General features: G+C 32.4%; 3 protein-coding genes across 3 annotated transcripts; 1 reads left to right on the top strand and 2 right to left on the bottom strand.

The window, feature by feature from the left end:
- The first annotated feature begins 31,148 nt into the window (after window positions 1–31,148).
- On the top strand, window positions 31,149–32,563 carry LOC122523332 (caspase-like). The gene is made up of 4 exons (XM_043645007.1): window positions 31,149–31,186; window positions 31,275–31,501; window positions 31,842–32,207; window positions 32,295–32,563. Exons 1-4 carry the CDS (start codon window positions 31,149–31,151, stop codon window positions 32,561–32,563), a joined length of 900 nt encoding a protein of 299 aa, XP_043500942.1.
- Window positions 32,564–41,365: 8,802 nt separating this feature from the next.
- On the bottom strand, window positions 41,366–67,858 carry LOC122522877 (neural cell adhesion molecule 2-like). Its single transcript, XM_043644226.1, has 10 exons — window positions 66,786–67,858; window positions 66,282–66,493; window positions 50,247–50,591; window positions 49,127–49,441; window positions 48,819–48,970; window positions 48,573–48,717; window positions 47,882–48,175; window positions 47,077–47,466; window positions 45,311–45,622; window positions 41,366–42,565 (listed from the first exon to the last, which is right to left on the bottom strand). The coding sequence occupies exons 2-10, from the start codon at window positions 66,364–66,366 to the stop codon at window positions 41,955–41,957; spliced, it is 2,649 nt and encodes an 882-aa protein (XP_043500161.1). The 5' UTR covers window positions 66,367–66,493; window positions 66,786–67,858; the 3' UTR covers window positions 41,366–41,954.
- Window positions 67,859–68,134: 276 nt separating this feature from the next.
- On the bottom strand, window positions 68,135–71,761 carry LOC122522878 (probable cytochrome P450 6a13). Its single transcript, XM_043644227.1, has 5 exons — window positions 71,183–71,761; window positions 70,145–70,664; window positions 69,789–70,010; window positions 69,285–69,536; window positions 68,135–68,775 (listed from the first exon to the last, which is right to left on the bottom strand). The coding sequence occupies exons 1-5, from the start codon at window positions 71,516–71,518 to the stop codon at window positions 68,597–68,599; spliced, it is 1,509 nt and encodes a 502-aa protein (XP_043500162.1). The 5' UTR covers window positions 71,519–71,761; the 3' UTR covers window positions 68,135–68,596.
- Window positions 71,762–72,089: the final 328 nt, after the last annotated feature.

Raw genomic sequence — 72,089 nt, 5'->3', positions numbered from 1 at the left:
TAACGAAGAGTACCCCTTTAATCTTGAAGAGTCTAACCACCTCATTCCCCAACTAAATTCTAATCCTTTTCGAACAAAAATAGGTAGGAAGAATGGGAGAAGATAGGAAGGAAGAGTATGAAGGGAGGTAAAGCGCGCAAGCTCATTTGTGCTTTTTAGCCCCAACAGCAAGCGAGGGTGCTTAATCGCGTTAAAAGGTTATGAATGGCAGTGGAAAATATACGGGCGTACCGCGAGTCGACCACGGACTTCCACAGTTCTTCTTCGTGAGCGCAACATGCTGCTCTTGCTACTGGATTTTCCCTTGCGTTAGGCATCGCCAATTAGGGCATTTAACGTTTTCTTTTTTTTCCCTCAAGAAAACTACTATCGTTTTCTTTTCCTTGCCTTTCATCTATTTCATTCATTTTTCTACGATATTTTCATCTTTTTACTCTCTCTCTCTCTGTATTATATATATAGACTTATCAACAGATACCAAATACGTCGGTGAAAGACCGAATATTTAGATTTATTCTTATACATAAATATTTCGGACATACACCAAGCGACCATGTGAATCAGATCAAACGATATTTTGCAATACTTATTAACTACAAAACGAGAAATTAATGACATTATACGTTGAAATAGTATGACTCGTTTGCAAATAACTACCTACTTCGTTAATTCGATTCATGATATCTCGAACATAAACGTCGCCAAAAGGTCAACATGGTATTATTAATTGAGAATGCTGGATGAGAGAGGGCTCGTACACGTTCACGCATGCGTTTCACTGTTTGACAGCTATCCAAATTTAACATAGACGACGTACGTGTTAAACAGAGACTGACGTATGTATAACCCCCTGAATAGCATGATTTTCGTAACGATTCAACGTTAATGGAATCCAACCTAATGCGTTATCCCTCTTCTAATTGTATTAATCGTACGTACACGTTAAATATAATAAAATATTATTATGATAAATAGCAAATAAAAATTAACTATGATATTTTATTACGTCTAGGGTGAACGACTGAAAAAATAATAATATAGTTTATAGAATGATGATATAAAATTTGAAGGAAGAAAAGAAAATGAGAGTCTTCCTAGTAGATCCGATATAATATAGTATCAATGTCCTCTCCCTTCGTAGACGGTAATTTGATACAGAGTTCAAATTGAAGTAGAAACGCGTCTCCAACAACTTGTCACTTTGCTTTTCAGCACTACCTTAGTTTATGCTCGACTACAAACAAACAGGCTTGTTACCAGTCGACCTCCAATAATTGGGGATCGAAGAAAAGCTCTGGTATATATATGTAGGTATATCTGTTACTAGCAACCCAATCTACCCACGTTTCAACCAGATCGTTGCGACTCTAAAGGATATTGTTCAATTATAGGGTAGAAATTTAACAAGCTTAAGCAAAAGTCTTCCTTAAAGTAAAATAAAATAGCTTTTTTTAAATGAACACATAAACACACACATAAATATATGTTATTAAATTTACAGTTAGTTTAATGTGCGAGCATTTTATAAAGGATATTTATTTGTTACATATTTAAATACAAGAACTAATTTCGATCTGACTAAACTTTTCCAAAATAACTATCAAACGACAGATAGTAAAGCACAGTTTTGATACTACACATCGTGTAATTTCCTGAACTCGATATCGTGGAACGTATGTAATCTAAACACGAACGGATGTAAATCGTAGTGCACTTTAAAGGCTCGTAACAAAATTAAGCGACTTATCGTAAAAACTTTTCTCTCGTATTATGGAAAATAGCATAGATATCGATGTTGCGTGTATATCGCAGGGTTATAACACCACGAAAGGGAAACGACCTTACATATACATTTAGTTAATTACACGCGTCGCGAGCAATTCTCAATTACGTCAACGCGTTAGATCGATGTGGATGAACGTAGAAGGCAATGCGAGTTAGCGGAAGAGCTATGGAATTAATAATAACGAATGGATTAGAGTTGATGCCGCTGCGAGCCTTTGAAAAAATCGAAATGAGATTTTTCTCAGAATTTACGATAATAAAATTACGAACGAATAGAACTTTTTTTTTTGCAGCGATATTATTTATCATTTGAAATTCATTATATTGTTTAATGAAATTCTTATTTGAAAATGAAAAATGTTCGACGTGGTATAGATGATCAATACATCTGCTATGTAATGATAAAACGTATATATGTAACTACCATTACACGCACGGATATTGTATCTCGCGCGAGTATTTTGAATTTTAAACATGACACACAAATAGAGCGTAGGAATTAATATATTCCATAGCATAGAACAAACTCTATCGCAAGGTTCGTACGCGATAGCCAACGAAAAGCTTTGATTAGAGCGACTCGCTTTAACTTCTATCCAACTAATTACACGATCCATAACTTTGCATTTATTATACGTTAATTGACAGACTAATGCGTTCCTCGTGCTTTCGGCAACACTTCTCATATTGACCAAGCGTATAAACTTTTTGACTAAATACGATCAATAATTTATCGATAATAAAACGTATTTTCGTAATTTCATATTTCGTCTTACCTATAATGAACAAAAATTACATACATTTTATAGTTATGCTTATCAATCCTTTTTCATTTGTTTTTTTTTCAAAAAATAACTTTATATTTCTTTTTAAAATATATCTGATTTTATTAATTCTTTTCTTTTCATTTATTTTTTATCCTAAAATTAATTTTCTCTACACACACATATATATATATTTTTATGATGAAATAATAAAATCCTTAATAAGTACGTGTGTACTTTACAAACGTAAAAACCATAGAACGTCCTCTCTTTAAAATGTTCAATTCAACTGTGAGCCGTGAAAAGGTCGTGCGGAAAATAAATATGAAAAATACAAAAGATTTGATTCAAATAAAATGACTTTTTACGTAGAGAAGACGCGTAGACGTTTATTCATACTCGACAAGCACGTAAGATTTGTTTCGTGAAAATGACACGTTTCAATTTATTCGTCCATCTAATGTCAACCGTTATCGAACATTTTCACGCGGGAACCCGAAGTCTCGTCTAAAAAGTGACATTTCTGTCGCGTAAATGACTTATACGTGACGAATGATATGACTATTTTACCAATTTTATTTCTAATATAAATACAAAGGAGAGGTAGGTATCGGGTGAATACCTACAATAGTTTCTTCAAAAACGATTTGCGAACGAAAAAAAATTTAACGTTAGTTACGGTATTGCAAATTGTTTTCAATATTGTATAACGATTTTATTCTCAACAACAAAGTGCGTACGATTTCAACAAAAACGTTACCTAAACCATTCGCCCATTTTACAGTCGATTGAAAAAGGACAAAAAACAAAAAAAAACACAATGTAACTATTATACGTAAACTTTTCGATACGAGTTGTACAATACTTCATTTTTCGAACTTTTCTATTGACGATCTCGTAAAAATCAATGTTCAACGGACAAAATAGATAAAAGTATCACAATTACTTACTACAAGATCGTAATAAGATAACGAGTTAAAACGAAATATCTCTATTTTCTCTTTATCATCTATATCGAAACGATTTATTAACCTGGAAAATATACGAGGTTGGCAGAAACGAAAGAAGTAGAGATTACTTCGGCGAGTTATGGTAATAACTGTTCCTAGAGCAAGATATAAGCAGGGTATTTACGAGCAGGGCCATTCTTGCAGGAATATCGACGGCAACGGAACTGGAAAATGACCACAATGACTGTATTAAAAGCTGGGAAATTGAAAACAAAACAGCAGCGTCGTAGTGCTTGGTTACAATTTGATCGAACGACAGAGAAAGATACACTGATGAAGAGAGAGAGAGAGAGAGAGATACAAGAGAAATCGATTTTTTCTGTTGCCGATTAATATCAGTAATATAATAACATCGCCTAAACGTAATCAGATCGATTCAAATTTTGTATTAAATATTAAAAGATATTTATCAGTGGGGGGAGGGTTAAGAAAGACAGATTCAAAATCTCGTAGAGATTCAATAGAATCATTTTCCAAAAAAGGGTACCGGAATAACCATGTCAAACGGTGCAGGAGGAAAACGTTTGAGAATATGACAAAAAGAAAAAGAAATGTCAAGTTAGTCTATCTTTTATACCAGTCTACCGTCTGCTCTTACTTTTTCTCCCTCTCTCTCTCTCTTTCTATCTCTTTCTCTCTTACTCTCTCGTGATCGCGCTCCATTGGTCGGTATCACTGCTTCACGCTAGAATGAATTCCGAAAATATGATAGACGAAGGAAAAGAGACGTGTACAAAACCAAGAGAGAGAGAGAGAGAGAGAGAGAGGGGAAAGAAAAAGAGAGAGATTGAAATTCTTCCGTTAGCTCGCGACTCGCGGTACGTCTATCGTTTCTTCGTTCGTTTCTCGCACGGATTTCTTTCCTTGCTTCGCGGTAGAAATTGATCGACTATAAAAACTTATCGGACCAATATAGAACTTCGATCGAGTATTTCTTCCTCCTGATATATCGGTATCGATACAACGTGCGTGCACGATTCCTAAAGATCGTAAGTATATAATATATTTTCCGTTTAAATTTCGTTGAAACTTATTTACTTCTGTGTGTGTTGGTATCAAAGTCATAAAGCAAATCGATCGATAATTCAGATAAACTTTTTCATTTATTAATAAGAAATATCGAAATAAATATACCGAGATTATAAGCGTAATTAATATTATTAAAAAAAGATTTGATTTGACTCGGCTCATCAATTAGCTCTATTTCATATCGAATTAATGTTGTTGGGAGAGAACCCTACCGAGGGATTATATAATATCACGTTATCCCCACTATTATTCTAAAATTATGTCACTTGAGATACTGTATGATACGTTATCAAAATTTTTAAATAATATAACCCTAATTAACTATTCAAACCACTTTATCTCGTTACCATCCGATTTTGTTCTTTTCTTTCCTCGATCTGTTAAACGTTGGCTGTAACGATCTGTAATCTAATATGTAAAGAAAATGTATCTAAAATAAAAGAATATCCAAAATCTTTGAATTTATTATTCTCTTTCGAAAAGAAAAAGGAAAAGAATAATAAAGTAAATTCTGGCTGCTTTTACGAGAACTTACGTTGGGTTCGTATAAAGTAGTAGATACTAGGTACGTATAAACGAAGTAGTGGTTTTGTAAAATACGTTTATACGGTGAGAGGAGTTTTGTATGAGGCTAGGTAGGATCTTTTAGTTTAGCGTTCGCTCACAGAACCCAAAGTCCTGAGTTTCTTTTCTTCGAGAACTCGTTGTGGCCACGATGCATGCAAGTCGTCCTTGTCGTTGTCGTTGTCGTTGTCGTTGTCGTTGTCGTTGTCGTTGTCGTTGTCGTTGTCGTTGTCGTTGTCGTTGTCGTTGTCGTTGTCGTTGTCGTTGTCGTTGTCATTGTCGTCACCGACAGTTTTCCACGTGTCGTATAAAGGTGGAAACGTCTTTATCCGGGGAAGGAAGCTTTCACGAGAGGATGCAATGCGAGAGATTCTTTTGCAGGCAGAAGAAAAAAAAAGATGTGGAGACGAAAAAGGTAAAGAGGCAAAGAAGAGGGGGTAGGTAGGTGGCGTTGGAGGTGGAAAAGATGGAAAAGAAAAGAGGTAACACGGATTTTACCATGAAAACACGTCGAAGCCAACTTCTCCTATCTCTTTCTATCTTTTTTCTTTCTTTCTTACTTTTTATTTCTTGTTCTCTCTGTCCCTCTTTGTTTTTCTTCTTTTCTCTTCTCTTCTCTTCTTTTCCCTTCTCTTATTTTCTCGGCACGTCTTTTCACACGTTTCTATGTTTCTACTTCTTTCACGTTTTTTCTTGGATGTTTCGTAGTAAAATGTACCCTAGCTTCTTTTTCTTATTTGTCCACGACGTAGCTTTTCCCTTTCCTGCCTCCTCATTATGATCCTCCTCGTCTAAACTTTGCCGACGTAACGATCGTTCCCCCGTTGTTACAAATTAAAATTACACGGCAATTAGAAAGACTCGTTACGCAATTAAAACGTACTCGGCGTCCGGCCTCAGCTTTTCTCTTCACACATACAACTCTTCCTCCTCTTTCTTTTCCAAACCCTCCCAACACCATCTAATTCTTTCATGTTCTTGCTACCAAGCGTGCCGTTGATTCTTGTAATTGTACTTCACGCTCGCGGACACACACTGGACACAGAAACCTTACCCTAGAGCGCGTTAATCGTGATATTTTCTTTACCAAAGAACTTTACATAGGTACGCTGAGATTTTATTTCTTTTTACTACGTAACGATTCTAATCTTTTTATTCACACGAAGGAAGCACATTATACAAGCAAATTTTTGAGAAGTTAATTCTATAAAATGAAAAATCTTCAAGTAAGACCCAATTAAAATTTGATTGAGCTACTGATTTTGTCGAGTGGAGAATTACTCGAAGGAAGAAGAGTACGTCACCAACAACGGTACCCATAGGAAAGCACCAACCTCCCTATAACTTTTCTCATTACATCGATCGATGTTGACCTAATTAATGCAAACTTTCTAACAGAATCTAAAGAAAAAAAATACAACGGAGATGAAGTGGGAGAAAGAGAAGAAGAGAAAAAGAAAAGTCAATGTTGAAAAAAAATCCCGTAATTACGTAACGTTAAAAGAATTTCAAAATACTAATGCAATAAGTCCCTACATACATATATATAAATGCTAAGAAAAATCTCGTAATAAATTAATTGAATCAATTAGCAAACGTTTATTCTTCATCGCATTTAATTTTCGAGAAAGAAACGTTTTTCAAAATATAAAATATATTTATTGTAATAAAAAAATTATTAATGGAAAGATTTTAGGTGTCTAAAAAAGGGCATATTTGAGATTACTTAGGATTAACAATTAAATTAAGACTAACAATTACAATGAAGTGCAATGTCCTTGTTTTTCAACAATATAAATGAGAATAACGAAGCTCGGATGCTTAAGGAAGAAGAAGCAGAAAATTAACACGTATATGTATGAGCGTCCTCCACAATTCTCAGTATTCTCATTTTAGCTTAAATGAATCTCGCCCATAGCGTCGCGCATACAAGCTTATGAATTAGATTAGCGCATTAGGGTTACTACTCATCAATCTTATCTCTTTTCCCCTGCGAGGCTCATCGTGAGAACTCATACAAACATACCAGTACGTATATTTAACGTTGGTGTGTATTATACTCGTAAGCGTTCACCATGTTGTATTAATACGGCCGGGCCAAAAAGTTGGAGCTAATTTAGAGGCGCAAAAATAACTCCTGCCGGTCAGCGGTTGGCCATTAGGGGGTAAAAATAAAAATTCGAGATATTTCTTTCTAGTGAGCCGACGCGAGAATATACGCGTAGGATCGTCATCATCTCGTAATTAAGTATACATAAGTAGGATGTTATACTAATATAACTATACGAAAATGATTAGTTGAAATATTGCGATAAGGTATTCACTGTGTTGGATCGATTTATATTCAAAATTCATTAACATCATTGGTTATTATACATCGTTCGAGTTTTTGTCAGATATATTTGTTAATTATAATAACTGTCTACATTAGTATCCTATCTTTAGTATAATAGAGAGATATATACCTATCTATATTAAATCGAGTAAACTAGAATCGATTCTGTAGTTGAACATAATCCACCTAATCATATCGGTGTAATATGAATTTCTCAATGTTATTTAATAATATCAATAAATACTCTACACACATCCGATATATTATTTTAATAACATCTTGAAAATTATAATAATACGATTATCCTAGTTAATTAACGATGAAGTAATAATCTATAAAAAAAAAAAGAAAAGTTACGTTATATAACAATTTTATTGACTTTACGTGATGAAAGCGTAAAAGAAAAAAGAAGCAAAAAACAAAAAATAGAATTGGAAGAGAGAGAGAGAGAAGGATATGCTTGAAATAGAAGATACGATCGCGTAGAGGATGCATTTAGGTTTCGAAGCACGGTCGAGAGTCGCAGTCAGTTACAAGCAATAAAAAGAGATTAAGAAACTCTATACCTTGGTCCCCTGGGGCCGAGATAGCAATGGAGAACCTATTCGACGTTTTCTCTTGGGACACAAGACAGCGAAGCACGCTTCCTGTTGAAAGACGATCGAATGCAGCCACGTTTACGTTCTATGCTTGATATACGCCGGAGATTACTGTCTGTTCAATGATAAAGTAATGATACCTATGTATGTCGGCACAATTGTGGTATTTAAATGAGACAAAAACCTACTTTGAGAGATCTACTTTCTCAAAATAACTTCATTTTTTTTAGATTTCCAAAAGATTTAGCATCTGAATTTTATTTCGTATCTCTTATTTTTGTTCATTTTATTGTATTCCTTATTTACAATGCACCGAATTCGAATGAATTAAAAAAAAAAAGAAGCCATAAATTATATAATATTTATTATACATTGATGAAAAATCGTCTACGCGTAGGAAGAAAAGAGACTAAAGTCTTATTTTTTCGTAAAAACAGTAAATACGTCTAGAGAAAAGCAATTTACGATTGCGAAAGCTCGGAATCGAATTAAGAAGCGCGATAAGTTATTACGAAGAAAGTTTAATGTAAAATAGACAGACTGTAGGACGTCGCCGTTCTACTTCTCCATTTGAATAAATAAATTCCGACTTTTCATCGCGCCTTTTATATTATTGAGCCATGTGCCAGTTCTCTAACATCTATTCGAATTTACTTTGGTATTATTTGTCTCAACGGTGAATAGCTTTTAATCCGCAAAGATGGAAAAACCGTAGATAAATTCTTTATTGATGATATTCTTTTCATTATATTCGTTTTCTCGGAATTTGTAAGTTTTATTCTTTAAAAAAGAAAATATCTTCATTCAAACCAAAAAAACTAAAGTTTCATGTTACAAGAATTTTTCTTTGATAAAGTGATTAGATCGAAGACTCATTTTCAATGAAAATATCTGAAATATTATTATATTTTTTAAAATATAATATAATTGCAATCATAAAAAAATATTTCCTTCTAAAAAATGTATCTATTTCTAATATAAAAAAAAATTTCAGTTAGATATTTCCATACAAATGATTCCCAATCCTGTTGTTTAGATGGAACGTCAAATATATTATCCCAAATATCGAATATATCCTATACAAGTTTCATTCGTTTCTTTTATTTATTTTTCAACATCTTTTTCGCCTTTATCCTTTCTTCTTCTTCTTCTTCCTTCAGCTTTATCCTCCTATAACCATTTCTAAATTTTCTTCAAGTTTTTTCTTGGCCATTCTTTCTCTCCTCTCTCTCTCTCTCTCTCTCTTTATACTTTTTCGTACTCATCTTTTTTTTCTACCTGATCGTCTCACCCTCGTTCTCCATCATCAACTATCACAGGACAAGGGAAGGATTCCCGCGAAATACCGTGCTCGAGCTTCTACATGCGATGAGATCGAAGCCCATGGTTCCACGCGTGACACGTCAGATTTATTGGCTCACAGTATATCTAATAAATTTTCGTTTTCAACGCGAGCTAGCGCGATCTTCGAACGCGATTTCGTGAGTTCTCGAATCCCCGTTAAGTTTGATAAGAATGGAAAAATGTCTTTTTTATTTATTTTCTTTTTATCTTTTTTCCTTTTCTTTTTTTTTTTATTTCTCTTTCGACAGTTTATCTAGATATTTCGAACGTAGAAATCGGGGATATATGTATGTATATATGATGTAAAGAATGATAGCATTAGCTATTGTTTCTGTTCCAAACCTGTTTTAGAAACTTGGAACGAATTTCAAGTTGCAACATTCTATGGATTGAATGAAGAATTAAACTTGTTGCCCTGAGACTAAACGCAGAAGGAGCACAACGTGGTACATGACAAGCCCTTTTAAAGGTAAAAGTATTCCGTTCTTCTAAAGAGTCTCGGTATAAACTCGTTAGTCGCGCACCAAAACCCAGAGGAATTAATTTCATTGTGCCTCAGACGACAGGACAATGTTCATTCAAATGCTTTGGCAAAGCGAATCGTTCGCCTTACGAAACAGCCTTGCGAATGTGTTTCACACGCGTGTCTCTCTCTCTCTCTCTCTCTTTCTCTCTTTCTTCCTCCCTCTCTTTCCCTTTCTCCCTTTCTCCCTTTCTCCCTTTCTCTTCTTTGTCTTTGTACGTGGGTACAAGCCTTTCGTATGCACCGTTAAATTCAAGCCCTAAGGATTTAATTTGGTTTCGCGTCGTTACTCAAGAAGTGAAACTTTACTTGTGGCTAAAAGTTATAGACACCATTGTATATTTGAAAGACTTATCAATGTTAAAATATTTGTATTATTACATTTTATTTCTCTATAAATTATTATTATTATTATTATTATTATTATTATTGCAATTATTAAGTTTCATTACAAACAATCGCTTTTGTAGAAATATCGATATATTTTTTCGAAATAAACAACACGCTCCCGTTGCGTTGCATTTTAATGTCAACTAATACTCTCGATTTGATTATCTCTATACTATAAATGTAGGAGAATTCATGAAATTGATGATAGAAAGAAAGAGAGAGAAACAGGAATGAGACGAAAAGTGAAACACTGTCAGCAAATGAAGTAAAATAATCAACAAGATTGATTCTCCAGAATTCATTGTATCCGACCTGTTTACATGCGATTGTTTACGTCGCTGTACACGACGTACCACTATGTACTCATTTCATTGTCGCAATATACTATTTACCAGCGCGCATTTCTGTTTGTGCGAACGAACGAACGAATGGAGCTACGAAAACCAACTTGCAAATGTACTACAAAACGTGGATAATAAATGTTAAACAAATTCTGGTATAATATTATACTTTTGTATGTTCTTTATTAAAAATTATATACGTCGACATTAAATTGCATAATTCAGTTGAATTGCGAAAGATCTACACGAAATACTTAACTAGGCCGTTTATAGGAAATAGTATAAAAAGAATCTTATTATAAACCAAAACTAGTAGCTTCAGGTAATAAAAAGGTTATATATGAATTTACAAAAAACAAATAGTTAAAGTACAATATAATGGTTACAATATAACAACACAACTAACCAAAAAATCTATTAATGGACATAAAGAGATAAAATAGGGTTCTACGAGGATTTATTGATCGCGTTTATTTTATTTTCGTTTTCATAGTTAACCTAATACAGGAAAAGGAAACTTAATATAATCCCTTAAAACAATAAAGAAACTATATATTTCAAAATAGATGGAAGGCCTTAAAACGAAGAAACATATATGTTCTGTCTTCAAATTTACAAAAGCTGCAGTATAGGCAGATACTGAAACGAAATCGTAAAATATTTTTTTTATATTTGGAATCAAATTTCAATCTTATACCTTAACTATACTCGTCCCTTATAAATTCATATATTACTTATTTTAAATTATGTAATTCAACCTACTTTCATATTAAACAGGTCAGTATGGTTATTTCTGAATTTAGCTAGTCATTTCACGAATTAATAGATTTTACAAAATAACGTCCTAACATCTATAGGTACTAAATCGTATATATTTGATGCATCATATACATAACTACTATATATCGTAAATCATATATACTTTGTATATAACACACACATACACATGATGCTTCTGCACACTTACAGTGACTAAATCAACGAGAAAGCATACAAGAGGCCGACGTTATTCTCAAGCAGCAGTTTCTCGCCGTAATCTCTTGCGACTAAGTAATGGATACACCCTCCCCTTCCCACACCTCAATCTCTCTCTCTCTCTCTCTCTCTCTCTCTTTCTTTCTTTATCTCTCTTCCTTGATAAAGTCCAACCCACACCCTTACTTACACCACATCTCACCCTTTTACGAGTAGTTCTAAAACCCTCCACAAGTCCAAATTATACGCAGCTAAATGATGGATGGCGTAGCTCGTCCTCGACACCCTCCCAAAAGCCACCCTCCAACCAACCCCTTCACTCCTTCGGGAAACGTCGCTTTTACTGTAACTACTATTCTCAACATTATTCCATATATGAATAAATATATGGATGTATATCGTAAATATATATTTACATGCATATATCTCCTATCGGACTATACGCATTTCATTTTTATGATAAACCATTCTTTATCATATTTTTTTTGTCCCCTATCTTTATTTCATTTTTCCTTTTTTAAGAGTAATTTATATAATTAAACTGTTTGCAAATATTTCATTTCTATACACGTACAAGCGTAATTTTATGAAGATTGTTGTTGTTATCGTTAATTTGTTCGAACATCGATTAAAAGAAATTAGGAATGCACAAGTCTTGACATTTAAGGCGAGTATGCATAGGCGGCGCCTCTATTAATCGCAATATCTGCACGCGAAAATTTGATTTATATAGAATAGCGTGAATAAAAAAAAAAAAAAAGAAAAAACAAAAAAATGAGATTATACGAGCCAATGTACGTGCAAATGCAAACAGTTTTTTGTAATATCTCGCTGCCCACTGCACAGAAGATTATGTTTAAACGACGCTTGATTTATTACAGGTTTTTATTCCGACACTTTTTACAATGACCAAATAGCCATCGTGTTTCGAAGCTTTCTTATAGTACATTACGGTCTAAAGAAATCAGCTTAAAGACTATATTTTGTTTGAGCTGACAAGGAATAGACTTTACGTCCTCTTTTAACACACAATCGACCTACTCTTAACTCGACGTTTCTCAATAGAGACCTCCTTCTAAACTAATAATTCCTTTCAAATCTTCTTTGTTCAAATCACGCGACTAGCCACAAATGACAAATGTTTTCGATCTAACAAACATAATCTGGACAAAAATTCAAACGATGTCTTGCAAAGAAAAATATAATAACATATAACGTGACTGCGTATCTAACGATAATAATAAAATTTACATAAACAATCATTTGTATTTTCATAAAAAAAGAAAACTAATTGTTCGAAGAAAAAACTTGTAATTTTATTCGAAAAATTTCCCATTTCTATTCTGACTCGCATTTTCGATATGAAATATATATATATATACAAAGATTCTTTAAACGTGGATGTTCGACAACGTGGCTTTACATTGTCTCGAAAGCGATTTACAGGATGGTACATGCAAGGTGGTTCGCTCATGGAAACTTGCAACACCGATGAAAATGCTTCCACGGCACCTACAACCGACCCACTTCGTCGAAAGTTTCTTCGATTTAGTGCACGTCGAGTCAACGACGTCGAGTCCCAACGTACATGCTATTATATCTACGAACCCGACTTTCTCTTTTCCTCTCAAATCTTTACCCCACATCCCCTCCCACCTGTCTGTCTGTCTGTATGTTTCTCTCTCTCTCTCTCTTCCTGTTTCTTTCACTCCTTCTTACCCTTCGCCTATCTCTCAGTTTATCCTGCCAGAAAACTTTCCTCCTTATATTTGTGCCCGAATTCAGTCGCATTGTTTTTATAGGAAAGGGGAATGGTAAAGGACGTTTACGTTACACCGAGCAAATGTAACAACGAAATCCTATCGGAAAAGATTTTCCATTGAGATCCTAAAGACAACCTGGTCTCACTGAAAATGTTCTCTTTCATTTTACGTTAGATTCTATGATCGAACAACTCTAATTGTAAGATTATGTGTATACGAATATACATATCATATTTTTACTGGTAGACTCTTGGCTGTCATCATAACTTATAATCATCATAGCTTCAAATAAAAATCTTATAAATGTTTATTATTTCAATGAAATATCTCTACGAGCGTCAATCAATAAGTTCAAAAAACGAACGAAACACAGTATGTACAACAACTTATATTTATTTCTATAAAGCATGTTACCATATTGATTAAATAATCTTTACTCATAATAATAAATAGTTACTAAATGAAGTCTTATAACTTTGTTTTAATGCGAAGCAATTTGCTTATCCATATTCGTTCGGAGGATTGATGTTGAAGGAGACTTTATTCACGAGGAAATATGTAGATATAGGAAAAGCTAGCAGGGTAAAAAGGAAAGGGGATGAAATGTTGTAGTACGAATATAGGCAAAGGTATTAACTTTGAAATTGAGTGCCTACTCGCTTTTGGACACGCGAATCCAAGGCTTTGCACCCCTCTTTTCCCATCATCCCCACCATTTCACCATGTCCGTACATCTCCTCGCTCTTCCTTTATCGCTAGTTCTTTCTTTTTCTCTCCATGCTCCTTCTCTACATTAGCACTCGACGAATAAGCTGTAATATCAAATTGTGAATGTTAGTGTTTATGAACAAGTTCAATTAGGAAAGTTTCGAGTGACCTAACTCTTTTTCTCATTATACTATAATAATTATTGATATAATTAAATTTCCAACCATGATGTAAAATTCGCGCTCCAAATATATTGTAAAATTAAGCGGAAATATCAATAGATTCCCTTTATTACTTCATGTTAAATAGAAATTCCTGAAAATGTAACAGTATTGATGAAAAAATTTTTTCCAATTTTTTTTTCTCTTTTTATTTCCTTTTTAATTTAATTCTTTGGGAGCATCTATATAACGAATAAAATCAGGTCGTTGTTGAAGGGTTTATTGGCACTTTAATCTGTTATTAAAAAAGAAAGCTCAAGAACTCCCTCCCAAAATTTAAAAATTTATTTTAAAAATGTGTGTGATAAATAAGGACTACGAATTTTGTATTCCACAAATATCATGTAAATCGAAATAAAAAAGTATAGAGAGAAAAAAAATATAAGATTTTACTAGAGGTACGCTTTGCTAATCTGTGAACACGGCAGCTTTTCCACAAATTTAATCGGATTATTTGCTTAATAATACAATTTCAGATCTAATGTAAACGAAACATTTTATATTCATATAGACTTCATTCACACGGACATTATTTTTGACGAGAACATACAATAAATAAAATTTGTTATTATAATATAATTTTTAACTCCGCCTGCAGTATCGCTGGACGGATCAAGGTCAGCGATCATGTTGCCGGTCCTAAGCCCGGGAAAAGGAGGAAGGTTGTTGGATCAGGTTAGCTCCCTACCCAACGTAAAAAAAATTTGCGGCTCATAGAAACGACACTCTGTCTATTAGCAGAATGGACAACAAGAATCGGCAGAATTGCACGGGATAAATCACCGATTGGCCGCAGAAGTACGGGGCGCCCACGAAAACGATGGTGCGACAATTTAACAGTGCAATAGGCAGAAAAACGTCGTTACGAAACAGGCAACTTGCCTAAACTAAAGAATGAAGAAGAAGAAGAAGAATATAATTTTTGATACAAATGAAATGAAAGTGTAGTATTATTAATGTATTAATTTCAATCTTTTTTCTACAATATAAATACGAAGTATTACAAAATTGTGCTCAACGTTTTTGATGGCATATTTTACTTTTTTAAATATCGTACGACAACTTTTCATTAATCATAGGAGCTAATTATTTAAAACAGTAGTTACCACTGACCGGTATCTATTTGTTAACCCTTGTATAACTGCATAAACGAAAATGTGAAAAATTGTGTAAAATTTTATTAAAAACCTGCTTACAATAATAATACATTTTTATCAACTGACTTATATGCCAAATTCTATTACAACATGATATACCTATCACACCAACTATATAAAACATATTCATTCATTTCTCTATTTACTTTAAACTATTTGAAATATAACATGTAATGCGATCTATAAATAATAATGTTGCTCTTATTTTCTAAACGAAAAAACGCTGAAGAAAATCTTTCTCTCATCGTTTCCTTACTTTACTTTTCTTTTCCTTTCTTTTCTTATTTTTCTTTCTTTCTTTCCGTTATCGAAGAATAAAACTCGTCTGTAAAAAAAATAAAAAAAGAAAGACTAAAACAAGACTAAAACAATTCTAACATAAAATATTTATTCTATAACATTTTCTTTAAGTTTATCCAAATAATTAAAAGTTCTTAACTATAATCATTAGCGAAGTTACAAACGAATAGGCAAATATGTCAATACATTTCTCAATATATGCTATTCAATTCTAGCTGTATAAACGGGAGAACAAGTTACATATGCATATTGAAAATCTATTCGAAGCCAAAGGCATTTTACGCGAATGTATATAATAGTGAGAGAGAGAGAGAGAGAGAGAGAGCGAGTTTTAACACAAAGTTTCCATCCATTCGCATCTAGCCTAAGGACAAACTTTACTTAAAATGATATTTAATTATTACAATACAACTAACAATTGCTACAAAATTTATTGTTTTCGTTAAATTACGAGATATACAAAATGAATATTTAATGAAACAAATATTATATAAATATCAATTTATATAAATCTTCGTTAAATCATAAATAATCCGAGTTGTAAATATTTTTGATCTTTTAACAACTTTGAGGAAGAATTTAACGTTAAAAAGTAATAACCAGTCATACTAAACAGAAAAATCATTAAAAAATATCTTTAAATTTTAAAAAATAATAAGAATCATTTCTTTCTAATAATATAATTATTCGTTATTTATTAGTCACTTAGAAACAAACTCAACGACGATATAAAACAAATGGAACACAACGTAATCATCCAATGAAATCCAGAAAACCGTTAAAATCAGGTAAAAAAATTCAGCCAGTTAGAGTTGGTCGATCGTCCCTTTAAAAGCGAGTCGTACCTTAACCTTAATCTTTTTTCTTCTTTCGCATTAATTCAATTTGCCCTCTTTCCCAAGGCAATTCTTTCCTACGTTACTTACTTCGTACTGAATCGTCCTCGACATAGCCGTTCTAGCCTTCATACTCACCCCCATCTTCAACGTAACCTTCCTTTTTATCTGTCCTTCTTTCTTTCTCTCTTTCTCTCTTTTTATCTCTATCCTTGTCTTTGTCTTTCTCTCTTTGCATCAGACTCGACGAAGGCAACCGAGTTTCCTTGGACTAGGCAGATATATACATACTTACCCTTCCTTCTTTTGTTTTATCATTGAATTACGTAGCGCTGGGACATTAACATTTTTCCGTGATTATTTAAATTTAAGACAATCGTGGCCACGACGGCCTGTTGGCTGCAGCTTGGCTCCGGTTTTAATACCGAACGGGAACGTGCTTCAGGCTGCAAAGCGAGACGAAAGATCCGATACTTTCATTCCTTCTTTTCTTCTTCTTTTCTTCCTTCCTTCCTTCCTACCTTCCTTTCCTTTTCTTTCTTACTTTCTTTCTTTCTTGGTTTTTATTACTTTCTTCAAATGTCTAAAAACTATTTATTTTTATTTTTTGATTTCGTTTCCCTTATTTCCCTGTTAATTAAAAATAACGTCCATCTTATTGTAACTTACCTTCTTTTATATTTAAATTTTATTTTATTCTTCCCTTTCTCTTCTTCTTTTTTTTTGCTTTTTTTTCTAATTTGATCAAAACAATACAAACATATTATTTATATATAAGTTTTCTCTTTACAAATCTTCATCAACCAATCGTCTCAACAACTCTTTATTCTACTGAGGAGTTATGTACTTTACGGACATCTTGTCAGTACTAATTATCAGTCGGAACATCTCATTTCGAAATTACTCTAATTTCATCGAAATTAATTATCCTGTTAAATCCATCGAAGCTCTTCGTCTATATTTCTGACATTTATCAGTGGCTCGCGATAAACGGGAGGATATATTGAAAAGCCATCGAGACACGAAGGCACCGGGAAAGCCGAATGAATAAATTCAATAAACCGTGCACCCCTCTCTACGGAAAAAAAAGTAAGAAAAAAAGAGAAAGAAAGAAAGAAAGGAAAAAAAAATAAGAAAAAGACCGGTGTTCTCAGTTACGTAGCAGCTATCTACCTAGATACGTGAGTTGCATTAAGCTTAATATAAAAGATTAATATCGCCGTGTGTATTTCTCTGGCAGATATATAGCCACGTAAATTACGATGAACGTACTATGATCTATGTTACCTTTTACTCTTCTACTGTTACGTTATAAGAGAGCCCTTCGTGAAAACTGCTTACAAGCTGTCTCCTTTGAAATTATTAAAGATAAAAGGGGCCTGAATTATCTTTCACGATAATATGCAAACGTTCTACTATTTTTAACTGAAAACGTTAGATTTCATTTCAAATATTCATTTATTCCAAAGATTATTTATTTATTCACAATCCTCGAGAAACGAACAAAGTTTTTTGATCGATATAAATCAATCGTGTATTATTTAATAATTTAGAAAATAAATTATTTAACGAAATTGCAAATATAGTCTAATACCATTAATCATGAATCATACATAACGTACAAAGAAAATATTAAGAATTTAATCGAGTAAAGTCACAGTGTTTTTATTTTATCTAACATAAGCTGAAATGAAAAAAGAAATGAAATTTCGTTTGATTCTAATAAGTAAAATGAAAAGAGGAGAACTCGCGTATATGATTGTCACGTGCGTACGTATGTGTAATAACGAAAACAACAAAAAAAATGGAATAAAACTTGAAAGAAAGAAGAAAAGTATAACGAACAATAAGCTGCTTTTGTTTGTATGAAGTCTCTTTTGTGCAAATGACATTAACGAGCTCAGGAAACCCCTCAAACGTGTATCTTTAACGACGACAAAAAAGAAAAATATAAAGAGGGTGGGAAAAATAGAGAAAAGGAAAAAGAGAGAGAGAGAGAGAGAGAAAGGCACAGAGAGACATGAGAGAAGAAGAAAGATGAATAACGATATCTTTGCGATCGAAGACACTTTTCTTCCTTCTCTCTCTCTCTCTTTCACTCCTCTCTTTTATTTTTTGTACTGTCAAACTATTTTAATCCCGTTTGGTAGCACCTGGTGCTCTCAAAGCACCGACATCACGATGTCGACGGCCTCGTTAAGTGTCGCAAGATATAATCCAGGTTGCACGGATGCGAGAGCACTGAAAGTTGAGTCAAAATCACGCGTGGGAGACTCATCCGACGAGGGAATGTATTTTTAATAGCGGGAGAAGTAACGCGTTCGTTGTACCTCGACAGGGTTGATGTTATAATTGCAAAGTATAGAAAAAAATACAATTCCTTAAAGATTATTCATGGAATCGATAATTCGTGAAAAATAAGTATTATATCAATATTCTTTCATATTTTTACTATTCTCGAATAATTCATGTCATATTGATGGATATACTAGAGAGAGAGAGAGAGAGAGAGAGAGAAAGAGAGAGGAAAAATTTAATATCATAATCCATATGATTTCTAAAGTGCATACTCCGCGAAATATTATTACAAAATTTTCGGCAAACATTATGCAAAACCATTAACTCTTTTAATATTAATTATTTGCAAAAACCTCTACATATAAAACATTAACTGATCTATTAGTAGATACAGCTTTTAATATTTTTGTAAGGAATTTATTAAAGGAGAATTTATTAAAATTTGATATATAGAGTGTTTTTAAAAAGACCATGAATGCAGTAAAATCTTCGAGAATGGAAAAAGTTTAGGAATCACTGTCATAATAATAATAATATAATAATATAAAACACATGGTCGCAATTCGGTATTAATTTAATTTCAGAAATAAGTACAAATTTTAACTTTCAAATTAGACTAACCGAACTAATATAAATAAACAAAATTATACTAACGTTTAACTAAATTCTATTTCTACAATACATAATAATAATAGTATCAGTTATTAGATGATAAAGTAAGGAAGATCGATCAATAGGAAGTTCAGTAATAAGATTCGTTCGAAATTATGAGAGAAAACAAAGCGATAACGATCCGTTGAATTCGGGGAAAGCAACGGATCTCGAGTTAATTAGGGATTAAACGAAGCCTCTACCCAATCCACGTCGAGCCTAATCGAGAATCGATGTCGTTTGTACGGGCGTTATTAACGGCAGTACAGTGTGCTCGTGGTTGATTGGTCACCGCGAATCAAAGTGCTACCCAACACGTCGTTTAGTGCGTATCTGCTGTTAGTCCCGTTTGTCTCGTTCACGCGTGTCTGTCAAAGCAAATCAGGAAGTCAAACTACGAATCATGCCTTCGTATGCGAAGCGAGCCCAATTATGTGGAGATGTCACATTTCAAGATGGAAATACCAAAACTCGTCCGACATTAAACGATCCTTCCTTTAATCTTTCTCTACGTAATGGAAAAATAAAAGAAAGAAAAAATATATATATCCAGTCAAACCTGTTTTTATGCGATATTCTTTTTTATTATTTTTCGAAAAATAATTATTCGTTATAGCTATTTGTAAAGTTTCTGAATATTTTTTTTAGTACGGTTCTCTGGTATTCTTTTTTAATTAATAAGTCTGTATTTTGTTCTGTAAAATCAATGAAACATTTATAAGATTGATCGGTAACGTAAGAGAATAAATTTAAAGAGATAAACGAATTTGAGAGTTAGTAAAGTATTATTTTTACCCGCGACTAGAATTATTCTATTTGTGTTGAGAGAAGCAGAGCCAGAGATCTATCCTACCAGCAGTAGAAAAAGTTAAGCATCTTATTTTAATTCTTAATTATCCTATCTATAACTCTTGTAATAGAATCCCAATAGAGAGAGATTTCATTTCTCTTCCTCTTCAATTCTCTCATCCAAATCTCATCACTCGCCAAGTCACCCACAATTCTTTAAGTCATTCCCTGGTAAAGACTTAACTGCTTGATCAAAAACTGATCACACCTTTTATTACGCCACAGAACGTGACGCTATCTACCGCACAAAAACAGGTTTAAATGTATATATATGATTTATTTTTCTAATCTTATTCGTTAAATCAACGCGAATAATTTGACTCCTATTTTTACAGTTGACAAATAAATTAACGTTTGATTTCGTCTTTTTTTTTCATCAAAGTCAAACTTTTTTTATCCTATTCCTTTTTTTCTTCTTTGTTTCATCTTCTTTTATTTTGACTTTAGTTGTATTAAATAGAAAGGTGATAGCTTATTGCCGAACAAAGTTTCCAATTTAATTGCTATTTGTTGCTAACATCCGGCAAGTAATGAGAATTGTCGTCAATAAATCACTTGGCAGTTCGAGGAAACTCTTTGCTGTAATTACTTCCTCGATGCTCAACATCAAAGAGCATCGAAACTCAAGGGCTATGAACATTACAAGTTACATAAATACTTTCAACCCCTTCGCGACTGTTAGCACAAAGAGAAAGAGAGAACAGTCATGATCGTTCCGTCACGCGTACAATGACATAGGTTATTTCGTCGTTGCACACTTGTAAAGCGACTCTAATTTTATTGTTAATGAATTTATTTAACAAGACTCTCTCTCGTCACGCTTGCGAACGAGTTACGTAAACATATGAGATAATGAATAATGAGAAAATCAATGTTCCATTTTTAAAACACGTCGATTCGCGAATAAAATTTCATTAAACATTCATTATTACACATATTTTGGTATAATTAACATTTATTTTCTGATATTATTAATGATACCAGGAAACATATTTTACATTTTAAATAACAATCATTCATGAATATTTTTAACAATCTTCATGAAATACATTATATTATAAATACACTTTAAACACGATAAGCATTATTTTTTCCGTCAATATTAGTAGTGCATTATAACTCCAATATTCTTATGCGATATTTATAGTAAATCAAATCTTTCGATATGTTCAATAGAACCTTGAATTCGTCATTTTGAATGTTTCCCTAATGGCTGTTTGTTACGTGAATTTACCATTAGCATTACTTATTGAAAAACTTTGGATGTGATTGTTTCACTCCGTGTATTCTCGACAGCACAAAAATATTCTGGCATATGCAATTGTAAATGAGCATTGACAACTTGACAAACATATTTCATCGGCTATTTATTTGAAATGGAAAAAAAGAACGTACTCCATTTTAAACAATTATTCTCGTTACAAGTTAAAGGACAAAAGTACTTGGTAAAAATATATCGGATAATATAAATAACTTCTGAATAATATTCTGTAAAAATACTACTTGATTGTGTCGATCGTAAATAGATTATTAACCCGTATTCGAAGTGTGCGCCTTAAGGAGGTCACCCCGTGTGATGGGTTAAAAAGATCGAAATTTTATTTTTTGCATAAATTGATTTCTAAACATGTCTAGAATATGCTGGTAAAATGATTTTTCAATATTTGATGTTGATAGAAAGTTACAGCTATTAGAAGAGCACACGTTGAAAACGCTTAGTTGAGCGGTATGGCACCGGGCATATTGTGACATGTCGGCTTGTTATCTGATTTCTTCCAAACAAATGTACACTTATTTATATATCCATGTATAGATAATAATTATCTTTAACGAAGGATCTCAGGGAATTGTAAAAATTTTAACGACGATGGGATGCTCAATTGGCTGCGAAGCGCATGCTTCCGTGCAAAGTCGTAATTAAGCGCGTTTTTCTCAAAACTTGTCTCCAGATATTTCAAAAACGGTTTGACCAATTGCTTTGAAATTTTAATGGTATATTTGGCACATGTATCGTCATAGGATGACCTAGAATAATTCAGATATTCCGAGCGGTTCTATTTTTTTCGAAGAAAAATTATCGAAAAAAAATCATGAAATTTTAAAATTAATTTTCAAAATACTGTCAATAATTCAATTTTGAATATTTTCTAATAATACTAGATCATCCTATCGCCGAAGATTTACAGATTAAAATGCCGTTTGATTTTTTTATTTCAGATAAGCTAATCAGCCGGAATCTTGGGGACACTCAAACACCCTTTTTTCAAGATAAATGTTTTCGGAGTAGTGCAACTCATGTTCTTATGGAGATTTATGCTTAAAAATTTTTCTACACACTACTGAAATATTAATAAATATACTATAAGAATTTCAAAATCCGATCTTTTTATTGGTCGTCAAAAAAAATTCGTAGAAAATGCTTAAAAAACCGGCCGTCACACGGGGTGACCCCTTAAGTCCTGTAAAAGTTCGCACCTTAACGCAGTAGGGAGTCTCGAAGCGCTAATGTTCACAACTCCCACCATTCGTACCCCTACTATGTACGCCCTACTGGGCCCATTAGTAAAGACACTCATTCAATTTTTCGGCCGGACGTTCATGAGGACAGATTATAAGCGACAAAAAAAACAATATATACAAAAAATACGAGCGAGAGGTGAAATAAGCGAAGTATAAGAATCCCTTATACTTCCACATACGAGCGAGAGGTTTCACTGCGAAAGCGACAAAACTGACGAGAAGTAAAGTAAGCGAAGTATACAATCACTCTTTACACTTCTATAGAGCGAGAGATGAGCCACGTTTCCAATCATTGGTTGGACGCCATTCATTATTATATCCGAATGAGCAACTAGGGTTTTTATGCTGCAAGGTTTTTCCCTGACGATCCAATGAAGTATTTAACTTGGTATTAGCTCAACAACGTGTTTTTATTCTTATCTTAATTTAACCCTTACCCTTCTCCTCATCATAGCTTAGCACAATCACCAGGAATTCCCATGTTGGAGAAATCTGCGTGCAATACATCGATCGATAAAAAAGAAAAAGGATTATAAAAAAAAAGAAACAAGAAAGTATAAAAAACAAGAACGGCGTTCACTTACTAATTATTCCACTTGCAGAACGTTAATAATAGGTAAGTGATATACAAAAAAGAGTTGGTACGTGTGCATGCAATAAAGAAAAAAAAACATTTCAAAAGTGAAAGAGGAATGATGGAAACAGAAGAGTACGGGAGGGTTGGTAATACACCTAATTAGTATCATGACGAACCTACTGTTTTGTCAAATCGACGCGGATTTATTGTTTTCTTAATTGTCGATACTCGTTTAACGAAGAGAGGACAATAATTTGGCTGGTAATTTACGTATTGCACGTAACAGAGCACTGCATTCAATTAATTTCGTAAAAAAAAACGGGCAACCCCCTACGGCGCGGTAAGATGGCGGTAAAAAATTTTTTTTGTATAATTGAAATGATTTATTAAAAAAATTTTTATTTTAATTTAATAGAAATAAAAATAAAATAAAATTATATTTTTTTAATGTTTAAATTAATAAAGACAATAAAAATGTATTATGGAAGATAAAATTGTAAACTTTCGGTACCTTTACCACACTTTTTGCCGGGGCGCCTCCACCCCACCGCAGCCATTTCCCATTTCCTTGTACGTCTCCTCGTGATTGCAGTGATTGAAATTCACTATCGATCCTACCGATTTTTCCACCCCCCACCTACTCTTTTTTCCCTCTTACACCCTTCTGCTTCTTCTTCTTCTTCTTCTTCTTCTTCTCAAACGGTGACTAAAAAATGAGTACTGAGAGTACTCGCGAGCTCCACCCTCTTGTCTGGTCGCGATTATATCCCTTACTTTTTCTTCTACCCTCGTAAACGCCGTTACTTTGGAGTTTCTCTATCCTTCTAATCTCCAAGGTAACGATAGAGGAAAAAAGAGGGCTGAAAAATGGACTGGACGGTTTAAAAGTACGTTCGTATCGTAAATGTGACTGTATGCATGATTTACATTTTTTCAAAGTAGCCTTACATAGATAGCACGTTTTCTCACTTTCCGTTGATTAAAAATTAAACAAATTTTTCTTTCCTGTTTTTCTTTTTGGCCAAAATCATACGTTTTGCTACGTTTCAATATATTTTACATGATAAACATTATTATAATTATAAAAAGAAAAAATGTATATAAATTTCTGTATAATCAATTTATTTATGCAAAAAAGAATTCAAACTGACTTAATGAAACTCGAAGGACGACAATCCTAATTTGATTTAGATCGATCACGAGAATTAATTAAGAGAAGTCTTGTCGTAGTCTCGTTGAAAGGACAATACTGTATAACGGCAACTCGGTAACGACATACGTATTTCCCAATTTGAGAGAGGTAAATACATTGAACTACCAAATAGTATTAGAATACTAAGACCTTGACCCTGAACCTCGAGTGGGACTAATTGCTGTAAAACCACTCCCCAGAAGTTAGAAGATACGATGACGGTATAGTTCAATCCTCGAGAACATCGATCTAAACTTCTACATCTGAATATTGGGTTGTACGAATGGGTTTCTTCTTCTTTGAACGAAAATGTATTGGTATTCAGTGGGTCTCTAAACAATAGAAGGTATGAACGAATTTCTTCCAAAGTTCGTGCATATATATAGCAGCAAGCCTCTCTTGCTTCTCTTAGGAGATCGTGCATTTAATAAAATAACTTGTAGCGAACTCCTCGGACGTTCTCGAGTTATAGCGAAGAGGGAAGAGGTTGCCAAGGTACTATCACCACCAACACCAACATCACCTTACTTTCTACGCGCGGTAACTGATATCAGAAGGAACTTTTAGTTCCGCGGACCGTTATAGCTTCAACTCAAAGAACTATGGTCTTATCTCTCTTGGTCCGTGACTTTGCCTCTTCATCCCCTCCTCGTTCTCTCTCAACCTCATGATTCTAGACCTGCTCGACCTCGTACCATCGTCCTTCATCTCCTATTATTCTCTCTTCCGCCTTTTGTTCTTTCTCTTTCTGTCTCTCCTCTCTTCTCTATCTATCCATTTATCTTTTTCTATCTCATCTTACAAATCGTCGACCTTATTGTAATAACTTCACGTACGATATATTTTCTTCTCTTACTTATACATAAAACCCTTTTTTATCATCTCTTTATAACAGCCTTGAGTACAAGAAGTGGCGTTATGATCATAGATACCTACCGTGAAACGCGTAAGAGTTATCCAAATTGATGCAATAGATCGAAAAATTTGTTGTTACGTTAACGAACCATTCGATTAATCAGAAACTAATCAATTTTTCAGGTATACATATATCCTAAAATATCCTATATATTATAGCAATCAAGAAAATACAATGGAAAGTATAATTATTTAACGAACAATTTGAACAAATCAATTATGAAAATACAATAACTTTGAATCATAAAATATTGGTATAATTGAATTCTACAATAATCCGATACACCCACGAGTGGGTAAATTAATCTCGCGTTATAACTTAATTATTCATTCATTAAAATCTTATTAATACGTCAAATTACATGTAAATATATCATATGCTTGGAGATATACACACGCACACAAATGCGCGCGCGAGTAAACTATTGTAAAGACATAGGTCGTAGAACACGTCGCTAGAGAACTCGGTTGCGTTCGCTCTCGTGGTTTTGACAGGGCCAACCATATATCCTCCGACGACACCTGCGCGCACATTTTTTAATGCTCGCGAGTCCGCCATCGGACTCGACTCGGATATGTGTCTCCGTTATATCGTGCCGGTACGTACAACGGTTTAAAATAATTTAGAAGCATCGCACGCGGCCCAAACGGCCACCACCACTACCATCGTTCTCTTCCTCTTCGTCAGTATCCTCCTCTTCGTCCTTGTCCTCGCCGACGAGAAAATAATGAATGCATGAGAGCAGGCAGGCCAACGTGTCGTGCACACGTGTTCGTGTTCGTTTGGATCCAACCCGCCCTCACCCCCCCCTTGAAAGAAAGAAAGAAAGAAAGAGAGGAAGAGCGAGAGGTAACGTCGCAACCACCATTCTACCTTGCTGACAGCGTTTCCTCCGTTACCTTCTTTTTTTTTTACCTCCCTACGGGGAAAACGCCTCTAAATATTTACGCGGGAAGGATGAGTAAAGGAGAAAGAGAAAGAAAGAGGAAATAAAAAGGGAGAGAAAGGGATAGAAAGAGAGAGAAGGGCAAACGCGTACCTACACTTTATTTCGCACGACCAGAGACACGTGCACGACAGCAAAAAGCGACGTCAGGACGTTTACACGAGACGACGGGGATGATGGTTTACGAGCGAACCACTGTGTCTCCGTTTATTGTTCCGAAACTCGCGTTGAGATCTTCCGGTTATCCCTAATGATGATTCTTTAAGAATGACAGAGAGAAAGATTCTAAGTAGACATATACAATTATTTGAAATAAAATTTGAAAAAAAATGTTAGAACAGATAATACCAAGATATCTAATAAATAAATACTATTGATAATATAATGTAATATTTATCCAATGACTGTCTTTTCAATCGACAATCTTTATTTCAACTCGTCAAATATGAAAGCTAGATATTCAGACAAGAGAGACACTTTATTATCTTTCACGCGAGCCGATGGTCACGTTTTAAAGTCGGCAAGGTATATTCGGTGGGTCAGCCATTCTATTTTTGGCAGTGTGCCGCCCGACATTAATCCTTAGAGACCGCAGACATAAAGGGTTAGGCTAGGCGAAAGGATATGTGGAAGGGTAGGAGAAGAGTAGGTAGGGAGTAGTAGTAAGAGAAGAGAAAAGTCCGCTTCTCTCCATTTGGGTTCCTCTCACCGCGACGAAAATACCCCTTTTGTTTCTTCTAATGCCCACCCCTCATCCCTTTAACCCTCTTCATCTCTCTTTCACTCTTTCTCCCTCTCTCTTTCAATCTATCTCTCTCTCTCACTCACACTCTCCCAACACTCTCTTCGTTTTTCCAGCCGGTTGTCTGCTCTTTTCGTCTTTTCTCTCTCAGCTCGTCGATTCCACTCTTTCTCTTTTCATCCTCAACCAATCGTCCCCTCTTTCTCCTATCTCTTTTCTTCACCTCTTTCAACGACAGTACCGTCACTACCACTACCAGTACCCACAATCACTACCCACTACTACTACCACTACCACCGCCATCACTACTACAACCTCAACGACTCACCTCCTCTTCCCAGGATAATGAAAGGACTCTCGAAACGAAGTCCATTGACGACGCAGTCGAGCCAGCTCGTTTAATCTGCTCGGAGAACAGTGGAATCCGCTCGTATATCACGCGGAAATAAAGAGTTTACCGTCCGTCGCTAAAAGCATTACGCTGTGATGTGCCACGGCGATCCGTGAAATCGTTACCGCGACTAAATGAACCGTACCGGCGATCGTCATTATGCGTTTACCACATCTAAAAACCATTTGTGGTAATCCCTTTCTCTATGTAGGACATATGTATTGCAAAATTGGTGATTGTAGGATCTGTTGGCTATTAAATAATATTGGCAAAAATAGACAAATTTCTATTATAATTCAATTATCCTTTCAATATTCTTTATCGTCGTGATTAGGTATACATATATATATATTTATATATTATATATATATATATATATATATATATATATAAAAGTGTATGTTATATGAAAATATAATGATTTAATTAAAACAATCAAAGCATGTTTCCGTTGCTTCTATAGTAAGAACAGTTGTAATATTGAATAATAAAAGAAAGGTTTTCAGCATTGAAATGCGCGGGATGTAAATTCATAATTTTCCCGAGTAACAAAGGGAATGAGGACATTCTACATTGGAGAATGCGTACCTAGTTCCGTGCTTCTTATATCTTCAAAAGGACGACTCGCTACAGGAAAATTTCTCTCACAGTGAAATATACGACTGACGAGGTTTCTTTGTAACGTTTTGCTATCTAAGCGAACATGTGAATATTACGCGGGATAAACTGTTTTATCTAATTAATTGGATATTATTTTTTTTTTTAAATCTCTCTTTCTAAAAAATTCATTTTATTTCGTAGAGAACATGAAGAAACTTTGATGAATTTTCTTTTTCCCTCTCTCTTTCTCTCTCTCTCTCTCTCTCCCACCATGTCTCTTATATTCAAACAAATAAACGTAGTCTTTGTTATACATTGATCGTTTGAAAAATATCAATATTGTCGATAGAGAAATGAAAAAAAAAAGTAGCAATACTAATACGAAAACATCCAATCGGAAGTCTAGACAAGCGATTTTCCAATACTCCAAACGTTTCCCTGAGTGCCGATTATCGATATGAATCGCGAATCGGTCGAATTGAAATTCCAGAAAATACGCGAGAGCGATTTAGTGTAGCTGAGAGAGAAATAGAAAGAGAAAGAATGAGAGAAAGAAAGAAAGAATAGGGTTGGACCTTTAAAGTCAAAGATCGTTGCTTTCAGTGAGTATAGCCATATCTGGGATGCTCTGGCGATCGTGTGGAAACTGTAAGTCGTGGACGTGAGCTATCGAGGATACGTGATCCTAAGAAGTGGACGTTCGAGCAGCACGTTCGACTATCGGCAAGTAAAGCAGGCTTACCTCGTAGCTAGCTTCTTGAAGCACTTTTTAAGCTAGTATCTACGATACAACATCGACCGTTCGTTCCTTCTTTAGTCTTCTCTAGGGATAGAACGCATCCAAGTCTCATTCATCTTACAATATTCATCCTATTGAAGAATAAAAAAGAAAGATCAGAAAACAAATATCTCATATGCCGAACGTTTTATCGATTATTCATTCATTAATCCATTTGATTCAAAATATTAATCAATATTGTGGAATTAATATTAATTAATAATATCAAGTATTAATTAATGTAACAGTCCACTTATAAAATATGTATATACTACATATATCTAAGCCTATTATAAAATTTCTAATCATTTCTATTGGATGAAAGAAAATTTAAAAAACAAAAAGAGAGACAAATAAGTATCTTAAGATATAACAACTCCCACCAGTCCAGGAGTTTTCCAGTAGTGAGCTTGCAAGCGTGCTCGACTGAGAAAGAACACGAACAAGCGAACATCTCACCGGCTACGCGTTTTACGTGTATTTCCGTTTTCGTTTTAATTTCATCGCTCTGGTACGTCCGCCCGAAAAAATGTTGACCGCGTTGTCGTGCCAAAGACACACCGCATCGTCTTCTCTAAGCGCGAGCATTTTTGCGTGTGTCTCTCTACATTATGCATGCGATATAAGGACGACATTACTGTGCATCCATTTCGAGATCCACGCTTTTTTCTCTTTCTCTCTCTCTCTCTCTCTCTTTCTCTCTTTCTCTCTTTCTCTTTCACTCTCTCTCTTTATAATCCAAACTTACATATTCCAAATCTTCCATTTAATTTTTATCTATATTCATATCCACCTTTCTTCTTTTCTATTTGTTTTTTACCCTTTCTTTTCTATGATTTTGTTTTCATTACAGAGATTACAAATAAAGTATTGGAAGGATAAAGACTACTGTGAAAAATATTATTCAGTACACAAACGACGATGTAAAACTATAGTAAAAAAAAAAAGAAAAAACATTCTTATGAAGAACTGTGTTCAACGTGAAGATATTGTCGTGTACACACACACAGTATTCTAAAGTAAATATATTTTTATATACGTTTACGAAAATAAAATGACGACTGTCGTGAACAGTCCATCGAGGGACTGTTAAAAGTAGGTCTCACGCTAACTATACTTTTTCATTTTAAATGTGAACCAGAGAACTGTACAAAGATTATCTTTTGTCAGATAGTACTTCACGCGAAACGCACTGATCCATTCTCGATACCGTCTGATACGACACTTTACTCTTATCACAAACTTCCTAAAGACCACGATAATAATCCGTTGCATTTTGTTTCACAGCCAACTTAGATCTTAACTCTTTCAGGTCTGCAGGTTTTATGAAAGTATTCAAATCTGCCTCCGCCACCTTTTTGCAGTATCAATTTTAACGTAATTATAATATACAGTAAAAAAATGTAACTAATGGCAACCTTGAATCCAATAAATCGATGTAAATGAAATGTTTAGGATATAAATATGAAAATAAAAATTTAAGTTAAAGAAGAGATTCATACTGGAAATTAGAAGTGTCTAAATACAAAATCTTTCATATGAATTTCTTGTTAATTCTACGATTATTCAATCGAAAAATGACTATATCGACACGAACTTGACATCAACTTGATGTCCATATTGATGTTATCACAAAAGAAAGTGCTAATCACAATCTTCGTACTTTTTTACTTTCCTATTTATGAAATAAATCAATCATATAAATCTATATTCTTCAAGAATTCGTTAATTTATCCATAAAAGATAACATTTCATAATTTTTCGAAAAAAAAAACAATGTTTTTTATAATGTACAAAATCTTAATGTTTAAGCGTACGAAAAAGATTAAAACAATCGGAGATAATCGGATCTAATCGGTGACGATCGGAGAAAATAGATAAAGCGTTTCCAGCGATTAACAGCTTTAACGTAGAATTGTGTAACTATATTATAAAGTACGGAGAGTTATCATGAGGCTAGTTGCCACTTAGATACTATAAGGGTAACTCGTTCTTTTCCATTTCCTTTATCCGTCTTTCCCTTTCTGCACCTGCTGAAAGAAAAATGGACAAGGCTTCGACTAGTCCATCTACAGATCATTGGTGAGATTAAGTTTAATCATTTCTAGGTTTGAAAAAATCACAAAATCATTTTCATTGTATTAAACAAAGCTTTACTATTTATTATTAGCGATACTGCAGCAACGAAATCTTTAAACAATGAAATTGATGTAAAACAAAGGTATCCAATGAGGGGTAAAACACATAGCTTTGCTGTCATATTCTGTCATGAAAAGTTCTATGCAAATAACGAGGAAAAGCGAGTTGGAGTCAAAGCAGATTGCGTTAGATTAGAATCTATACTAAAAACGTTAAACTTTGAGGTAAAGATTTATAAAGATCAAACAAAGAACAAAATATTGAATAAATTAAATGAAGGTAATAATTTACTTACTTAATCCATCAAATAAAAAATTTTATTTAGAAATATTTTTATTTGATCACTACACATGTCATTTTTCAAAATCTCGTATTTACACAACGAGTAAAATATCTAACTTGACTGTACGTTTTATCGATAAAAATAATTATGAATCATTCTGAAATATTTCTATAAAATGTGGAAGCAAAAATTTCGTACAAATTAAGTGATGAATTGTTTTCCTATATATTGAATCTCATAAATGGAACCTCATTTTTTATGCCGATGAAATATCCTCTACTATTCTTAATTAGATTAAATCATTTATTTTTATAGTCTCACAAATGGATCTATCCGATAAAGATTGTCTTCTAATTGTTGTATTGACCCATGGTCATTCAGGCCTACTTTGTGCATACGACCAGCCATATAACATCATCGATCTCTGGAATTCATTTTCAGAAAATAATTGTCCTTCTCTAAGAGGGAAACCTAAACTATTCTTTGTACAAGCTTGCCGTGGTGATGATGTTGATTCTGGTACTAAGTTACAGTATCAGGAAAATACACAATTTAAACAACAATTATCATCAAAGAACAGTTTACCGGATGCAAGTGTTCACAAATTAAGTGCAATAGAACTTGAAGCACTTCGTACACCTGATGAACGAGATTTCTTGATTGGATACTCATCTGCACCAGGTTGTATATTGTAATAGCTTGTATATTATAATTATTATCATAATTATTAATAATCTTAAAAAATAAATCGAATATTTTATTATTTAGATTACATTTCGTTTAAAAATGGATGTGGATCATGGTTCATTCAAGAAATTTGCTCGATATTTGAAATATATGGAAAAAATTACGATCTATTAACTTTACTAACTTTCGTCTCCCAACGTGTCGCTCTAAATTACTTGTCTTGTAACCCAGAGAAACCAAAATATCATAAAAAAAAGCAAGTACCGTGTATTGTAAGTACATTAACTAAGCAATTGTATTTTTTCCCTGAACAAGCTAAAGAAGTATCTGAGGATTTTGAATTAAAATAATCTATGGAAAATAATAAAACAGATTAGGTGGTATTACATCCATTTTAACATTTATTGATCAATACTTTTGAGCGCTAATAATTTGAGACTAAGCAATAAAAGCCAAAAATGAATTATTTATATAATTCAAGAAGTTCCCCTGAAAGATAAAAAAAAACATTCTCGTAGTTACTACAAACTACACAATAGTTGACCATTTCATAATAGCGGAGTCTTAAGTTATAAGCGAACACACGAAAGTAAGGTTTTCCTTCGTTTAATTTAGAAAAGACTATTCTTAATAAAATCTTTCAGTGCTATAACAGGACTTGCTTCTTTCGTACTCTAATCTTTCTCTCTCTGTTCTGTTCATTATTCTAACTATACTCTAAACTTATTATTTTACGTTGTAAAAATAAACTGAAACAAATAGCAACATATTAATTAAAAGTGTTTCTGTTGGATAAATTCGAGCTTATTCATTTGATCATATTAAATGTATAATATTTTATATAGATTGTATATACGATAATTATATGTTCACAAGCAACAAATGTAATATGAAATAAAATAATTAATATTTAATAAATCTTCAATTATAATCGTATCTTTTTTGATTTTTTATAACCTAAATAACTGCTAATTATATTATATTGAAATTTTTTTTCTTTAAAATTGATCTAACTAACTCTCTTTACTACCAATTGCGATAATATTCGCTTGAATGGATTAAAATAGGATATCCTATAGATATGTTCTTTATATCTAAAACGTCAATATATTCTACATTTTCACGTTCCCGAAAATAGTTGGGTATTTGTGTTTTAGTACGGACGGTCAGCGTATCTGTTTAATCGGTAGGTTCGAAGATTTATAGCATGGTACACACCGTTACGTTTCACCGTTCAAAATCATTTTTCGATTGATTATCGTTGTCCGTTCATTTTTTGTTTTCTTTCTTTATTTTTTATTTTCCGTTTTATCTTTCTATTTTTTATTTTTTTTTTATTTCCATTTTTTATCTTTTCTTTTTGTTCGGCCCATTCTTTTGCGTGGCTATCACGGGAAAAATGTTTCCATTCGCGTTTCTATTTTTATATATGCGACCCATTGATTGTATCCATCTGATAGTACACTTTACGTACATGTATGCATACATACCTACACCTATACTATATATATATATAAAGCAGCCTCCGGCATACGGTCAGGCAAAAGAACTACGCTTTCTGGACACCAGTGAAAAAACTTCACATTTTCGCATCTTCAAAGAGATCGGTCTGCTTTTACACTTGTTTCTATGCATTAAATACGACCACCAATATACTTCATTTTAATATTAAAAAATTTATGATAAAATTTCAAGGTGATCAAAATAATTTATTCGAAATGAAAAAGTATCTTTACACTATTTTTTTCGTCAAATTTAGATTAAATCCATTCAGTCGTTTAATGAATAATCAACATTAAAATTTGTATAATTAAACAAACATTATTTTGTAAATTTTTCAATAATTAGTCGACTATTTCAGACAGTTATTTTTATTGGATAGAGCAGATAAATTGTGTATCAAAACTTTGTGAGATTCGTTTTTATAAATGTTGTAACTATGGGCGCAAAAAGTTTTTACCAAAACAGAGAACACGTATACGTTTATGAAATGTCATGTACAGAACTTCAAAGAAAATTGACAAATACCATTTCTATCAAAAGTTATAGCAAACAAACACTTTCCGCGATGGCGATTACATAAAACACTCCTGGAATTTATTCATAGAAATATAAACTATGAATTTTAAGTTCGCAAATAAAATCTTGCAAATACGACAGCAATTAATTGACTACCAAATAATGATAAACTATATAATTAATCATCTATTCGAATAAACTACAAATTTCTATGGAACACGGTTTGAAAAAATAATCTTCTATCCATTTATAAAAAGTCACCAATGATTTCTCATTTTTATATTTTATTATATTTTATCTTACTCAAAATACAAAGTAAAAGTATTTTACGTTAGAATAATTCCTGATAATACTTATGTTAGAAAATTTATAAAAAAAAACATATAATAAATTAAAGCAATCAAGTCGATAACAATGGAAACACTTATTATATGAAGTTGTAACTTAATCAAAATTTATTTTTTAAACCACGTCGATTAGATATTTTGAAGCTCAATTTAATGAGAACTATACGTTTCCTTACGTAAGTTCTGAAAACTCTTGTTTAACATCTTGTATACGCGAAATCTATAACGAACCTTTTTACGATTGCCGGTATCGATAAGCAATAAACGAAATAAACTGGATACGACATTGAATGATAACTTATCCAGATAAGATAAATAATCCATTTCTAGACAATACGTCTTTGTGATATGTTGCTGATTACATTTCTTATTTCTAATATTGTATCAAATAAAAATAACGATTTACGATTAATATCAATGCATTATCAGACAATTGAGAAAAATATTTATTTTCACTTTCTCGTTATTTTTACCAGTACTTATAAACAATGTATACAATACATTACCAAGCAAAAATTTCGATACATGTTCTAATATATGAAATATCTTAAAAATTATTAGGAATTATGATTCTCCCAAATTTTATTTGTATATATTTATAAAAAATTAATTAGAGAAACTTATTATGATAGAAACAGTTGATAAATTATTATTAAACATGATTAAACGTCTCTATCGTCAAAGTAACCACCTTTTTTCTGTACAACTCTTTTACGCAATTTTGGCACTCGTAAAACGAATTTTTGCAATATTCTCGTTTACAAATAGTTCTAACTATTCTTTAGAACGTCCTATAAGTATTCCTAAAGTATTGCAATATGATGTCATAAACAGTACTTGATGGTGCGAAAGTTTATTACTTATAATTAATAAGATTTGATAAATTTTGTTAATAGTGAAGTCATATAAAGCACTTGCAAGACGGAAGGACTGTTTAAAAAGTTAAATTTATAACTTATACATAAATATATGTGTAATGTGTGCAAATGCAATAGGTGTACTCAAACTTTTCGTCTATAGCATACTATACACAAATACTTTCTCACATGTATATGAACCAATCATTTCTTATCCTGTGTTCGTTTATTCTCTCTATCATTCAAATGTCCCAAAGGTACGCACAAAATGAACAAAAAATAGGTGGAATATATATAAAGCGAAGAATTTAAAAGGACGAGAATAATAGCGAGTTATAATGGCACGGCTTTGTATCGTCGGACTGCAAGTACGTCATCCGTTATGTTCGAAAATCCGCTTTGAATCCTAAAATTCAAAAGAAAAAAAGAGTAAAAAGGTAAAAGAGGGAAAATATTTGTTACACACGGTTTGCTCTTCGTACCAAATTCTTTCCTAACTTGAAAACATGATATATTATAGTTCGTTGTTGTAGTAAATTATAAAATAAGTCAATATGTGCACACGCATACGGATATGTGCCAATAATTATGAGAGTGTATTAAATAAAAAAAATTAATAACATTGATTTTATGATTTATTTGATAATACAAATAATTTTAATAGAAAATAAATCATAAGATGAATACTTTTTCATTTAGTGATTTAATCAACTGATAATAAAATATATCAAAAATATCAGATAAGTTTTTTCCCGTAAATAATTCTAAGAAATAAATCACGAATTTTGCAAAAATTTTAAATGATTTTTAATTGTTTCTAATCGAAAAAAAATGTTACAAATAAATCGATAAGACAATCGATGATATGAGAGTTTATTAAGAAGTATTAATCAATTGATTCATTGGCAATTAAAGAAAAAAATCGTGTTTGCTTTTATTGGTAACAGCAAAATGATCGTTCAATCGTAAACATAGTTTCTTCAAAGCTTTTTCCATCTCTTCATTGGTAATGCAATTCTTGCCAGACATTATAGTCAAATTTTTCGCATCCTCCAACGATTCATCAATAATTCCCTCAACGATGGTCGACAGTACGGCTTGGGCTCTTTTCGATAAAATATAAGTTCCATCTAATCGGATACCAAAGAAAAAATAAAGGATTAGAAAATAAGAAAAGCAAAACTATATATATATATGGTACTTCGTTCAATAAAATTAAAACATTAATCAAATTATAAAACATGTTACAGCTAGACAAAAGTGTACTATATAAGCAAGAAGATATATCCGGAATTGTATGTGTAAAAATAAATCGGAAAAAAAGGAATAATACATTTTCGTTTATGGCATTGATTTCGGATCAATCGCATTTATATAATTATTCTGTGAAGCTCGCATACGCTAAATTATCTTTACTATTACTTATCAGATATAAACATTTTTTTGTCACTAAAACTTTCGTTTTTATTGTTCTCTGTAATGTTTACATTGTTTCTGTTTGTGTTTACATTGTTCTCTGTAATGTTTACATTTTCTTCCATGTTTGTTACATTTTCTTCTTTCTCATCTTCAGCCATGCGACCTATTTCTCCTACGTTTAGTCTGTTTCTATAAGTCTAGTTGTGAAGACGTAAATATGGTAAAAACATTCGAAATTTCAAATGAAAACGCAACAGTGGTTGTTAATTATAATTATTCTACTAATCGAATTATTTAGACAATATATTACAACTGTAGTAATTTTTTTTCCTATTACTGAATAATAATATCACTAATATATCTAACGATGCTAATTCTGTGTATAGAGTTTGATTATTATTAAAATTTGCAAATATTTCATTCGATCGAATCGGAAAATATTTTATCATTCATTTTTATCTTTTTTCCAATTTAAATCCAAATAGGATTTCATTAATCGATTTCTCTCTTCCTTTTTTCGATATTATTTTATATAATATTTGAAAATGTCGAAATTCTACTTAGAACCATGGCATATGATCGCGTTCTAAAGCACAACATTCATAAGTCAAAATGCCCTTTCACGCGAAGCCCTATTCAAAAGGTTCTTCTATTCATTACGGATCATTACGCTATTTCGTTTCGATCTATTGATGAAACTCATTTTAATTTCTTTGAATGCAATTACTTCAATTTTTATTGGATTTCCGATTTGATTCTGCCTTCCTTTTTTTATCCCCCTATTTCTCTTTCTTTTTTTCTCGGTTTTTATCTTTAATGTAATAAAATACAAACTATTATTGGGTGACTCTATTTTTAATGATAAAATATATAAATAATATAATTAATTGACTTATTCTAAACATGATATTTGAAATAGTGATTTTGTTCCAAAATTTGATCACTTAATTGTACAATAAAGTACACAGATTTATTAAATATGTGTTCTCGTTGATTTTCGATCGGAAAACTAAGAAATTTGTAGTAATGATAAGTATAGAAGTATATTAAGTTTTTAAATATCTTATGAACCAACTTTTATGTGTATATATGTAATATGTACTCTCATTACTTTTCCAGAAAATTGACGAAATCGATGCAATGGAGAAAAGATACATAAAATCTTAGTAAGAAAAATGTAGACAGTGTTTCGAAACATAATTTCTAAGAAGGTTTCAATAGATAAAAATCTCTTTGGTTAAAGTGAAACATAAAGAATTTTTTTCTTCTTACTTTACTTTGTATGATGGAAAAAAAATTGTTTTCATTGGCAGTCTACACGTAGGTATCTTTGCTGGATTTTAAGAAATTAATTTTTAATTCGAAATATGAAATGGCGAGTACTATAATATTAAATTATTATTATAAGTAACAGTATTATATTATTAAATTATTCATTTAAATAGCGAAAAAATAATGATCTTTCATCAAATTTATTTCATTTTCTATCTTTTCACATAAACTTGTAAAATTCTACGCGATTTGATTTCAATAAAGAAACATGATTTACCTATCAGTAGAGAGAAAAAAATATTCGAACGCGCCAAACAATTCGTCAGTTATGAAATAGTCCTGATGATTCCTATAATTCCTTTAATCCCTTATCATTCTCGTTAACCATCATTATCTCAAAAAATAATAAAATCTCCTAGATTTTCGTCGTATAATTTCAGGACATGAAAAAATACTCAGCGAGAAAAAACAAAAAATAAAAAAAGAAACTAAATCTAAATGGTCTATGAAATTCTCAGTTTTCTTCCTATCTTTCCTTTAATTCTTGTAATATTTTAATTTGCTTCTTTTTTTCTTTTATACACGACAAAGCCATCCTTGTCCTCGTATATCAAATTCTTCTTTCCAGACATCTCGTTAAAAATTATTCGTTCTCTAAGTTAGTACTTTTAAATACTTAAAAAGTGTATGGCTTTTGTTAAATTTTTAATGAAAACGTTAAACGAGAGAAAAAATGTCTAGAGAAAATTTAATTTCATATTACTCAACATTTATCAAAATTTTAATAGTTAATATTTTCCAAATAAAATTATGGTTGTATACAATACTATACATATTACACGACGACACTATTAATTAGCATATGTCAATTGATAAAGTTTAGGTTAATAAAGATCGATTAATAAATATTTCTCACTTACCTACGTTGTTTCTCGATTTCGACGAATTTTTCTTAACGTCGTTGTAACGCTCAAAAACGATCTTTCGACGCATTTTAATTTTAATGAAATATTTCTTTGACTTTCGAACCGTTCAACATCTCGCACGAATAATTTCGACAAATCGTATAAAAACAGCCATGCCGGTTGCTATAATAAAAATAAATGAATAAAATAGTTTTCAATGTTATTCTGAAAAAGTTCTTATTGTTGAAGGTATGACTTATATTTTTAATTGAAAAATATAACATTAAGCAACTCATAAAATGCAAATATACAAATTTTTATTTGAACATTGGTACGTCAACTTTGATAATAATTACTGGATTGTAATTAAAATCGTCTCTCGTAAAATCTCTGCATGGAAAATATAATATAAAAAAGGTCCTCTAACAAGATTAAAATCATTCGCGAATCCGACTAGTCAGGACAGTTTTATATATTCATTCGAACTCTTTCAAGGATCGTTCAAAAATTCATGAGCTCTCACGGAGAAACAAGTTTCTTCCTTTCGCACTTTAGAAAAAGAATCATCTTTTCTTTTTTTCTCTCGACAAAAGCCCTTCATAGAAAAGAATATTTGTTAAATATTACTATAAGTATTCCCACTGAAGAAAGGAACGACAGCCTTAGATCTTATAAAAAATTAAAAACCATTGAACGCGATCTAGAAAAGTGTAAATTAAAAATTGCATTTAAATTTCTATTAAAAAACGATCCTAAAATGTAGGCCAAATGTGTATATTGTATGCAATGAAAAAAATAGATTTTAAACTTGACGATAACTAAGGAAAGACAAAAAATAAATCGTCTTCGGTGCAAAATCAGAGATAATCCAATAATAATAATAATAATAATTAATCTAAAAAATATATTAATCTTATCGTTAAATAGATAAAATTCGATTTCTTTTGTAATTATATTACTACAAACAAGTAATAGATTATCCTTTCTCTGTAAGATCCTTATGCTCTATTCCGTCGCATGTTATTTCCGTCGCAACCAAAAAGAGAAATTCGATGGGTCGAAATAGCCCGTTGTCCTAACGATGTGATTTATCGGACTGGACAACATAGTGTGTTTGCACGCGAGAAAGCTCCCAGCCACGACGTTTCCGTCGTTTTCGTCGTGCGAACGCCGCTTGACGTCCCAGTCGGTTCTCGGATGGTGTTCACCAACGCACCACCGACTATCGACGAGGACCTCTCTTCTAGCGTCAAAACGACGATAAGCGGCTTATCGTTGAATCCGTCGGTGAGCAAACCTTCCACTGAAAATCAACGATCGACTCGTAGAAAAATTTCACCTAGACGGAATTTCTTCATTGAATATATATATATACAGTGACTCATGAAATTATTTGAACACTTGCCATGAAATAATTTATTACTTATAATAAGTATATTATACAACACTTACGTTTAATTATTTCAAAATTCAAATTAAATCCGAAATTATAACAATTAGAAATAAGCGCGTCAGAAAGTCGGCTCGAAACTCAAAGCTTTAACAAAAAATATTGTTTTTTAGATTTTATTGTTCTTTTTAGTCAGTCCTTTTGCGAGAACAATGAAAGATCCTCATGTACAGTCCTGGAATCGTAGATTGAAGGTAATTAAAAAAATATTTGGTTTCAGGACGCTGACACCGTATTAGTTTTTCTTTTGCCTTTTTTCCGAAACTACTTTTCTCAAACTAGTATATAAGATATCTCAAAATTTTCTTAACCGATTTTGTTAAAATTTACAACATATATTCTTTATAATAGTATCTAAGATATGACATAGGATTTTTTTGATTGGGTGCTATGTGCATAAATTATAAATTTTTTTAACTAAAAATTTCGTTTATATATAAAATTAAAGTTTTTTTCAAACAGCACTCATTTCTACAGGCAAATTTTTTTAAATTTTTCCCTACGTCACGTCTTAGTTATAACCTTTTTTAAATAAAAAAAAAATATTTTTTTTTTATCTGACGATGTCAGACAGAAAAACAAAGTCCACCATCAGCAAGGATTTTCAAAAGAGAGTCCTACTTAATAGCTCATATCTCTGTTTTCTTTTTAGTTTTTTTGATTCCTTATTATTTCAAATTATTCTTAAAACTGCTATGTATATGTGTAAAATAAAAATTATTGTATATATTTAATAGCTGCGTCAAAAAACAAAATTTATATTTATACCTATTTTTCAAAAAGCACCAAGGTGGTGTAAATCGTCAAAAGAAGTATTATATCAGTCTTAAATTATCATTTGATAAGAAACACCAGGATAAGGAATAAAAATACCTTAGGAAAATTATTACACAACGAGATTTATTATCCATATATACAAACGTTTACATAAACTCACAAGGAGTTGATAATTGAAAACGAAAGACAAATGTGACACGAGTGTTAAACCTTAAGAATCCCATGAACCCTTTTTAACCCCCTGTATTGACACGATAATCGCTAAACGTGTTCAAAAAACGGAAAGTAAAGGGATTATAATACGAGGAATCTTAAACGACGAGAAATTTATTGTCTATTTACAAACGCGAGATGACCTTTCTTCGTGAAATGACCATTAGCTTTCATTTAACAATTATCCTAAATTCTAAAAAGAAGGAAAAGAAAGGAGGGTGGGAGGGAGGGAGGGAAGGAAGGAAGGAAGGAGAAACAGGACATCGGGAAAGATACGATTAAACGGATAGGACAGGACAGTGAATCTTAGCGATATTTATTGTCTCTATGTACAAACGTCGAGTAAACGACGTATGGTACGAGAATTGAAATAGTCAAAATGGTTCTACCATTATACAAACATGCGCACGCAGACGGATTCATTCGTTCTTTCGTTCAATTTCTCTCTCTCTCTCTCTTTCTCTCTATTTCAAGTCAATCATCTATATACAGCTTTCCTGAACACGAAGACTTCTCGTATAAATATCATGAGTACGATGAACCGGTAACGTGCTAGGTCGAGCTGGACTAAGACTCCTTTCGGATCCTCCTCTTTCAACGTAACCATTCGGGTAAATCCAGGAATCCTTCGCGTGTAGAACCGACGATGATGGTGAAGAAAAGTCAAGTTCCTCTAGGCATCCAAAGTCTTTCGTTCTATTCGCTCCACTTAGCGCATAGTTTGGCTCGAAAATGTCGGGTCGTTGCTCCAGGAGCTTGTTCGGTATCAAGTCTGGATCGTCATCAGTTAAATCCGTTGGCACGCCACTACTACTACGTTCCTTAAACTCATCTCTTATGTCCTTATTAAAAGTACTCATCATCGTAGTTGTAGCTGCACCAGACATAGTAGTAGTTGTTGTTGCTAACATTCGATTATCTTTACTGTCATATTGAACCACCTCTGTCAATGTTTTTATACCTTGCATCGGATGATTACGACGATAGAGTGTCAAAGTTATTCCAACTATAAGGATGCAAACTGCAGTTATACCACCGGCGAAGCAAGCCACCAGTAGACTATAATCTGTTGTTTCTTCGGACGTTCCACGACCTTGGAAGAATCAAATCAATAATAAACTAAATTACATCGATATTCTATTGAATATATAAACGAATTCTTAATTAACATTGAGGGATTTACTAATAATTGTAAGAATTTAAGGAATGTGTAGTTAAAAATTGATTAAAAGGTTCGTTCAAATGCTTCCTCATTATTTTATTTTCTTTCTTTGTTGTCGATTCTTATTCTTATTCTTCGTAAAGAAAAGGGTTTTCCTAAATTTACTCTAAGAGAAATCGAAAGATCAAACTGGTGACTAATTTGTACCCACGGCGAGTCGCGAGGAAAAGACTGCAGCGTAATCGAAGCAAAGTCTACCAGCTAAGATTGGCTCGTCTTCGAAAGAATCATTCTTCTTATCGAAAGGAAAGGAAGAAAGGAAGAAAGGAAGGAAAAGAAAAGGAAAGGAATGGGTGGAAAAGAAAAGGAAGAAAGAAGGTTCTCTCTCGTCCGAACGCTTGCCGATCTCGGACAGACGTGTCCGGTAAACGGAATTCGCTTTTTCTCTCTGTTATTGGATCACGAAGAAAACGCAGGTAGATTCCGGAAGCGAAGATTAAGAGGAAACGGAGAACCGGTTCGCGGAGAACGATGACCTCTTTGGAATTCAGAAAACGCAGTGGCTTGTTAGCCTCTTCTAAAAGAACCCTACGTGTTTACTTATATCTTCGTATATGTACCTACCTATGAAAAATATATATGTTAGTTTATACATACTCAGTGTCGTCCTTCGATTGGATTCTTTTTGAAAATACGAAAAAATAATAACGGCTTCTCGAATTTTAAATATATCTATTTAAGATCGTTTTGTTTGCCGTTCGTACAAATTGTTATATAAAAATTTCTCTTTAAAACTCTTAGTGTAACACAAAAATTAAATAATCCCTCCCTAATCGCGCCCCACCCCCCACCACCGTCCATAACAATTAATCTAGATTTATTACACAAAAAAGAAATAAGCTCGTTAATTTTTGCTGTGTATTCATATGAGATCGTTTTATTTGACTTTTCCTTAACAATTGTCTCTTATTTGTTCCAAAGATACCAAGCAATATCATCATTTGATATTGTTTTACTGATTTGTTTTATTGCTTAGGTAAACGTAGTATAACTATCGACTAGTCTTATAGTTGCTGATTCAAAAAAAAATAACGAAATAGAAAAACCACAATTTGCACGATTTGTAATAAGCAACGATTCAATCGGCAAACCGCAAAACGACGAACAGAAAGCGAATACTTTCGAAAGAAGAACTCGTCACACACGCACGCGTATACTATACCTTTTCATAGAACGGAATCGCACCGCATAACCGGTATGAATTACGCATGAGGATGGAAATTAAAGACGATAAATGCGGCCGAGAATGAGAGGAGAGCTACTCGGTTCGTTTATTCGATTTTAATTCAGCTCGTACGATGGATGCTTCCGAAGGAGGAGGCTGGCATGGAAAGAGAAAAAAAAAGAAGAAGAAGGAAATGCTTTTTCTTTCCTTTTTCCCATTTTTTCTTTTATTATTATAGCTCGCGATGAGAAATAGAAAGAAGAATAGAAAAAGTAGCGAAAGTAAACAAGAACGTTGGAAAGCATGTAATAATATTCTCGATCCTGTTGCCGAGAAAATTCTCGAGCGACATGCGCGACTTGATGGCATTCTTTTCTTTTTCCTTGTTTTTTTTTCTTTTCTTTTTATTTTTTTTTTGCGTTTTTTTTTCTCCCTTCCAGCTATAATAATATGCTTATTATTTCGTATCTTAAAACCGGTTTGTTAACGTTTCCCATTTACGATTAGATATTTTTTTTTTCGATTAGGTATTCGGATAGAAATTATTTTTTTTTTTTTAATATTTTTACTGATACCTCGTATTTATCGAAAGTCGAGTAACTTAACTGTCAGACATGATTGTAGTTAAGATATCAAAAATAAAATGTATGCAATCTAATTATGAGTTTATGTTAATTTTGGAATATAGTACTTGAAAGATAGATAACACTTCATCCTTCGTCGATAACGCTGCGAGCCGTCGACTTTTCAAGACCCTGGCAATAAATAACTGTTCATACATATATGTAATAAGGACCAACCTCTCAACAGGGGTTCAGAAAAATTATACAACTTATTTGCAATCTCAATTATCTAGAAAATACGCTGCTGTGTCCATCTTTCTACTCGAAATATAAGAGATAAATATTATATCATAGAAGCAGTGATTAATAGAGATCTTAAAACATGAAATATATAAAACAGATTGATCATATTACGTTGATTTCTTATGGAAAATTATTGAAGCTTGGTGCTGAGGTTTTATTACCGATTTGTTTTAAATACTCAATATCTCCATTCATTTTATGTCTTTCTAAGCCATTAGGAAGAATAAATTATTAGAAGGATCGAATCTTTCCACCCGAAAAATAAAAAATTAAATATTATAAGATGAGATCAGTGATTAATGACGATCTTAATACATGACATGTATATACATATATATGTAAAATATTGATCGCATTACTGTAGCTTTTTATGAAAAATTATTATCAATTTATCATCGATTGATTGTAAATGAAAATTTGTTAATTACAATTTGTTTTTTACGCATACCTTATGGTTCTTGTATATTTTCAATTTTCATTCGTTTTTTGTTTTTCTAATCTATCAGGAGGGATAAATTATTGAAAAGGTCGAAAGGTTTAAAATAAATGATGAAAAAAGGGTCGAAGTTTCATTTTCTTTCTTACCTGTGGTATACATTGCGACTCCTTTGAGTGTGACGGGTTCAAGGACGACAGGATCACTTCGACCTTTAGCATTAACTGCGTAAAGGTGTAATCTATAATTGCATCCTGGTTCCAAGCCTGATACCTCAAAAACCGGGCCAGTGGATCTATCCGTGTGATTCAGGTAAATGGTATTTACAAGATAAACATTATCTTCACTGTAAACCTCTAACTCGTAATTAGTCAACGGTAGACCACCGTCGAATCCCTCGGAGCACCTGACGATCAACCAATCGGCGTCCCTCGAGTCGGTAGCTTTAAAATCTTCTTGTCCTGTTTTACATAGACGCGTGCTTATCTACACGAACGATTCTCATGAGACAACGAAAACTCTTGCAATTTAATCACGGCAAAAACCAAATAGACTAATTTACGTTAACGAACTCAACTCTAAAGCAATGAGATGAAAATTATAACTTTGATTATTCTGGATTAGTCGGTATCTAAATATTTATAACAAAACGTAGTACACCGTACATCCGTTCTTGATTATTTCGTTTTTTCTCCCAAATGACATACGAAACGCATTTTTTCTCTAAAAAAATATCTTTTGCTTTTACCGTCCATCCCCTTTTTTACGATGTAAAATTTTAAAATTTCGATAAAAAGTCTAAATGGAACGTTGAAGAAATCCAGCCCGACGATATCGTCGTCGTCTCTTTTTTGTTCTTTTTGGATACTTTTTAAACTCTCGAAAAGACACGTTTCTATCATTCACCGTCGTTCAATGGAAAGGTGTAAATCGACGTTAACGACTTCTATCTCTTTCCCCTTTCTTTTCTTTTCTTTTCTTTTCTTTTCTTTTTCTCTCTTGTCCCTTTGTAAAATCTCAAAGATAGTACTATCGAAAATAAAAAGAAAAAAGAATTTATCCCTATAGTTCCTGGATGCGCATTCGTCAAAACTATTAAAAAGTATTTATTCTTCAGGAATAAAGAAACAAGGAGGGGAAGATCGCGAGGTGGTCGAAGTTACGAAACCGGTAGCACCTGACCTACATTGCAAAATGCTGTGCCGTCGAAATCCGAACACTTGTTTCTCAGCACTTAGCTGCTCTCCTTCCAAGCAAAAGCGGCAACTCTTTCATCCGACAACGGCAGCATACACAACGTTGCTGACTTTACGGAAAAAAACGTCAGTGACGTGCGACCGTTTCTTTCGACGTGACGTAGCACCGAGAGAAATACAAAAAAGTACAAAGAAAATGGAAAGAGAGAAAAGACATTTCTCGGTCGACTGTTTGCGTTTTTCACTGGCGAAACTACCCTATCGTCTTTAATAAACGCCGTAAGAGACAAATTCCAAGAGAATTCACTCGCGATACCCTATTCTTTTTCCGTTCCTCTTTTTTTCCTTCCCTTTTCTTTTTTATACTAAACACTTTTAGAAGCATTACCTACTTTTCAAATAAACTCGAAAAAATTAGTACGGATTTTTGTTCGAGATTAAAAGGACTGTTTAGTTAAGTACCTTTTCATTTACAATTTACTTTTCCAATTCATATTCATAAATGGTATCATAGGTGAATAGAAAAGTTAAGATAGGGTTAGAAAAGATAAGACAATTAACTAATTAACCATGACTATTCGAATTATGTCTACTGGTAAATAGGAAGAAGAAAGTAATCGTTATTCCTAATCACTAGCAAGTAAAAAAGAATATCGAGTTATGTAAAGTTGGCTCGGTAGCCAAAGCGATAGAAAGATAGGATAGTACAGTTCGCTTACCCATTCGATAGGAAAAGGGTCCGGTCGATTGTACGGCTGTACAATTCTGCAATGGGTATGGCTTCCCAGCTACAATGATCTGAAAAAGACAGGGCGTTTTCTGCAATCCTATACGATTTCTCGCCCAGCATGCTATCGTTCCATAGTCCATGTCGTTAGACGGTGTGTAATTCATTCTGGAGCCGTGCCAATGGTTCGTGACGAGGCTCGATGGCTTGACCTGCGTGAATCGGTTCGACGGCATATTCATCAGCTCGCCAGAATTGTTGAATGTCCAGTGAAAGGTCGTAGGAGGTGGTTTCGATTGTACACCGCAAACCAGAAATATCGTCTCATGCTTCAAAGCTCCTACTACTTGCGTTGATGAGCCTTCTTTACAAATCGGGGCATCTGAAATATAAAATAATCTTCCCTTTTTTTTCTCACTTTAATTAAATCATAATAATAGTGAATTTGGGATTTGTTATTGTAAATATATAATAAATGAATGGATGTCTGGAAGAAGGGTCTATGTTACATACTGCATACTTCACAAGAGAGTCAGAAAAAGATTCGACAAGTGAAATTGTTGCTAATGCAACATATGTCCTTTTTCTATAACACACAAATTTCAAATCAAGCAAATCCAGAATATATCATGATGGAATACAAAACGTATGGCGTTTTTCCAACAACAAAACGAGTTTCGACAAGAATGTAATATAGAGGTGTTTCTTTTAAATATTCATTTAAATGTATATTTGTCCTCGAACTCTAACGTAATAATCTCAAAATTAATTTTTCTATTATCCATAACTTGACTTACACATTATTTCTAAAGTAACCGGCCTGCTGGTAGATTTTCCTTCAAGATTGGTAGCCATACACGAATACTCGCCAGCTGAACTTCTAGTAACACTCTGCAAAACCAAAGAATTACCACCAGGAAGTATGATCCCTGCTACCGCGTTCTGATGCAATTCCTTGCCGTCCTTGAACCAGGCCAGCTTGTAAGCTTTTGGATTGGCCCGGACATCGCATTCGAAGTAGACGTCGTCACCCTCGTTTATATCGTTCGCCCGCAAACTCGAGCCCAATTTGATCGTGACCACCGGAGCGTCTGTAAGCCGCAAACGCGATAAATCGATCGCACCGGTACTCCGATATCCCACAAATATTTTCTCGTCACATGAAACAATCTTATGCGTCATTCAATTTACTTCTGTACACGTTTAAATCATTTTCTACTGGTAAACGTTTACTTTTTCATATTTTTTTTTCTTCGTTCAATTAAAACACTCCAATGATGAATAACAAAATAAAATGTTACTCTACTTATAAATAGGCTCGAATCAAAGTAACATACAAAATAATATCGAAAATTTAATAATAATAATAATATAAATTAATAGCCACATAGTAATAATTCCAACGGTAAACGATTTTAAGAATAATTCATTTAATGATTAATCTATTTCCAAGTAACTGGACGTCCAAGTTTCCTCAAAATCACTTACAATGAACGAGCAATCGCCATCTATCTTCCAAGGCACTGTCAGGTACAACCGGATTTTCGGCACGACAAGTCAAATATTTTCCGTCGTCCTCGATGGTAGGGACATAACTCAACATACTTCTTGTTATGTTCGGACTATCTGCAAACTATGAAAAACTCAGTATCTAAGCTCGTATAAAATGAAAGGAAGTTTTCCATATAAACATTTAATATTTCGTTTGACAACTTTAATAGCAATTCCACTCACATTTCTAGCCATATGTTTCACTTGATGAGTACCTTTCCACCAAGTCATTATAGCTTCGGGTCTCGAACCGGAACTAGCACATTCTATTTCGTACGTTCTTAATGCGGATATGTGATTTAATTTATTTGTTATGTTCACGAATAATGGTTTGACTAAAATGAAAATATTAATTCGAATATATATCGAATTATTTTTCAAAATGATATTAATAAGTTTGCAAGAATAATATATCCTACATGTCAGTCATTTTAATATTCTGCAAGTTAGAGAACACTCTTAATTACACAATGAAGTATTGGAAAACTCACGATTAATGTCGAGAATAATTTCGGACGTTAACGGAGACATGAGTTGAGTATTGCTCGCCCTGCAAATCAATCTTGCTCTTAGAAAATCTCTTGTAACTCGCGACACATCCAAACGATTTATGGTAACATCCCCATGCTCTAACGTGTACGTATCGTCGAACAATTTTCCTTCAAAATACCAACAGACTCTCGGTGGTGGTGAACCTCCGATCACTTCGCATAACAACGACATCTCGTTACCCTCGTTGAAGGGTTGCAATATCTTGGCCATAGCTTTATTCGAACCCGTGTAGATTACTGGTTTCGAGGGTGGCACTGCCGTTCGATAAAAATCCACAATTAATCCTTTAGCCAGATTCGTCAAACTATTTAGTTTCTTATATTATCATGGAACTAGTAGTAATAACAGTAATAACGAATTACTGAATCATTTTAGAAATGCTAGGGAATTTATTGGTATATAATAAAAATAAAAATAGCATATAAATCAATAAAATTTGAAGATTTCAAATGGGGGAGAAAAGAAAAAAAAACAAGAAAAAATTTCAACCGAGAAGTAAAAATCTTCAAAAAATGATTTCAATCATAATCAGTTTGGTTATTTAAAATGTTTTAACAAATTAAAAAAGTAAAGTTAGTCAACTAGATTTGACTGATCCAATAGAGAAAATAAAAATACAGCTAACCGCAGATGAGGTCAACACCTGTTGAACAATTACTATGCTAGATTAATTAATTCGAAATCGCGTTAGCCTTAGCCGACCGAAAGCTAGTCAAACTCGTTACGCGATGACCCATCTTCGTTCTCTCTTATACTTCATTAGAAATCTATCCGACTTTGCAACTTTCCTTTTTCCAGTTAAATAAGCTACTACTGCTACTACTACTTCTTCCTTTTTCTTCTACTTCTACTTATTCTTCTTCTTCATCTTTATCTTCTAAACTTTCCTACGCTTCTAGGAAATATTTGAAATTTCGCGGGCTTTTCGAATTCTCGGTTAATGAGTTCGTAATTATCTCAAAGAATGACAAAACACTTGACCTACATTGTTCAAAAAAGAATAGTGGAAGAAAAATGGAAGGATAGGGAAGTGATACGGACAGGATAGATTAAGCTCACCTATAACGGTTAGGTTGATCTTCTGATTCTTCGTTGGACTATCTTTAAAGTCCACTCTACATATATATACTCCTCCATCGTCCGAATGCAATGGATCGATCTCTAATTCAGCTGGCGTCACGTTCGTCCTCATAGTGGCTCTTTCCCCAAATACATATGGATCCGACCAAAGCTTTGCTTGACCTACGGCTCTACCGCGGGCATCCACACTGTATATTGGCTCGCCTTCCTTCCCGTCTTTGTACCAAAAGACCATGATAACCATCTCGTCTTTCGTCGGTGGCTCGATATCACAAGGTATTTGCGCTTTGAAACCAGAGACCGCCGTTATGTCTAATACGGGAACTGAAAAATCGAATACCTTGTGACTTTTCTACTTTCTTTAAGCCACATTCTCTAATAATTTACATTTAGTATATTTTTTTATATAGAAATACACTATCTACTTGCTCCTTCTTAACTATTACGTAATTATACCTTTTCTCTGTCTCTCTTTCTACTAATTTAATATAAATTTTAATTGTAACATTTGAAGTAATCAATTGTAATCCAAACATCAAATTAGTATTACTCAATTAACATTTAAAATATTTCCTCGTTAGAAAAACACATAAAAATAATGTTACTTTTAACTCGTAATTTGTTGTTAATTTGTTTATTTTTCTTTTTTCCTTTTTTTCTTCCTGAAAAAATTTACACCAATCGGTAAAATAAATGACAAAGACATTAACGATTTCTCTTAGGGTATTTAATTGGTCTATCTCTCTTTCGAATTGGTGGTACGATCAAATTCGCTAAGAGAAGTAAAGAATCACGAGGTAAAGACTGCTGCTAGTAATAGTGTTTAAAAACAAGTCACGTAGCCGAGTTACTTCGTTAGATCCAGACCAAAGCGAAGACACACGGAACCGATATCTATCTCTCTTTGACCGTTCGCGCAACGTTCGCAAAGACGTCGTAGATTTTCTTACCGCAACCGCAAATTTCGAGTTTTAGTCGATTTCCTCTGACGCGAGTCGTACGACTTAACTGCAAATTGTTAGAAGTCCAGTAAACTCCTCTGTATTCAAGGTATCAACTGCCTTTGTATGCCGTGGTTACAATAGAAACGTATTCCATTAATGAACAAAGAAAAAAAATAGCAAAAACAAAAATAGATTTATTACAATGTCCTCTCACGGGACGTGCACGTACAAAAATATATCCAAATTTGTCTACTTCTCTATTAATATGATACATTTGTAACAATCCTTTGATAAAAGATTAAATTAACATTTTGCTAGAATACATAAACTTGCAGAAAATAAAAAAATAAAAACTGGTGTGTGTACTTATGTACGCACGTAAGAAGTTATACTTCTTTGCCGTACCAAAACGAATATAACCTCAATAACCTCAAAAATAACTTCAAAAAAATAACTTTAAAAAAAAAATAATTATTGAAGTTATACTTCTTTTGGCGCGTTGGGAAAAATGTAAATGGGGAGTGAATTTGTTCCGAGCGTCTGGAAAAACGACACCATGAAGAAGTTTGTCGGTATTTAACGACGCGCGGCAAAGCGATTTCAAGTATACGGCATGATGTTGTCTTCTCTACGTCTTCCTCTTTTTTTCTTCTCAAGCGGGTCACCCATCCAAGTACTAATTGTACTCAGCGCTGCTTGACTTAAATGATCGAGCGGGAACCAATGCTATCACAGCGCCATGGCCGTTGACGCATAAAGTAATTCGATATATCTCTCTTATATTAACTGTGGACTGATATATATTTTGATATTTCTTTTTCTTTTTTTTATTCTTTCTTATATATATATATATATATATATATATATATATATATATATATATAAATAATAATAAATTTTTTTTTTCTTTGAAGTTTTTTTTTGAAGTTATTTTTGAGGTTATTGAGGTTATATTCGTTTTGGTACGGCAAAGAAGTATAACTTCTTACGTGCGTACATAAGTACACACACCAGTTTTTATTATATATATATATATATATATATAAGAAAGAATAAAAAAAAGAAAAAGAAAATATCAAAATATAGATATCAGTCCACACTAAATATAAGAGAGATATATCGAATTACTTCACGCGTCAACAACCATGGCGCGGTTACAGCATTAGTTCTCGCTCGATCATTTAAGTAAAGCAGCGCTGAGTACGATTAGTATTTGGATGGGTGACCCGCTTGAGAAAAAAGGGGAAGAAGGAAAAGAAGACAACTTCATGCTGTATACTTGAAATCGCTTTGCCGCGCGTCGTAAATACTGACAAACTTCATGGTGTCGTTTTTCCAGACGCTCGGAAAAAAATCTCACTCCCCATTACATTTTCCCCAACGCGCCAAAAGAAGTATAACTTCAATAACTTCAAAAAAAGAAAAGAGAATGTGTCGATCGAAAAGACAAGTAAAAATATTTTGTTGATTAATAGACTACTTGTAGAACTTACTTAATCAATAAAATAACTCTATACCTAAATACATATATTAATAAATAACATTCTATTTCAGAATCGATCGAACTTCTTATCTGCATAACACATGAAGATTATTTCCTTTCATCTATTGTTATTTTACGAGCAACATAACAACATTTCCTGAACGATGCTATAACAATATTAATTATATCGATATAATTTATGTTACTGAGAAGAAACACGCATTTCGCAACAGTCATTAACTATTCGACTACGAGCTTGCGATTTGAATTTCCCTTCTCCTAACTCCCATCCATTTCTATCGTTCTTATGTCCTTCCTCGTCATTTTAAAGAGCCCTGAAATACGTTTTCACGCGATCTAAACTGCGAATACATCAACCAAGAATAGTGCATTTTCTCGATTCTATGACCTTATTTTAACAATAATTTAATTCATTTTTATATCAAATAAAAGAAACTTCTGCGTTTTTATTAACATTCTTTTAACAATGTCACAGAATTTCTTCATTTATATTCCTTCATATTTTCTTATTTTTATATTTTACATATTACAAAAAGCTATTTAAACTAGCAAATATAATAATAACGGATTTGTTAACACTGTCTGTAATTCAGATCTATGATCGCTTTGTACTTGCTTACACATACACAGAAACACGAACGCATATACACAGACATTATCTTCGCTCGTGTTTCTATATGCGTATAATCATCGTTCATGTCGTCAGATATAATCGCTTGTTAGCGTTCCAAGTATACTGTATATTAGAGGAATCCATAATCAGAATTCACGAATGAAACTCGTTGCAACTAGTTCTATATATGTATATATAAATGTTAAAATATTTAATACATAAACACGTGGATAAGCATCCATTTTATCGTAAATTTTAACCCCTTTAGACGATCTAAAATATTATAACAAAGAACTAAAGTATTTGCGAACTCATTTGCAATACAAAATAACAAATATAACGAGTAAAGAATATGCGAGTAAAACTCCAAAACTAATCAATTAATAAGCTATTATCAAAATAAACGATGGAAATAAAAATAATAGAACGATATACGTAAGAAAATCAATAATTATTATAGTATATAATATATATTATAGTTATATAATCATATAATTATATTGTAGTTATATTGTATTTCCAACTTTGCTTGAAATAAAAAGTAAAATAGCAAGAGAACAAAGAATCATTTTCATTCATAAATAAATGAAACGTATAATAAAAGAACGTTTAAGTATTTTTATCGATCGTTACATTAAAAGAGAAAGAAGCAGTTATGAACGAGATGGATGAAAATGAAAAGAAAAAAAATATTAAACAAGAAAAAAATAACAAACATCCTTATAATAAATGCAAAGAGTTAAAGAACCTATTACTTCAGAGCTCGCACGATCTATATTATATTAATTCTATGTTGAATCATCGTAAGTAGGACGTTAACGAGGGTCGAACGAATTTCTGCCAATTATCATCCATCCATAAATTACCACCGTTGACATGCAAGGAGTATAGTCATTAGTGATCAAACATTACAAGCAAGAAAATTCGTTCTACGAATAGTTGTTGAACGATTAAACGAGCAGGAAAAAAACATCTACGAGTACCATCATCTTTATCGTACGAATACTTGAACAGAAAGGACAAGTTATTTCCGTGAATAACATTGTTATCGTGATAGTTTAGACAGGACTATCAATTTTCCACCTATACATAAAACATATTATAATGAAACATTAATTGTCTTCAAAGTCAATAAATACTTGTTAAGTACACTTTTGTCGTAATATTTTTCTCTTAAAATTTCTTATCGATTTTAACGAAAAAATTGCTATTATATTATTTATAATAAAGAAAAAAGAAAATAGGAGAAAAGTTATCCATTGATCTTCGAAACTAATTTATGTTACATCATTTACCGAACTCCTCGGTCTAATAATCCCATTAGCTTTCCACAAATCTAATGTTTACTTATACCTTCATTTACGTTGATCACTCTCTAGTAGCAATCCACTTGTGTTGAAGGTTTGAAAGTCATCAAGACTGGCTATCCAAACTTATGAGAAACGAACGAATGAGCTTTCTTATCTTTTTTCTGAACTTAAATGTTTTTTATCTGAACCAGCAACTCAAGAGATTAATGTTTCGGTAGATCTCTTTTGACTTCTTTTATAAGATATCAAGTATTCTTGTTTAAAAATTTATCCTTCTCGTTGTTTATTCTTTATTTTTTCTTTCTTTTATTCTTGTTTTTTTAGTTCCTTTCTCTTCAATCTTGTTCTTTTTTTTTATCATCATTATTATTTTTTTTTTCTACTCAACGCTTGCATAGAAATTTTTGTATAACATCTTTTAAGTATATAATTTCTTTTAATATTTTTATTTATTTATTAATATTCTATGAAGTAATTTTAAACCACGTTTTTATAAATTTTTCCTTTAATCAAATCCCATTTAATCTTTTCATTGAAAAAATTTGAAATAAAAAGAAAAAGAGAAAATGTAATATTATAAACAAGAAATATAAATCTGAAAAAACTTTTTGATAAATATTAGTTTAACGCGGTCACGTTGCAATACAAAATTTTCTGGTTAATATTTTTCATGCATTGTACCTTGAGTTTCTTTCAGTGCGTCTTACAAATGAATTTTATGGTACATCAAGCAAAGGGTTATGCGTCTTTTCTCTTGTTAGAGAAGTTTCTCACAACTACTGTTTATACAAATTACACGACAATGTTTCCCTTTTGCATCTTTCTAAGTAATATGCATTTTCATTGTAATAGAAATTCTACGTGTTCCGTATAAAAGTATAAATCGTTTGAAAAATAACCAAAGTGAAAATAACAAAAGTATTTATATAATTAAAAAATATGTTTCAGAATACATTTTTCTTCTATATATTATTCCCAGTAAAAACGCCCAATGCGTTTACATCCATTACATTTTAATTTATCTTTCGTGTTTTTCTACAAAAGTATATATATATATATATATCACTTTTACGTATAAACAAGAAAAAAATTATATTTCTTTAACAAAAATATGAATAAAATAGTTCGATTGATTTAATGTTTAACTACAAAAAAATATTATGTAAAAGAAAAAAGTAGCAAAATATTAAGGAAAAAAAAAAATGTATATATATAGCAACTTTTTATATTAGCATCGATAAAGTTTCGAATATACAGGAAATTACGACAGGAAACGATAAAACGTCCTGGGTGATCCTACCAAACGACGAAGTACATACATACGTATTCTCCCATGTAAACGTCCGAATATTATCTTTGGACGTATCTAGTATCGTGAAGTGCTGCTTCAACTAGTATCTAGTATCGTGAAGTGCTCCAGCGACAGTATAGTGTATACATTGGAAACAAACCGAAGCACCGACAGTTAGATAAATAGAAGGGTAGATAGAACGTAGATCCGAATACATTTGAAGCTTAGATCGAGACATTAGATGCGACGTCCCTAGAAACACGCAGACATATACATAATATCGAAAGTACACATGCGTACATACTTATTTATGTATATACATGCAGACTAAATAATTTCCTCTCTCCTAATTTCATAATTAATCTCGAATCGATATCTCCGATAATCCATTAATATCCATGACTCTTCCCATTCTCTATTTCTTCTCAAAAGAACATCAAATATTAAAATAATATCAAATGCATTTGGAAAATTATTCAATCGAAGAAATAATTTAAAATTACCTAAACATATCTTTATCGGGAATTGAAAACAAATTTGTTCATTACATTTTTCGTATTAGATTGGGGAATAAACGTTATTCGTATGTTAATGCATAAGTGAAACAACATTTTTTTTAACTATATTTTAAATAAAATTTATCGAACCAAATCTTTGTGCCATTTCTCATTCAACGACCTTTTGCAATTTGTTTCGCTCAAATTTTTTCACGATTTCATCAACTTTTCCATTAATTAAACAACCAAAGCGAGACACATCTTTGACAGGAAAATTTCTTGATTGATAACGTTGAATCAGCTTTGTGTCATCCGTCCTGTCACTGCATCATGTCCTTAAATATCACACATTTTTTTTAACCAACATGAGTCGCATTCTTCTCTTTTTGTAAATAAAATTTCAAAATATATCAAATTTTTTCTTAATTTTTACATATTTTCCAGACACGAAAATTTTTGATTGAATAAAACAAATATCACAACGATTTTTTTTTTTTTTTAATTATTCTGTGATACATATATAAGCTTTCAAATACTCGCAAATATCGCCAGATTCAATTAATATTTAAAGAAGAAAAAATCTTTAGTAAATGTTTATTTAGTATTATATTATTAATTTATAACTAAAGGATTAATTTTTTGAGACTTATGTTAAACATTTTTTGATCATTTATAAGCTTTTAAAATATCGGATACCTTTTTTTTGTTAACACTCTATATAAATACAATATTTTTATATGAATTATTTGATAGCTTATTTTATTAAACATCTCGTTCTTTTAGAATATTAAAATAGTTTAAACTTATATCAGTTTAGACTAGTTTACAATGTTAATTTGAAGAAGCAGGATCCGTGTACAAAATCACGTAAGTTGTTCAATATATGTATTAACCTTAATGGAAGAGATTAGGAAGAGAGTGATTTGTCGATCCATCGAACTGGAAATTACACTAACCAACGTTCTACTTCTTCTTCTTCTTCTTCTTCTTCTTCTTATATCTCTACTACATTTAGTACTGTCGATAAAAGAAGAAAACACTTCTTATCTGTGAAATCGTCTATCGAAGCAATACGAAGTCAAAATATCGACTATTACTTCAGCACTAATTTGCATTTGTTTGCTTAATATAATATCCTCGATGCTTACTATTCCAAATGTAAACGATGTTTCCATATTCTCGCTGAAATTTACTTCAAGAGGAAACAAAGTCTTACTCGTATTACTTACATATGTAAATAATAAGACGATACATGGAATTATAACAAAGAAAATTCCTTCAAAAATTGATATCAACAAGGATAGAATTATTTTCGAAAGATTTCTAATTAAAACATTTATACCTGTATTTGTATATTATTAGATATTATATATAATATATATATAAATACCAAATTGAATTGAAAACTTAACTATATTTTCATTCCAATTGTGAACGAAGAAAATATTCAACAAGAACACGTTTGCTTAATCATTATCGATAATACTCATTCTTCATCCTTCGATTTACGTGAATTCCTATAATCAATAAAATAACATCGTTCGTTCGAAAAGATATTTCACAGGAAAGTGTGAGTAGAAACGTAAATCATTCTCTTCGAATCAGCTGTTAATTCCAACAAAGAAAAGACCCCGTTTCTCGGAACAATAGAACGCGTTTCCAAACTTAAATAATTGAACATAAAAATAGAAGAATCGATTCCAAATGAAAAAAATCCAAAGATTCGTCAATTGATATTAGAGTGTCGATGATTTTGAGAAACGACGAACCTTTCTTACGATTTTTTTCATCAGGAAAAGGAGCTGGAGGAATTAGATGAACGATAAAAGAGAAATAAATCATGAGAAAAGATTTTTTAAATAACAAATAAAGTCAAAAATTTCGTGAAATAAATATTATTCGTGGAAATAATTGCTTGAAATTATCTTATTGTTAAATGATCTCGATACAAATAATCGCTTTAATAAACGCGATACAAGTAATGTCAACCACGACGTATATGATAAAATGACGCTTACGATGGCGAACCTTTTCAATTCGATGAAACTGTACGACTGACAAATTAAAAAATAAAACAACAAATAAAAGTATAAAGGTTGCGATGTTAAATACTTACAATTAGACGATTAATTGACCGAATAAATCCAACTTCTTCGAAGTTAAAACGAAATAAAAGAAAGTCTGGCTATCTTTCTCTCTCTCTCTCTCTCTCTCTCTTTCTCTCCAACTCATTCACTCCCTCGCTCGCTCGCTCTCTTTTAACCTTTTCTTCTCTTGACTTTATCCGTTTCTTTCAATTTTCTATACAATGTCTTTCTCTTTTCTTTTCTCAGCAATCCACAGTATGAGACAATCGCGAATAAGCGAACAATCGTACAGATCAATCAGTTTGCTACTGAACTGTGGCCTTTTCTTACCCCCTTCTCTCTCTCTCTGTCTCTCTTTCTTTCTTTCTATTTTTTTATTTTTTCCTCTTCTTAACATTCCCATCACTATATATACATTACTTCAATTTTACTTACATATATATATTCTTTCAACATTCTGTCCAAATCAAATATTTCCATTTGAAAGAAAAAAGGAAGATCCCTCCGTTAAAGGAAGGACCCAGGTTTTTTCTAAGAGAGATGTTGTAAAGCTAGGGTCAGGATCGATACCCTCCACCAGAAACCTTCTTCTTCCAATCGGACGTCGAAAGCAGGATCACAGACCTCAACTATATACGATTTCGAACTAGATCCTACTTAGGAATTGAGAGATAACGATAATGTAAGATATCCTGAACGATATACAAGAACCCATGAGGAGAAAAGGCTCGTAGAAAGGGCCAATTCTAAGTTGCTTCCGAAAGAGATTATGATAATTAACGGATGGTAATTTCTCTTTAATAAGAAAGAAAGAAATGTCTTTTCCATTCATTGGCTTTTTTACACTTATTTTCTTCGATCAAATATAAATTCACCACTGATAATAATACCGATACTGATGTTACAAAAATATTTAGATTATAAAATATATAAATTAAATGAAATTATAAACGAATGAATAAAAATAAATAATATTATTAAAATAAATGGAATCATTTATTAGGTGTAGAAATTAATTCGGTGTAATAAAATAAATATTAACTTGTAATGTTAAGAAAATAAATCCCGTAAAATAATAAATAATATTATATATTATAAAATAATATTATAATATAACATATATCATATCACACACACACACACACACATTTATTTGCAAGATTTAACTATTTATTTATAATTGAAGCTTTATTTACAATTTAAAAATAATGCTTTTGTAAACATAATTATTATATACTTCGACCTTATTTTTATACATTTTTCAAGTTAGATACCAATTTTTTATGTACACGCATACACATTCAACGTAAACGACCAAAGCATTATTAACTCACATTTAAATTTCCGTGTTTGCAAATAAATCGAAATAAAACTACCATGCTCGGGAAATAATTTATGTAACAATCGACATGCAAATAAAATGGATAGTAAAGCGATTCGAGTGAAAATTCAACGCTAATTAGTCCAAGAAAAAAACTAATGATCTCTCCGTTCAACACAATAAATCCTTTACTTTACATACAAATCTCTCTTTATTCTCTTCGATGATCACATGAATTATGACGTTGAAATGAGTACTTTACTACAATATTATTCATCGGGTCACAGCTGATTCTTTGCACTTGCCGATATATATGTAATAGAAATAATCTTATATAAAATAACAACGATATTATTAATTGTTAACTGATTCTATTCAACGTTTCAACTTAGCGTATCAACGTTTCTATTAATATTGATCATTATGTAAACATTCCATAATACTTTTCTTTTTTCTCCACGCTACAACAAATATGAGCAACTTAAAAAGTTTGTCAAATGAAACTTGTAGATTCTCTTCACTCGTAAAAATAAAAAAAAACTCGACTATCATAGGAAACATATCCGATTAATTAAAGACCCGGCACAAACGAAAGAGTAGAAATAAATTGGAATGTGCGAGACAAGAAGAAAATTAGATTCCTATGAGAATCTCAGGAAGATATAACTGATCAAAAAGGAAAAAAGAAATGATCTGAAGTAAAAAAAGAGTTGTAGTAAGAGGTGGAGGAGGAAAAAGAGAAGGAGAAAGGAAAAAGGGCCTAGCTGATGACTGCCGAACCGTTAATACGCAGCCACGGCTTTCGAAGTGGTCCATTAGTCACAGTTCGTCGGAGTTCCCAGCTAAATTTTCGTCTACTATGCTTTTCGCGAAACGGTCTCTAGCGAAAAGTTTGACCAACCACGAGTAGCCTGTACTGATCTCCCTACAAAAAGAGAGAGAGAGAGAGAGAATGAGTCGTTCGTTAGTCCCAACCCGGACTTTGAAATATCGTGCTCTCCTGTTTTCTCTCTTACCACATATCGCCTGGCTGCTTCCAACTTATTTTTGCGAGTGAAAGAGAGAATAAGTCATTGCACATGCACCGACGAAAAAAATAATCCTTGGATATTCTCGATTCTTTGTTTATTTTTTCATTTCCATTGGTTCAGTATATTTTCTAACATTTGAAAAACCACCTGCCAAGTTTTCTTTTCCGCGAGTTTCGGAAAAGAACTTTCGACAAAATGTCGAGGGAAAAAGGGAATATGAAATTTGTAGAAACACTTATTAAAGCATAAAATTATCACATTTTATATACCGTATATATAAAATCGTTTATTTATATTATTATATAAAACTTAAAATAAGCAATTGTCAATGATTATATTTTGGTTCCGAATTATCATATATAAAATATATAAAGAAATTTTGTAATTTAAAATTTGCAGGAAGATACCCTTCGAAGCGTAATATTATTTATTATATTTGACATATAAAAATAATTTATTCTTGACATAAGAATTTTTTAATGCAAGCATCATTAATTATTATATTACGCCGTCGTTAATTATCATATTATCCAAAATATCCCAAGAAATTTGACAATAACGAATGATGCAAATGAAAATGATAAGGAATTTGTTGTACAATAATCTTATAGACGATATATTATAATAAAAGCGGATGAAATACACGCGAATGTAGGAAACGTGCCGACAAGTTTTTCGAAATCCAAAAGGAATAATCGAAAGAGAAAGAGAATATTCCGTTTTCTGGTATTAGAATAGCAGATAGAAAGAATCTACGTGAAGCACGTGCGACGAAGGAAATCGGATCGAATAGTTTCCCATGCGAATCGAAAACTGGTCGTGCTCTGGCAGCTACTGGAAGATGACGCTCGCACGACGTTATTTTATAAATGGAAAATGTTACGACATTGCATCAAGAGTAGATACCTACGTCTACGAACGCGTGAAACGGAAGTGCGATGAGCTGAAAACGAAAAGACGGGCGAGAGACGATGTTATACGTTTACTAAATTTGAATTATTTCCTTTTTTATCTTTTTAGTCCGTCAATTTTTATTCATATTTCTTCTTCTCTCCCATTCTCTCTCTCTCTCTCTCTCTCTCTCCCTCTCTCTCTCTCCTTCATTTTTTTCTTTCCTTTCTTTTTATTTCATCTAATTGTAAATCATCCTCTTTAAAAATCTTCTTAATTAAAAAGTAATTAATATCAACGAATCGTCTTTAATGAAATGGATAACGACGGCGATTTCTTATGCCATCGTTATAGAAGAACGATCCTACGTTTGAATGAAAAACGGCCTTTTTTTATGTCAATTCAATTCGTTTTACAAACGAGTTTTGAGAGTTGAGAGAGTGGACGATAACGTAACGTTTCTCTCATACACAGAATGTAAAATGCTCTGATATCGTGAATATACAGGTAAACCACCGACGTATATCGGAGAAAAAAGAAGAGAAACAGAACAAGAAAGAGAAAAAGAAGAAGAAAAAGTGAGAGAGAGATAGAGAGAGACAGACGACATCGTATGCCCGGAAGCTTGAGCTACGCGAAGTTTCCGGTTATCTCGAATCACCGATCGTTACCGCGTATCTCGCATTGAACGTTGAAACCTATTTTTTTGTTCTCCATCTCTCTCTTACTAGTAAGGCCTACGGCTATATAGACGAGAATGATATCCCAAGGGATCGTCTTTCCTTTTCTCTCTTATGAAACATCGTGTGCCCTTTCCATCTTGACTACCTTTTTCTCTCTCTCTCTCTTTCTTTCTCCCTCCTTACAAACTTGTATGCTTTCGCGATTACACTTGTATTTTTTTTTTGACGAGGAAGAGAGAAAGGGGGACGATCATAGTGGTATAGCGCATTTTATATTTTATGAACTACGAAACGTCTCATCTAATCCCAACGCGAGATAAAATCGATCGTTCGTATAGAAAATATAACGATATTTCGAGTAAGAATTTCCTCAGGGAATCTTTCCTTATAGGAAGGTTACGTGTTTGTAAACTATCCAATCTTGTTTATAAACTTTAATTAACTAATTAACATTTACAAATTAGTTTAATGAATTTATAATTGACGAATATTCGATATTATTCTATAGAATGAATATTATTATAGAGATTTTATGTGAGATATACCTTATTTCTATTTATAGGCAAATTAGCTAAAAATAAACTATTACTTTCTCTCTTTCTCTATCTCTTCTCTTTAACTGGTACAAACATTTATTCGAACATCATCGATATTAGTTCGAGGGAAAGTCTATTTATATCTTTGACACCCTAATAAGAGAATTCGGCTACTCGACTCGACTTTAACGTCTTTCACACGCGCGCGCGCGCGCGCGTTCGAGATTCGCGTGCCTATTAACGATAACTCTCTTCATTTTTCTCCTCTCGGTTGAATTTAGGACTCCACGGCAACGACCGACCCATTGCGTGCGAAATACTAGCTCGTAATTACGATTCCCGTATAACTGTCAAGAAGTTTCGCGTTCTTCTCACGATTCGCGCAAAATGATAACGCTCTTCGAGATTAGCTAGATCCCTTATCCCAAGTTTGCACCCTCTGAAAAGATGTGGAGAGAGAAAGAGAGGGGAAATAAAAAATAAGCAAAATAATAATAATAATAATAATAATAATAATTATGAGAAACTTTAAAAGACTTGTATGATTTTTAATTTACGAACTGTTATTGGTAATTATTCGACATATACGTCATATACCTATTGCGAATCCGTAGAGACACTGGTCGATTACCGGATCCGAGGTGGAGCCGTTATGTCAATTTGCATAATGCATCGATTAAATAAACGGGTTGTGGTCCTGTCCGATGTCGTCGAGTACGCGCTCGAGTCGTGACTGCTGTACACGCGGACTCACCGCAAAACAATTATTGACAACCGAATTCTCTATGCCATTCGCGTTTTAGGCCGCGTCAAAATTAATAAGCGCCTTGTCTTCTTTTACTCTTGATGTTGATAACGCTTGTATAGAATTTGTGAGCGTTCTGTATATTACGTTAGATCATTATTGATGAGCATAATTGATTCGATTGTTCTCGGACACGTACATTTTAGTTATTTTGATATTTGAAATTCATAATAAATAACTACTTTATATTAAATTCTTTTAAATATTCATTCGTTTATTCATTTGATTCTTTCACTGCTGTTAACTTTCATTCGTTTTTATGATTTCAACGAATACATTTCGTTTTTGGACTATTATAATATTATATACATAAATTGTCCCGAAAATTATCTTCAATAAAAATTGCATAGCATGATATGGGGAATGATCTAATCGATCAATAAATTATATTACCAATCCACCTGTTTGAAAGTGTTTCATTCAAAAACTTGCGAATGTTCAAGGCTTAATGCAACGATGCGCTATCTTGTTGAAAAATGATGAATTATTGAATGTTCCTGTTGCTAAAAAACAAAGTCTTGCAATATCTTCAGATAAGTATTTAAGGTCAATATCGATTCACCGAAAATCTTCCATACAATACGTAGTTTTCTCTACGACAAAAATCACAACTAATATCTAATAAATTAATATAGAATACTGTAGGCTTGGTGTCAATATTTAAATACTAACTGGATATTCTGCTAATCACTAATAATGTATACATATCAAATATTCGTAACATCCTGACTGTAATAAAATTAATTATGTAGGAAATATATATATCCCCTAAATTCTTGTTTAATAATCATAGACGTGCCATCAGAAATTTCATTCAATTATAAACTTGTATAGATAATGTTTGGATATCTTGTATATATAATAAAATTACACATTACCCCCAAATGTAATTAATAATGATTACCAATCAACAACATTGCTTTTTACATCGTTAACCGATTAAAATCATTAAATAAACCTACCAAGTTTTAATGCAATCCAAAAGAAGGAATAACAGAAAGAAAGAGAGAGAGAGAGAGAGAAGAAGAGACGAAGAGAGAAAGGATATTTCTGCTGTTTGCTTCTCATATCAATATTACTCCTCCAAAATACTTCAATAAATTTACAAGCATATTCTATTCGTGAAAATAAAACAATACTTACATTAACGAACATAGTTGGAATGAAAATCTAAGCAAAAGAACACTAATCGATCCTACGAATCGTTATGTCAATTAAAAGCTAATATTATAATATTAATCTTCGAAAAAACGACAAAATTTGATCACGTAACATCACGCGAATCGTAAATAAACATCATAAAGAATGATACATTGTACTAAAGAGCGTGGATTTGTTCATTCTTCGACACTAACCCATTCTTGAAAAAGCAAGGACAAAGCGTAACATGAAAAGCACGATTTTTACCTTTGCCAACGATAAATGAGCGGAGGTTCTGTTAATCCGAGCTCGTTCTATTTTACACATGTTTTTAGATAAACGCTTTCTCTCTCTCTCTCTCTCTCTCTCTTTCTCTCTTTCACTTTTTTTTCTCTTTTGAAAGTACCCACGCCCTTCCTTATTTTTCTTTTTTTCCATTTTTTTCCTTTTTTTTTACTTCACATCGAGAAGCAACGAGCGACGCGTAAAAATGCTGCCAAGCGACGTATCATATTACGAAAAAGTGCTCGAAAACATTAAACCGTAATAACGATCGATATTTCGAGTATAATTCGTTTATCGTTGGGATATTTATTGTGTCGTAGTATCATTCACGCTATGAAGAAATCATCTTGTCGTATATAAATTTAAACATAAAAATGTAGGATTCTCTGTCTCGTAAAACGTATGTAAGTTAATTACAAGAATTGTACAATTATCAGAGTCAATTAACACGATTTATAAGAACTCATACCAATGTCCTCGAAATTCGTTCGAATTGTTGTTTGAATTATTTTGAAACTAATTGTGTTGGAAAATCCACAAAATAGAATGTCAACGATGAAAAACGACAGTACGTTTTAATCTGTCTGGATGTCATTCTTGGGAAAATATTGTTCACAGATTTCTCTCTCTCTCTCTCTCTCTCTCTTTCTCCCTATTCTATATCTATATAATAAATCTATCGAACCGGATTACAAACTTTTCATTACTATTTTTTAACAATTTCGAAATACTTCGTTACCTCCAGAAACGTCTAATTTAATCCTTAATATCTAATTTAAAACAGGTGAAACTTAAAGCGTTAAAAATATTCAAACATAGAAGATTTCGTTGGTGAAACAATAAAAAGAATGAAAAAAGTTCCGATCGGAAGTTAAGATAATCGTAAGAAAGTTTGAAATCGTTCGTAGAAAGTCGTCGACATACTGAAAACTACTCAACGGCAATATACTTGCATACGATGGTATATAGATACAATACGTACATACGTATAAATATACGTATATACGTAGACGTATTATTCATTTTCTAAAGTAGAAACGAGGATAGAACGGTTATACGTAGTTTAAAGGACTTACTGGGTTCGTCGACGTCGCTGAGGACAACTTCCGCAACGGCAAACCGAGCGAAAACGCTCATCAGTAAAAGCATTCTCCTAAGCATTCTGCGTTGCTATAACTGAATAGACGAATCTATCTTTATCTCTATCAACCCGTCTGTCTGAAGTTCTCGTTCAAATATCAGCCTCTTTAACGTTCCACGAAGGTATAACTTCTCCCAAAGTACCTGGCTAAGTCGAGTTTCAATGAGTCAGGTCTTTCGATAATCCAAAATTTAGATCCTTTCCTCTTCCTACTTCGTTATCACTTAAACTAACGCACACACGTATAACACATCATAATAATAGGACACGTATCAATACCAAAAGGTTTATTCGATTTAACGTAAGAGTTTCTCACGTAAGATAATTATTGTTGATTTCAAACTTTGGAATATTCTTCTGATAAGATTTTCTTGTTTCTTCATTCATGGAACGAGGAAAGGAAAATAAAACTATATATCTATCTGTCTTTCTTTCTTACAACAATGTCGTCGTCCTCCCTTTTATTCTCTTCCTCGTTAGAACGATCGTTCATTTTCACCATAAGATGACAGCAACCTGTCTATTTATGCTTCGACGTATCGTCATTGCCGCGACGTTAATGGACTTACTCGATCGAACGATCCTATCCCTTATATAGTATATCCGTACACGCTCGAACGATCGACGACCCTTTATATACATCGGTAAACTTATCATATGCGCCAACGAGTTTCCGTCATCGTCTAACGATAATGACGTAATGGGCCGATTTACGAGCAACCTATAAAAATCGAAAACCAATGGATACTCCTGCAACACCTCGACTGCCAACGAGACAACGTCATATCGATGCCCTTTCTATACTCGTATATCTTCGTATTATACACGATGTTTATCGCGACATCGATTACATCTCACACACGTTCTTCGACGAGGATATCTTGCACTCTTCAACGACTCCTCTTCCGGCGTCTCTCTTCGATCCTTCTTCCGTTTCACTATTTTCCTTTATTTTTCTTTCCTCTTTTCTTAAACCGTTCTAATCTTTCAATCACTTCTCCTCGATCTCAGTTATTGATAGAAATCATTTCAATTATCCAAAACAACTTTTCAACATCCGTATCAACGATAATTAACTTCCACTATGCAATAAAATCAACGAAATTGTAATATCATCATTCAATATATATTATAATAATATTGTTCATTATCAAAGAAACGAAACAATTTTCGCAAAAACGTTTAGAAATAAAATCAAGAGACCCTTTTTTTTTTATTTTCATTCCAATCGTCCTCTCCTTTTTTCTATCCACTTGTATTCGTACAAAATTGATTATATTGTTCGGAAAAAATTGAACACTTCGTACGAAATGTAGAATAAAAAATTAGACGTAATAATAATAATAATAATAGTAATAATAATAATAATAATAATAATAATAATAATAATAGTAATAATAATGAAAACGGAAAAAAGAAATAAAATTCGAATGAAGAAGGAGATTCCGAATAGCGTTAAACCCCTGCGCAAGACGGAAGGCGCGCTTACTGCTGCGTTGCGGCAGGCCTACTGACAGGGGCCACCAAGCTTTCGGCTCGGCTCGGCACGAATCGTGCGACTCCGTCGCCCTCCGACGGCCGCTCAAAGTATTCGTCCGATCACTTTTCCTCTACCTCGGCCGGCCATCGAGCCGCGCACTAATACGAACGCACGGATACGTACGTGAACATTACCACCCAACCATAGCCACCTTCTTCGACCCGGACGAACAAACTCTTTTCTTGGCCATCTTACGAAACGATCGGCTACCTGGATAAACGTTAAAGAAAAAAAACAAAAAAAGAAAATAGAAAAAAGCACATTTCGTTTTTACTCTACATTGTTGTTACACTCTCAATACAGATATTTTCTATCTATGATATTTATCTTTAATATCTATCTTTAATATATGATTTCTATATCAAACAAATTATTTTCGAGGAATATTTGTTATTACTTTCGTGTACAACTTATTTTCGATTACTATAGCATACATAATAACAAACAATTAATATGTTTTTAAAAAAATAACTGTATTCTATACGTAGATCGTATGATTTGATTGTTTATTACGTAGATTGTCATCAATAAATTGAAAAAATAAAAATGTTATAAAAATTAAGGTCGATTATGATTGTGTATGATCACAATTATAAATATCATTATAATCTGCTTCATAGTGATAATTTCGCATTTAATATCAATGTTAACTATAAGAGTGTAAGAGTATTATTAATCACAAATGATGGTATAATTCTGTGCATAATACATCAGGATGCGGTAATAGGTGATAATTTAACGTAGATACCACATGTTGGTTGGAGCATCATTGGATCCTGCATATTCAAAGGATACGGTCGCGTTGGTGTTTTCTCGCAACCGTCAATTACATAATTGTTAAGAACTGTGATCAGACCTATTTTCATTTGAAGATACGCAAAACGTAAACCTGTAATAAGTTGTTATTATTATTTTTCAATAATTTATTACGTTGGAACCAGTATCCAACGATTTTACGATAACTTTCTTATATGCTTCGCTATCGAAACGCTCTATTATGCGAACACTATAATACACTTTACTTCTTGCATCATTTACTATGAAAACAAATACTCAACGACGCAGTACGTCCTTTGTAAAATTTTTGTTCTTATTACTTTATTATATTTTTTATTATATCTATATATGCTCGATTTTAATATTTTCTCATTACTGTATCATTTTTTCTAAATACAAGTTCACGATCGTGATAATAATTAATATCCTACTATACGAAAATTCCCTCACCCGAACAATTATGTTTCCTTATTATTTCGTATACTAGAAATTCTACTATATTATAAATATATATTTACAATACCTAATATATAATACATTTATAATCATGCATAATAATATAAATATATTATAGTTCGAATTAATAACAAAAATTGTTTAATAAACAATATTTTCTCTTACCAATACAATTTCTAGGACCATCTCCGAATGGTAGGAAATGCATGGGATGTCTTGATTTCGTAACTTCGTCCGTAAATCTGTCAGGATCGAAAACTTCGGGATCGGGATAAATGTCTGGATCATGTTGGATTCCGTAAATCGGTATGAAAACTTTTGTACCTTTCGAGATCGTAACGTTAGTACCGTTAAACGTATAATCCTTTAATGAGCCTCTAACGAGATGCATCACTGGTGGGTATATCCTTAAAGTTTCTGTAATACATAATCATAATTATATATATTACATGATATTTCAAAAAAGATTTTTCGAAAATTTTTAACCCTGCAGTACGTGCTAGCAAATAAAAATGGAAATAATGTTTATTTAACAGGAATTGTTATTTTTCGAGACAAAGAACGAATTTTCGTTTCATAAAAGTATGTACAGAATTAATTGTAATAAAAGAAAAAAAAAGAAGAAATGTTGTTTTCATCATAACTATTATTTTATAGGAACGTATGTACCTTCTAAAACAGCATGCAAATATTTCATTTCCTTTAAACAATCGTAAGTAATCTTTCCATCGGTCGATTCAAGCACTTCTTTGATCTCTTTTCGAAGTTTCGTTTGTATTGTATGATTCATTGCCAATTCGTACATGGCATTGCTTAATGTAACCGAAGATGTCTCAAATCCAGCAGCAAAGAATACTACAGCTTGGGCAGCAAGAATACCATCGGTGAGTTCTAGAAATAATAATCAAATATTTAAATATATTTTTGTATTTACGAATGCACGTAAATGCGTGTTTGAGTTTAAAAACAAAGAAAATATATTTATATGAGAAAAATAATAAATAGTAGATTCATGTAAACCTTACCAAAATCCCCGAGTCTTTTCAGATCCTTTAGATTCGTCAAAACATCTATAAAATCATGTCTATGAATATTATTTCTTTTTCTATAATCTATCATCTCCATGGTAATTCGTGTGAAAAATTTTTCTACGTCTACATCTACTAATAATCGGCCAATAATATTATAAAGCCATGGAGTTTTTCTAACTAGTTCCTTAACATAAGTTTTCAAATCATTGCGGAAAATCCTCTTTCCCATTTGACGAAATTCATTTTTATCATCGTTGATAGCGTTAATATTAAGACCGAAAGCACAAGAACCAATGACATCAGTGGTATACCTGGCCATAAGATCTCGACACTCTATTGGCTCGTTTTTTTCAACAATCCACTTTAAATGCTTCTCGAAATGTTCGCCACACTCGAGTAACAATTGAAACATGTTCTTCAACTTTCCGCTTGTAAAGACTTGCGTTAACTTTGTTCTTAACGGTCGCCATTTAGCTGCTCCTATCCTGAAAAGGTGACCCGTCATGGGTTCGCACTAAAAAAAGAAGAAAAAGAAAAAAGAAATACCTTTTTTAGTTTTGAACTTTTGTCAGAAAAAAAATAACTTTTAGATTACGCATGTACATATGTCACATACATATACGTGAATGATAACCCCAGATAATGATTAAAAATGTTTTTTAATTAGTATTTTCAACACTTCATTCAAAAAACATATGTATTATTTCATAAAATTATATAATCCAAATTATATAATCCATATATAATCCAATTGTCTTTTATTATTAAATTTACGTAATATAAATGACAAATATATCTAATTTTTTTTTATAGACATACGAAAATTTATAAAAGTTGTGCACAAAAGAATTTCACTGTACTTTATAACTTAAATTCGATGCACTTTCGTTATTAGTATTAAAATTATAATCGACAATTTAAAGGTTTACAAGATTTATACTTTAAAGTTTAATAAAAATACAACATTTTTGCATTTATCTATGTTTCTGAGTATTTGAGCTAATGAGATACCAAATTTCTAGATTGACTCACTTTTTCGTTACAGAAGACCGGTCGTTCAGGAAATATGGAAAAGTCCTTGATAATCACATCTTTTATAAGATCGGGATTGCATAAAACTAATGCTGGTATATCCTTTTCAAAAATACCGAACATTTGCTCGTCCTTATATTTATTATACAAATTCTTGAGATATATACTCAAGGATATTTTAGCAAACATCACATCTTTTATAGTACCAAAAATTAATATGGGATTTGGTCCTTTTACACCTCGGATTTTCCAATAATCATATGTCCGATTAAGATAATAATACAAAAATAATAAACTCGCTAATATAAAACATATTACTTCTATACTTAAAACCATGATGTTTTCGTTTTAATTAATATATGTGTACTGTTGAAGCATCGGTTCCTTGCTCGATACTACACTATTGGATTTTTATTTTATCTTATCGCATGAAATGTCGATATAGGCGTGACGAAGTTGTTCTCTCCCTGTTGCATGTTTTCACGTTTATTACGTGTTGTGCGTCCTGATATAAAAATAGTAAAAATATTAAAATTGAAATGATTTAAATTAACTATAAATTAAATTCAATAAATTGCTAACAACATCCGTAAAAGCACTGATCTTTCTGGGTCTCGAGAATTACTTTACTTCCATGATTATCTTATCATAATGATTCAACAAAAAATTTCTACATCTCCATACATTATATAAGTTTACTTGGCATGAAATATACATTATAACCATATGTTATCATTATTATTCTCTTTTTTACGGTTCTGAGGAACTTTCCTATGACAACTTTTATCATCTCTCTGGAGTCAATAACAAACGTTGTTCCTAAATGGTCTTATCCATTTAATTGTAAATGATACTCATTATTTCTTTAATAATATATATACATTTATAATATAGAAAAATATAATTA

Source organism: Polistes fuscatus, unplaced genomic scaffold (assembly GCF_010416935.1).
Source record: "Polistes fuscatus isolate 324 unplaced genomic scaffold, CU_Pfus_HIC Scaffold6, whole genome shotgun sequence".
NCBI lineage: Eukaryota > Metazoa > Arthropoda > Insecta > Hymenoptera > Vespidae > Polistes > Polistes fuscatus.
This window is presented reverse-complemented; position numbering and strand designations above follow the sequence as displayed.

Bases quoted from the DNA above. Each gene is read 5' to 3' on its own strand.
- LOC122523332 (XM_043645007.1), top strand. From the start codon at position 31,149: ATGGACAAGGCTTCGACTAGTCCATCTACAGATCATTG. The intron at 31,187-31,274 runs GTGAGATTAAGT...ATTTATTATTAG, and splicing joins AGTCCATCTACAGATCATTG to CGATACTGCAGCAACGAAAT. The intron at 32,208-32,294 runs GTTGTATATTGT...TTTATTATTTAG, and splicing joins TGGATACTCATCTGCACCAG to ATTACATTTCGTTTAAAAAT.
- LOC122522877 (XM_043644226.1), bottom strand. From the start codon at position 66,366: ATGCTTAGGAGAATGCTTTTACTGATGAGCGTTTTCGCTCGGTTTGCC. The intron at 50,592-66,281 runs GTAAGTCCTTTA...TCGATTTTTCAG, and splicing joins CAGCGACGTCGACGAACCCA to TTCCCGTATTAGACATAACG. The intron at 48,176-48,572 runs GTAAGTGATTTT...TGCGGCTTACAG, and splicing joins ATGGCGATTGCTCGTTCATT to ACGCTCCGGTGGTCACGATC.
- LOC122522878 (XM_043644227.1), bottom strand. From the start codon at position 71,518: ATGGTTTTAAGTATAGAAGTAATATGTTTTATATTAGCGAGTTTATTA. The intron at 69,537-69,788 runs GTACATACGTTC...TATGTATTACAG, and splicing joins TTTGCATGCTGTTTTAGAAG to AAACTTTAAGGATATACCCA. The intron at 68,776-69,284 runs GTAAGAGAAAAT...AACTTATTACAG, and splicing joins TGGTCCTAGAAATTGTATTG to GTTTACGTTTTGCGTATCTT.